Here is a 72,089-nt window from a genome sequence, read left to right as displayed (position 1 = left end):
ATATCTTCTCCATTAGTGAGACGGGTGCAGTAGGAGCAGGACTGGCAGCTCAGGATTCCACCGCTCCGCTGTTCAAAATGAAGCAAAGGGGGAAGTAATAAATGAGGAGGGGTGGCGTTACTAGTTAAGGAAGATGTCACATCAGGCTGGACTGGTGGAACGCCCTAATAAGTAAGGTATGTCCACGCTGAATGGACTTTAGCTTTGGAGCGATGGTGTATGACACGTGTGTTACAGGGCATTACAGCCCATCCTACAGACCGAGGGATTTAGAGGAACAAATTTGATGAGAAATTGCAGAGAATTTCAGGAAACATCAGTTTGTTATGGAAGCTGACTGTGTATTATTTTCTAGAGATGCTGCCTGTCATGTTGACTTCTTTCAGCATTTTGTGCGTTGGTCTGGATTTATAACACATGTAAGATCTCTAGTCTTTAAGTATTTGCAACATCGCCAGAATCTGTATTTGAACTGAGCAAGATCACATTATTTCTTTTTTTTTTTTTTTTTGTTTCTGCTCTTCGACCGATCTTTCGGGAAACGTTTTATTCATTGGTGCTTATTTTATAATATTTCCATCTGTATTACAATATAATATCTCCACAGAAACAACACCAATTGCATTCTAACAAATTGTATTCAACTGTCGACACAATAACTCCACGATAGATGCACACTTAAGGTAAAAGCGGATGAACGGGGTAAGCAGTGATTCTGCATTCGAGCTTATCAGTACAGGGGCAGAACAGTAGCATCTGGAGTAATTATGGCCCTTGGTTCTTTGCTCTATCGCTCAGGGCCGCAATGCCATCACAGCCTATGTCGACAACAACCAAAGCGAGTAACGTGCAGGATAGAGGGCTGTAGTTTCTTGATCCGATCGATATCAGCTATTACCTGATTACAACGACCTGTAAGGCGTTGAATAAATTTCTATCTGAAGCTTGTACATAGAGGAGAAATTTAAAATGTGGATGCCGGAGAAATGTATTTCAGTGCAGGACCAGTTTTCGCCTTGATGTCCTCACGTTGCTCACTTGAGGCTGCACAAGCGACAACATTATCGGCCGGATGAGTGAAGACGCCATCATCCTGGCCAGCAGTGTATATTAATTTTAGCTCAGTGATGGTTCAAGAGAAGCAGTGATAACATCGGCGTGGTCAGTGACGTGTTAGTAAAAGCGCAGAATATTCTGTTTATTAAAAGGAAGTGCCCTTTGAACAATAAGCCAGGCCCATATTTCTTTGGGTCTGGAACATTACAGTCAAACTGTCTGCTTCATTTCTGCTATCGTTCAATCCCAAACCAGGTCTTAACTCTGCAGTAGCTCAGACAAATGACCACGAGTGCGCTAAGTGGAGATTCTGTGCACACACATCGGCCTGTCTTTTATATTACTGCCCATCTGCAGAGACAGCTTTAGCCTGTTCCTTGCAATGTTGGGTCTCATTCGAGCATTATTCACGAAATATTACGAAACCTGTTCGAAGAAATGTCCTGTTTTTATCGCACACCAACATACAACTTACATATTTTGTAACTCTGCACGTGTCGAGCAATAGCATTTTAATCACATCTCATTTGACAGTAATTAATCTGTTCAGTAATGTGCAATAATTCTCCCTTGTTGTTCCACACGGTCTGGTTAACACGAAAAAAAACATAATCTCTGCATTCAGCACATGTTTCTTAAATGTGTAAGTCTGTCAAACGTATGTTTACATGTATACGGGGATTTTCACAATTACAGTGACTATTTTATTTATGGTGTGGGACATCAGAGAAAAAACATATCTGTCCTGTGAACATGTTAGACCGTGAGGCAGAGGAACCGGATTAGACCCCCTGTCCTATTCGACTCTGCTCCGCCATTTAATCATGGCTGACCCTTTTCCCCTCCTCTTCAACCCGAGTTCCAAGCCTTCGCCTATAATCCTTGATGCCATGCCAATCGAGAACCTACCAATCCCTGCCTTAAATAAACCCAACGATGAGGAAGTCTCCACCTTCCTATGTCCAACACTGGTTTGCCTTATCGGAACCTACTGAATATAGGCTGCACCGAATTTCATTTAGATATGTAAAAAACAAAATATGCCGGTGGCCCAATGTGATGATAAAAACATAAAGGGATATACAGGGATATTGTTATGGTTTTATGGGCTCATGGTCTGACATGTAGTTTTCGCAGCGTCCACCGTGAGACTGGACTGACAATGAACTTACCAGTACACTGAATAAGCAGTGGCATTCTCTGTGTGAGGGACTGTGGGACCGAATGAGCTCTGATAATAACATTACAGTGCCAGGGCTGCAGGGTGATCATTTCTCTCTAACTGCCGTGTCACTCCAGATTTCTGTCCGGAAATAATAACAAAAGCCCAGCGCCAATACTATTATGTTCCACTGTTATTTTGGTCACTCGTTGGTAAATATCTCCTCTGAAAATTTGAGCAGATATAAGTAGGTCCATAACGATACGTTGAACTAAAAAAAAACTGTCCAGGACACTTCACAAGTCTCTCGCTGTGCAGGGCGCTATAAATATAATTGATAATTGCACATTTGAAGTATTGATTCTGCAGTATGTAAGCGGTGGCAACTTTATTTGTCGCAGAAGAGCGGGCACTGAGAAGTAAATATATGATCAATATTTTCTGACATCCAGTGACAGTGTGCTCGGTGATGACTGGTCATTATCTCTGACAGTGTGATTGTGCTGAAGAACATTTTTATAAAGAGGGATTTAACACCCTAAGAAAGGTTTCACTGCTAACGTAGGGGCTTTTCTGTAGAAGCAGTCTTTGGTTGAAATTTAGAGATTTCGGATGCTTTGGAACGTGAACCGTCCAACGGCGGTGGGTGGGTTCTGTTGTGTTCTGACGTCGGAGTGAGCTGGGGCCTTTTGTCCAGTGGGAGACGAAGTGAGAAGACACTGGGGGGAACGAATCCTTGGGTAGGGCCCGGTGGGAGACCCGTTTGTTCGAAATGGTTTGCGAGCGAATATCGGAAGATGCTGTGTGCTTCCACGCAGAGCGAGGGCCCAGAGCGTGAGTTCAGGATGAGCTCCAACTTGTGTACATTTGGCTGGTTAATTACAGTGGGCCGTTTTCCTTTATTTCTTTCTTTGCCTTAATGACCCTTCAGTTAATTCACATTCATAAAGATAGTTCCTTTAATCGTATGCAGTGTGTTGTCTGTTATAACGTGACGCTGAGTTATAACAGGGTAGTAAATTACACAACACACACAGAAAGCGGAGTTTGGGGTGACAGAGCCATTTGAATCTCATGGGTTAGGCGGGAGCAGTGTGTCTATTTCCTGGAATCACGCAGACTCGGAAATCAGAAGATTTCAGGGATATTGTTATAGTTTTATGGGGCCATGGTCTGACATGTAGTTTTCACTGCGTCCTCCGTGAGACTGGACAGACAATGAACTTACCAGTACACAGAATAAGTAGTGGTATTCTCTGTACGAGAGGTTGTGGGACCGAATGAGCTCTGATAATAACATTACAGTGCCTGGGCTGCTGTTCGGGGCTGAGAAATTAGGGGCGTTTCGTAGGCGCGTGAGTGAAAGTAAAATAGAGGACTAAGGTCAGGGAATCATTAGGTTGATCTTGGAGTAGGTTGCAAGGAAGGTGGTTTACACTTGAACTGAAAAGGGACTGATATCCTAGCGGGAAAGTTTCCTACGGCTGCTGGCAGGGGTGGGGCAGGGTGCACAGGTGAGGGTTAAACTAGACCTGCAACTGGATGGGAACAGGACTGCCCCAGAACAGGGAGTGGAGGGGTTGTGGAGACAGATGTTGTAAAATCCACACACAAAGTCAGGAATGAAAAGGTCCAGCATGGGCCGACTGGTGATCTCACCTGAAGATATTTCAATGCACGAAGCATTGTATGAAAGGCAAATGAGCACAGGGCCGGAATAGGCAAGTGGAATTATTATACTTTAGCCATGAGTGAGAGGCTTACGGTAGATGCAGGACTGCCAGCTCAGTATTTCGCCGCCCCGTTGTTTAACGCGAAAGAGTGGTGGGGGGGGAGGGGTGTTGGCGTAGTAAATGAGGAGTGGTGGGTTACTAATCAAGGAAAATATGATAGTCAGGCCGGACTGGATAACTCAGCTGGTTTGACGCTCTATGTACAACGCAGTAAGAAGAAAGGTATGTCCATGGACTGAGGCTCTGCCTTTGGAGCGATAGTGCACGATGGGTGTGTTACAGGGCATTAAACACCATCAAACAGTCCGATAGAATTAGAGGGTCACATTTGAAGAGAAATGGCCGAAAACCTCACGAAACATAAGGTTGTAATAACAGCTGGTTTGAACTTTCCACGTTTTAACTGGGAAACTGGGTACCCATGGTGTGAAAGGAGTAGATGGAATAGAGGTTGTGAATAGATGTTCTGGATAGTGTCTTAAGGAGTAGATAAAAACCTGAAATGACGAAGACCGCGATTCTTGATCTTCTCTGAGGGAACGAGAGAGGACCGGTGGCAGAAGGTTGCCTCGGGGATCACTTTGCATCCACTAGTCCGTAGGCCATTAGTTTGAAGTTAGACAGGCAAAAACAGGCCTGGTTCTCGGGCTGCGATTTTAGATTGGAGACAGAAACAATCTTGTCGGTATCAGAGAGGAATTTGCAAGTGTCCTCTGGGACATTCTATGGTAAGTGGAAGGTCTTCAAAAGTGAAATTTCGAGAGCGCACAGTTTGCACGGGCCCGTCAGAATAAATGGTAAACATAACAGTGTCGGGAACCTGGAATTTCAAGTGATATGGAGGCCCAAGTGAAGAAAGGAAATGAGGTGAATTGCAGGTTCAGTAATGCGTTTATGGGGGTGTAGGAACTGCAAGAGAACGTTTATCAAAGAGAGGAGGAGGGTGAGAGAATGATATGATTTTGTCCGAGTTGAATCGTAAGGACTGCTGCACATATCTTAAGAGCAAAAGGATTTCAAGAAACGTAATTAGTCTTCTGGAACTGGGACCATAGCTAATCCACATGTGGTGCCAAATGAGCTAATGTTTTGAATCTGTATTTATCCAGGAAACCGATACAGTCTATTGAGGAAAGCAAAATTGAATCATCTTCGTGGACTCTACAGAGATTGCCGAGGAGAAGGCCTTTGCTGTCTTGAGGCAGATTCGAGTGGATAAATCCCCAGAAGCGGTCAAGTTGTTCTTTCGGGCCCAGGGAAAGGATGAACTTGCAGGAAATCTAGCAGAGATATATACATCATTCTTAAACCAGGCATAGCCAATGTTGTTCCTTTGTATAAGAAAGGTTCTAAAAATAATCCATGAAATAATAGTCTTGTGAACCGGACATCATTCGTGGGAAGGTTGTTGGAAGGTAGTTTAACGGGCGGAATATATGATTTTCTTTTTAGATATCCACTGATTAACGATAGTCCGCATGGCTTCATTAGTGGTAAATCGTGTCAAAGAACTTACCTGGAAAGTTGATGAAGAAAAAATATAAGGTGTTGTCGACATGGAATTTTTCAAGACATTTAATAGTTTCCGGTAAGGTTCAGTCGCTCCGCTCTGAAAATCAGGTAGTAAATATATGATCCATTTGTGTTGTGAAAGGAACCACGGAATGGTAGCAGATGGTTGCCTCTCTAACTGGATACCTGTGAGTAGCGGAGTTCTACAGAGACCGGTGCTGGTTCCTTTGACATTTACATCTGTATTAACGATCTGGATGATGATGTGCTTAACTGGATCAGCCAATTTGCGGGTGATGCCCAGATGCGGAGTGTGTTAGATAGATAGGAATAGATTCGTGGTTTGTGGCAGCATATGGAGCAGCAGCTGGAAAAAAAAATAGTTCATGGGTAATATTGTCGTATAAAAAGCTGTTGGTACATTATCAGTCATAAATCAAAGTACAGAGTACAGGCGATAGAGTGTCATCTTCAAGTTGTGCAAGACATGGCTGAGGCCTAATAGGAATTATTGTGCAGTTCCGTCACCTTCCTACAGAAAATATGTAGGTAAGTGCGTTGGAAAGAGTGCAGAGAATATTGACAGGGACTTTGGCGCGGCAGGTCGACCTGAGATATAAGGACGATTTCAAAAGTTTGACTTCAATCCTTGATGCGTAGAAAATTAAAATGAGACTTGATAGAGATGTTAAATATATGGTCGTTCGGGAGGGTAAATTCAAGCTGGCTTTTTTCTTCCATTAAGGCTGTTCGGGTCTTCTACCAGATATGGTGGTTTAAGGGTGAAAGGTGAAAAATTAAGGGGAACATGAGGTGAAAGTACTTCACTCAGAGAGTCGTAAGTGTATGGAACGAGTGGCAGTATGTGGTGAATGCAAACTTGGTTTCTACTTTAAGAGATAGTTTAGATGGTAAGGGTATGGAGGGCTGTGGCCGACTGAAGCAGGTAGTATAAATGGATCGGCCGAAGAGCCGGCATCGGTGCTGTTATTTTCCGAGGGACCAATGCTATTCATAACACAGACATCAGCTTGGTTATATAAAGAACTGAGATGAATATCAGAAGTTGATTTATACACCGAGAATATCCTAATAACATGGATAATTCTGGAGACTCTCCGTAGGTCCGGCAAAAATCATTAACCGAATAACATACAGAGATTTAGACCCGTCACACTTCAGGGCAACTAGAATGTGCGGGTTGTTTTTCTGTGAGAATCGGAGCCAAGGCTCTGCTTGTAAGCAGCTACCTGAACAGTCACATTCCTCAGAACAAGGAGGGGACTATCTGCTAAAATTAAATCGAACCGGTTCAACATTCCAGTGTGAACAAAATCATTTAAACTATGCTGAGCGACTGGTAAGGTACCAGAGGATTGTAAGCTGCTTTCGGAAGGATCAGAGAATCAGCAAGGTAATTACAGACCAGTCCTCCAGACATGAGTAGTGGGAAAGCTATTGGAAGGACCGAATGTATGAGCATTCTAATAAAGAGAACTGAACAGATATAGCATTGTGTATTCACGGCAAACTTAAAGAGGTTTTCGAGGAAGTTAAGAGAAATATTTCAGTAGGTTGATGAAAGCAAGACAGTGTAGGTTGTCAGGACAAGCTTCAGCACTCATTGAAAATGGCCACATAGGTAGAGAGGGTCGTAAAGAATGATTTTTGGCACATTGACCTTCATCAGTCAAAGTTCTGAGTACCGGAGTTGGGATGCTATGTTGAAGCCAGATAACTCATTGGGGGGGAGGGGGGGGGAGCTAATTTGGAATATTGTGTGCAGTTTCCTTCGCCTATTTTCAGGAAATATGTAACAACGGTTAAAAGAATATAGTGAAGATTTCCAAGGATGTTGGCGCGATTGGAGTACCTGGGTAAGGAGCAAAGTTGGAATAAATTAGTCTTTATTCCTTGGAACGTAGAAGTTCTACAGGAGATTTGGTACAGATATACTAAATTGTGAGATAGCGTAAATGAGGTAGGGGAGGGGGAAATAGAGGTTTGGATGAGGGCGAGAGAGGGTAGAGAAACGAGTGAGAGGGAGAGAAGATGTGTAGAGAGGGATACAGCGGTAGAAAGAGGAGTGCAGGACGAAAGGTGGAATTTGAGAGGATAGTGCGGTGTGCTCGTGCAGGGAGCGAAAGCGAGATAAAAGTGCATGAGTGTGCAGAGAGACTGGAGAGAGTGGCAGAGTGGGGCATATGGGAGGCAGACTGAGGTCCCAGGTGTGGTGACTGTTTTATTCATCTTCCCTCTATCTCTTACCCTTCTCTTATCACACTCCCTTCCCTAGTCTCTGGTGGCTCTCCCATCTCCCCTCGCCGTTCCCCAGGAAAAGGATGGTGATGATCGACGCTGAACTACCCGAACACCTAGCCCTCAACTCCAGATTCTCCAGATGTGGCCTGGTTATCGCATCTTCCCTCCTCTGTAGCCTGAGGGGGTCAGTGCTTCATTCCATCCCGGATGCCATTTTAATTCACACCTCACTATGTCCTGGTAACCATTTTGATATTTGGGATACCAATCCCTTCCCGATGCGCATTCGGAACCAGGAAACAATTCCCTCCCTGGTGATAATTTTCAGTTCGTACGTCATTCCATCCCTGTCGGCCATTTTAACGTAGGTGCATGTCAGTGCAAGGTAATTCTTCCGAATGAGAGCAGAAGTGTCAAAAATGGCCTGGTGTACCCTGAGCAGACAAGTTGAAGGAGAATTCTAAGAGATGCTAGAGATATGTTCAGAGCAAAGGGATTTCAGGGTAAAAATGCGATCTTTCGAATATCAGAATGGGAGTGTAGCTAATCCATATCTGGAGACAAAACGAATGATTATTTTTGTACATCTGTATTTACTCAAAAACAGAGACAGACTATAAAGAGTGTTCATTTTCACAGTTTCCATGCGGATTACAGAGAAGGAGGTGTCTGCTGCCTTGAGGCAAAATAGGGTGGATAAATTCCCTGGGCCTGGAAAGTTGTTCATTCGGACATACGGGAGGCAGAGGTTGCCATGGCCCTAGCAGAGATGTTTAAATCATCCTTAGACCAGAGGACTGGATGACAGCCAATGCTGTTCAGCTGTTTAAGAGCGGCTTTAAAATAATCCAAGAAATTATAGGCGTCTGAGCTTGACATCAGTAGAGAGAAGGTTATTGGAATGTATTCTAGCGGACCAGAAGTATGAGTGTTTGGATAGATAATGGCTGATTAAGGATACTCAGCAATTCTTCGTAAGTGGTAAGTCGTGTCAAGGAAGGTACCAGGAGTGTGGATGAGGGCACGGCAGTGGATACCGTGTATATGGATCTTAGCAAGGCATTTGAAAAGTTACCCCATGGATGGTTTAGTCTCTCGGCTTTGAAAATGAGGTAGTAAATTCGATGAGACCATTGGTTTGTGGATGAAGCCAGAGAGTGGTAGCAGATGGTTGCCTCCCTGATTAGAGACCTATGACTAGTGGAGAACGGCAGGGACTGGTGCTGGATCATTTGTTGTTTGCATCTACATTAACGTATTGGTCGATAATGTGCTTAACTGGATCATAAAATTTGCGGATGTTGCCAAATTTGGGTGTCTGGTCAATAGCGAGGAACAATATCATGGCTTGCAGCGGAATCGTGGTGCCGCTGTAAACATAGTATCACGGCTGAAAGGAAGCTTTTGACACATTGGTCTTCAAAAATCAAATTGCTGAGTACAGGAGATCGGATGTCCTGTTGAAGTTGTCAAGACATTGTTGAGTCCTTTTATAATGTATTGTGCGCAGTTTTGGTCACATTGAGCAGAGAACATAGAAATCTACTGCACAGTACAGGACGCTCTGTAGACAATTTTTTGCCGACCATGTAACCTGCATTAGAACTGCCTAGAATTACCCAACCGCATCTGTCTCCAAGCTCCATGAACCAATCCAAGAATCTCTTTAAAAACACCATTGTATCCGTCTGTATCACCACTGGCGGCAGTGCATTTCCGCTCTCACCATTCTCTGTGTGAATAATTTCCTCCTGACATTCCTTCTCTACCTGCTTCCAAGTACAAGAAAACTATTCCCCTTCGTGTTGGCGATTTCAGCGTTGGGAGAAAAGACTCTGGCAATCAACGAGATTAAAGACTCTTGTGAACCTCTATCAAGTCACCTCTCACCCTCCGTCGCGCCAAAGAAAAAAGGCCATGTTCACTCACCCATTCGCATAAGACACACTTCCCAATCCAGGCAACATACTTGTAACCCCCCTCTGCACTCTTTCTACCGTACCAAAATCCTTCTTGTAGTGAGTACTGAATACAATTCTCCACGTGGGGTCTGACCAATGTGTAATACTACCTCACGGTTCCTGAACTCAGGCCCACGGTTGATTAATGCCAATAGACTATAAGCCTTCTTAGCATCACTGTCACAACGCGCAGCAGATTTGAAAATCCATTGGACATGGACCAGGACAGGGAAGATAACTACCAGGAAGATATACCTAAATATGTTTGAAAGGCTGCAGAGAAAATGTACAAGAACTTTGCCGGAACAGGAAGAACTGAAATTCGACGTAAAATTCGGTTGGTAACGTCTATGCCCCCGCTGCAGCTCTATGGGAGCAGACAGCTGAATGGCTCGGCCGAAGAGCATGGTTTTGTTCTGTCCTTTTAGACAATGCAGACAGCCTATTGGAGCCTGCCGCTGGATCTGGGCTGACTGGCTGAAAACGGCAGTTGGAATCTAATGCAGGCAAGTGCAAGGTGTTGACCGTCGCTGGCCTAAGCAGGGTGGATCTCACACAGGAAGAGGTAGGGAACTGAGATGTGCGGGAAAACAAAGGGATGAGGGATTACATGTCCGTAATTCGTTGAAAGTAGCGTCACAGGTAAATAGAGTCGTAACGAAAGTGTATGCACACTGGCCTTCATAAGTCAAAGTATTGAGTGCAGGACTTGGGATGTTATGGTGAAGTCGTATAAGACACCAGTAAGGTCTAATACGGAATATCGTATGCAGTTTTGCTTGCCTACCTACAGGAAACGTGGAATAATCGTTTAAAGATTACAGCGAAAATTTAAAACGCGCGATTGGAGTACATGGGCAAACAGGTCAGGTTCAATAGGCTTGGACTTCGTTACTGGAGATTTGCAGATTGATTGTAGATTTGATGCAGGTATACAAATGTGTGAGGGGAATAGACAGGGTAAAATGGATGGAGGGATGTGTGAGAGCGGATTTAATGGGAGCGAGAGAGGGAATTGGGGAGAAGGGAGAGGAAGGAGTGAGTGGAGAAAGGTTGTGCATTGGGGGGTACGTATATATTTCCAAACCAAAAGCCGTGTCTGAACCAAGAGGTACATCGTCTACAGAAGGCCAGATCTGTGGCATTCATGTCCGGTCACCCAGGTCCGCACCGAAAAAGCACGTATGACTTTCAGAGGTAATTTAAAGGGCACAGAGATACTTTCGAAATAGCTTGGAAGCACGGCAACTCTGGAAGGGTTTGTAAGTCATTATTTCCTATAAAGCGAAACCCAGCAGCATGAATGGCAGCGATGCTTCGCTATCGGATGAACCCAACACCTCCTGTGCCGGCTTTGAAAGGGGTAATGTAACTGCAGCTGTTAATATCCCTGATGGCACCGTGACCTCGGTCTCGGAGGTTGATATTAGGCTGTCTTTAAAGAGGGCAAACCTTCGCAACGAGGGAGACCCAACGGAATACCTGGAAATGTTAAGAACACGTGTGCCAACCAACTGGCGAGAGCATTAAAGGATAATGTCCAACTTTCACTGCTGCGGGGGGGGGGGGGGATTTCCACTTGCTCCGAAGGGGCAACAATTATACCAGTGCCTAAGAAGGGTAGTATGAACTGCTTTGATGGGTATCGCACAGAAGCACTCACATCTACAGTGAGGAAATACCTTAAGACGTTGTTTTTGACTGGACTGAGCTCTTGCATCGGCAAGGATCTGAAGCCATTGCAATTTGCCTATCGTCACAATCCGTCAACAGCAGGTGGAATCTCAATGGCTCTTCACAAGGCCTTCTACTTGGACAATACAAACAATTATGACAGGAAGCTGTTCATCGACTACTGCTCAGCATTTAACACCATCATTCCCACAATCCTGACTGCTAACTTACAAAATCTGAGCGTCTGTACCTCCCGCTGAAATTGGATCCTCAACTTCCTAACTGGAAGACCACAATCTGTACGGATTGGTGATAATATCTCCTCCTCGTTAACGATCAACACTGGAGTACCTCAGGAGTTTGTGTGTGCTTAACCCACTGCTGTACTCTCTCTGTACCCATGACGTGTGTCTAGGCATAGTTCAAATAGACCTATCAATTTGCTGAGGATACAACCATGGTTGGTAGAATCTCTGATGGAGGAGAGTGTGCATATAGGAGCGAGATATACCAACTGGTGGAGTGCTGACGCAGCAACAACCTTGCACTCAGCATTAGGAGACCGAAAGTTCTGATTGCAGACATCCGGAATGGAAACACAAAGGAATGAAGACCAATCCTTATAGAGGGGTCAGAAGTAGACAGAATGAGTAGTTTCAAGTTCCTGGGTGTCAAGACGGCTCGGGACCTAAGCCGGCCCAGTACATCGATGTAGCTTAAACAAGGCAAGACAGCGACTATACTTCGTCAGGTGTGTGACAGATTTGGTATATTAACCTTTGTATACTGTTCGGGTCAAATTTGACCGGTTTTGACATTAGACAGCAGTAAAAACACCCTAAATGACATTTTTAGCCGAAATTCGATGACTTTTCTTAAAGTGACCCAACACGCGCAAAAATGAAAATAATTAAAAAAAATAAACACGGGGAAATCTGCAGATGCTGGAAATTCAAGCAACACAAACAAAATGCTGGTGAACGCAGCAGGCCAGGCAGCATCTCTAGGAAGAGGTACAGTCAACGTTTCGAGCCGAGACCTTCGTCAGGACTAACTGAAAGAAGAGATGGTAAGAAATTTGAAAGAGGGAGGGAAAGGGGGAGATCTTAAATGATAGGAGAAGACAGGAGGGGAGGGATAAAACTAAAAGCTGGAAAGTTGATTGGCAAAAGGCATACTAGGCTGGAGAAGGGAGAGGATCATGGGAACGGAGGCCTAGGGAAAAAGAAAGGGGGAAGGGAGCACAAGAAGAAGATGGAGAAAGGTCAAGGAGTTATTGTGAGGGAGACTGAGAGAGGAGGGGGGAGGGAGGAAAATAAGGAAATAAAGAGGCAAACAAACAAATAAATAAATAAGGGATTTGGTAAGAGGGGGAGAAGGGGCATTAGCGGAAGTTAGAGAAACCAATGTTCATGCCATCGGGTTGGAGGCTACCCAGACGGAATTTAAGGTGCTGTTCCTCCAACCTCTGTGTGATTTCAACTTGACAGTAGAGGAGGCCGTGGATAGACGTATCAGAATGGGAATGGGACCTGTAATTAAAATGTGTGGCCACCGGGAAATCCTGCTTTCTCTGGCGGACAGAGCGCAGGTGTTTAGCGAAACGGTCTCCCAGTCGCGTCGGGACTCACTAATATATAAAAGATAGCACCATGAGCACCGGACGCAGTATATCATCCCAACCGACTCACAGGTGAAGTGTCGACTCACAGGCGAAGGAGTGTCTGAGGCCCTGAATGTCACCTCCAGCGGGATCCCACGACCAAACTCATCTTTCTCTCTCTCCGTTCCCCTTTCTGCTTTCTGCAGGGATTGCTCCCTACGAGACTCCCTTATCCATTCGCCCCCTCCATCCCTTCCTACCGATCTCCCTCCCTGCACTTATCCTTGTAAGCGGAACAAATGCAACACATGCCCTTACACTTCCTCCCGCACACCATTCAGGGTCCCAGACAGTCCTTCCAGCGACGTGTATACCTATATTGACAAATACGGAGATATGTGTGGCAGAGATAGACAGAAAGGGAGAAAGAGACGAAAAAGAAAGAGCGATAGGGAGAGAGAGGGGATTGGATACAGAGGGAGAGAGAACCTAGATGATATAGTGAGAGGCTGGACGAAGAGTGGGAGAGGGAAGAGAGGTAATCATGAGAGCGGAAGTCTGTGCGTTAGGCAGAAAAAACAAAGCGTGAAACGGAGAAAGAGAAGGGGAAATAACAAGCAACACACATCAAAGTTGCTGGTAAACGCAGCATCCAGGCAGCATCTCTACGATCCTCCCTCTCCTGTCTTCTCCTATCATTTTGGATCTCCTCCTCCCCTCCAACTTTCAAATCCCTTACTCACTCTTCCTTCAGTTAGTCCTGACGAAGGGTCTCGGCCTGAAACGTCGACTGCACCTCTTCCTAGAGATGCTGCCTGGCCTGCTGCGTTCACCAGCAACTTTGATGTGTGTTGTTTGAATTTCCAGCATCTGCAGAATTCCTGTTGTTAGGTGAAATAACAATATGTGGAGTGTAATCACTCTCTTATCTAGAGACTAGTGTTTTACTACAGAGACGGTGAGTGGTCCACATTGTCTCTGTGTTGACTTGCTGTATTAAGTGTGCGCTTGTCCGGAGCCTGTACATAACGAGAGATGACACGAGATATTGACATCCACAAGAGCCAATGCTTGAGAAGAAAAACAACTCATGATTTTAAGGACTCCAATCGGAAATGTTGCATCCTCTAGTGTAGCTCCCTTGTGCAAAGAGAAGCTCATTAATTCATCTGGACACACTGCATCAAGAACAACATCAAGAATGAGTCTAGAGAGCATCTGAAGCCACCGCCTACTTTGCCTACTGGGTAGTTAGTTGATGAAGCCCCTCGCTATTCTCCGCAAAGCTTCCAACTCAACATGAATCACACATACAAATATTGGAAGCCATCTGCTAGCTCGGTGCTTTGATCACCCCCGCATTTAGAAAGTTAGACGGAGCTGCATATGGCTTGTCAGCAACAAAATGACCTCAGTGTGTGTTCCAATAAGACTATAAGGCCCTAAGACATGGAAGCAGAATTAGTCCATTCGCCTGTCAACTCTGCTCCGCCAATCCATCATGTCTGATGCAAGATCCCACTCAGCTGCATAAAACTGCCTTCTCGCCATAACATTTCATGCCCTGACTAATGAGGAAACTATCAAAGTTTTTTAAAATATATCCACGGACTTGGCCTGCACATTTGTTTTTGGCAGAGCATTGCACAGATTCACAGCTCTCTGGCTAAACAAAATCATTCTTCCTTTTGCTCTAAAATGATTCCCTCAAACTTCAAGCTGTGTCCTCTTTTTCTGGAGACTCCTACCATGTGAAACATCGTTTCCACATCCACCTAAACTAGTACTTTCAACATTATGTAGGCTTCCATGTGATCAATCCGCATTCTTCTAAATTCCGCTGATTACAGGCACAAAGGTGCCAAACACCCTCGCATGTTCACCCTTCCTTCCCGGAATAATCCTCGTGATCCTCCTCTGTACTCTCCCCAATGAGAACACATCCCTTCTGGAATATGGGTGACAGCGCTCCAAGTGCGGACTGACCTGTGTCTCACACGTCGTCAGCAATATCTCCTGTTTTTTTTTATATTCTATTCCCCTTGAAATAAATAGAAGCATTACAATTGTTTTCTTTACCATGAACTCAATCAGTAACTTGACCTTCTCGGAGATTGGCAAGGGTTTCTTAAATTCCTTTGCACTTCTCATGTTTGAATTTTCTCTGAATTTAGATAACAGTCTGCACTTTTCTTCCTTTAACCATTAGATACTTATCGATCTATCTCTCTCTCTATCCCTGTATCTATCTGTCCATCTATCTATATGCTGCCACAAAGCCAGTAGTTTTAACTCATATTGAGTAACAGTGATAATAAACCGTATTCTGATTCTGATTGTTAATGTTTACTCCAATGGACAGAAGACTGTTCCACCACAGGAAGTCTTCCTGCACTCTCTGAGACCTAAGCTGCCCACAATACACCGGGTACAGCAGCAAAAACAACACGCGAAATTGGAAAGGACATGCCCGGAAAAATGGAGCAGTGGCCTATAGACCTTAATCTGCAGATTAAGTCAGCAATTGTTCCCCACTTGCATGGTGGCACAACTGCTCAATCTGGAATTAATCTCTCTTCATTTAATAATGACAGTCGTCTGCACCGCAGTGGACGTATTACGTTTAACATTACGATATTCGATCTACACTTTCTCACCCAGTCTTTCAAGTGATCCATCACCCGTTACGGCTTCCCAAGACCTCCATGGCACTCACAACTACACACTAATGAGTATGGACAGAAACCACGGGAATTGGGCATGTGCCCCTCCCCCGTTAAAGGACTTTCATTGTTGGGACCTGAGCACCACTGCCGTGATTTCCCACTATTCACAGCTTGCCAGCGTGCCAATGATTACATCAGTCCCACTCTACATTGTGTGGATATTAACCGAGACTCCGCCTTTAATCTCAACAACATCTCCAACACGGTGTTATGTCTGATGCTGAGTTCCTTTGGGTGGGATGAAGACGAAGTGCGAGGCAAAGCGCAGGCTGGGTCTCTATATACCAGACCAATATCGAGGGGTATGTGTAAGAGATTAGATTAGATTATGAGGACATAGAGTCCTCTTAAATTGTTATTTCGTCATGCATGCATTAAGAAATGATGCAATGTTCCTCCAGAATGATATCACAGAAACACAAGACAAATCAAGACTGAAAAACTGACAAAAAACATGTAATTATAACATATTGTTACAACAGTGCAAAACCGTAACCGTAACTGTATAAAGAACAGACCATGGGCACGGTAAAAAAAAAAAAAATCTCAAAGTCCCTCGAATGTCCCATCATCTCAGGCAGACGGTAGAAGGAAGATAATAAAAACTCTCCCTCCAGCGCCGCAAACTTGCCGATGCAGCACCCTGGAAGCACCCGACCACAGCCGACTCTTGAGTCCGTCCGAAAACTTCGAGCCTCCAACCAGCCCTCCGACACAGAGCACCGAGCGCCATCTTTGCTGAGTGCTTCGACCCCAGCCCCGGCAACAGGCAATAGGCAAAGACGAGGATCTGGGGCATTCCCCTCCGGAGATTCTCGATCGCACAGTAGCAGCGGCAGCGAAGCAGGCATTTCAGAAGTTTCTCCGTGCTTCTCACGTCTGTCTGATAGACAGGAGAGAGAGAAAGAGAGAGAGAGAGAGAGAGAGAGAGAGAGAGAGAGAGAGAGAGAAAGAGAGAGAGAGAGAGAAAGAGAGAGAAGAGAGAAATAGAGAGAGAGAAAGAAAGAGGGAGAGACGGAGAGGGAGAGAGAGATACAGAAAGAGCGAGAAGGTGACAGAAAGAGAGAGAGAACAAGAGTGCATAACTGAAATACTAAGAGTTTAAGAGGCTGCAGGAAGAATGAGCAAGGGAACAGATTACTGAGAGCGAGATGGTGGATTGTGTGCCTTAGACAGATACAGCAAAGCGTGAAACCAAGAGAGAAAGAGAAAGAACAGTAGATGCAGTATAGTCTTCTGACTCTCATACCTAGAGACCGCAGTTTCACTGCAGAGACAATGAGTAGTCCATATTACATCTGTGTTGCAATGATGCACTAGGTGTGTGCTTGTCCGGAGCCTCTGTTTACTGAGAGATGACACTGGATATTGACATCCACAACAGCAAATCAGCAAATACATGACAAGGAAATCAACTCCTGTATTGGCTGTTCTGGATAGCAACAGCCCGTATCATCTTGCCATATATAGAGGCTCCGGACAGGTTCACACCCAGTACAGCAAGTCAGCAAGTCAGCAAGTCAACAAACGAGGTAAGTCTGTCTACTTATCGTTTTTGCAGCAGAACTTTAGTTTCTGGATATTAGGGACAAGGGATTATACTGCAAACATCGTCTCTCTCTCTCTCTCTCTCTCTCTCTCTCCACTCTCCTCTCTCTCTCTTTCTCTCTCTCCCTCTCCCTCTTTCTCTCTCTCTCTCCCTCTCTCTCTCTCTCTCTCTCTCTCTCTCTCTCTCTCTCTCTCTCTCCCTCTGTCTCTCCTTGTCTCTCCCTGTCGATCTCACTCCCTTTTGTTTGTCTGTTTGTCTTTACCTCCTTCCCAGCCTCCTTAACGCACACACTCCCCACCTCTCTGTCTGCGTTACGGACCCTTTCCTGCTCTTCCTCCACCCCCTCCACCCCATACTGTTCCTCTTCGTTCAGTCTCTATCTCACTAATTCAGCTCTGCTCTCTCTCTCTCTCTTTTCCAATCTCTCCCTCTAGCGTTGTTGCTGTCTCTCACCCCCATCTCTCGGCCTCTGGAGAATTCTTACCCACCTCCCAGCCTACCTGCCGTACCGTCTTCATTCCACCAAAATAAACTCGGTATTGGGCGGACCACGGTGCTAGACATTTGGGTGGGATTAAAGGCCAAGACTCGGTGAATGATTACACAACAAAAAGTGGGATTAAATTAATCTCTGGCGGGTTGGCAGACTGGGAGTCTCGGGAAATGACGTTCAGTGATGCTCGGATCGCAAAGACCAGGTCATTAACTGAGGCTCGTGAGGAGTGGTCACTGGTCCTATTTCCGTGATGTCTGACCACACTCTCCAAGGTGTAGCTATGAGTCAGTGGGTGACGATAGCAGATACATAAACATAAGCCCATCTGGCTTGGTGCCGAAAACTGAGTCATTACTAAATGAACAGAGACCTGTTGACAGTGATATCCAGAGTGTGTAGCTGTGCTAGCACGTCACAGACCATCCTGGAGTAACAAATTCCGAACTCACTGCTGGTCTTTATACCTAGGCAGCCTGATTACTGAAGTGAGCAAAGTTCATTCCAGTTGAACTTGCCGTTGTTGCAGATACACCAGAGTACTGCTGACAGCTCTGGTCTTCCAAAGTGCAGGGATAATCCCCTGTGGAAGGAAGCTGGTCTGTCCTTTTAAGGAGGAATTAACAATCAGAATCAGAATCAGGTTCATATTCTCTGATATACTGCGTGATTGTGAAATTTGTGTTTTTGTGGCAGCAGCACAGTGCAAAGGCAGAAAGAATGGCAATAAATAAATAAAAATGGTTGGATGGATTTACGGATAGATAGACAGATAGACCGATAGATAAACAGATAGATTCATTCATTCATTCATTCATAGATTGAGATAGATGGACAGATAGATAGATAGATAGATAGATAGATAGATAGATAGATAGATAGATAGATAGATAGATAGACGGATAGTTATAGAGATTGAAGCGTATCCAATTGACAAGCACTCAGCAGGTTGGAGACAGGGAGCATTTTTTCCTTGCTTCAAGTGTTTTGGATCAGGTTGCCAAACACACTCCGAATGATGTAAAGTATCACGGACATATGGGCGATATGTTTTGCTTGTTGCAACAGTGCAACATGAAGACAGAAAGGTTGTAAATTAGAATAAATAAATATTTCGCTCGGGCACCAGCTGTAGGAAGAGGAAGTGGTGACATTTTAGTTCCAGACAGCTTCACTAGAACTGAGGAGAGAGAGGAAAGCAGTGAGCTTGGGCATTGGAGAATGTGGATGAGCTTTGTAGGATCAAAATAAATGTCACTTTTCAGCTGAGATTGGATCATCTCATGCGGCAGGGAAATTATTTTATCTCAAATACGGAGATTCAAGGAAAAAAAAAACTTGCCATGAAGCCCATATAAAAGGGTATCTCCGTCCCGCAGTTTCTTTCCCAATAGCCCACCCCTTCCAGCACCCATCCTTTTCCGCCTCTCTCCGCCCCTTCTCTCGCCCTTCTTCATTCCCTTCCCCACTGTGCTGTGTGCCCTCATTTTTATAGTGTGGAGGAGATTAACTAAGGCGTTCGACCCGATGGAAATTATATCCCATGTATCAGATATTTCAATAGAGCACAATATAGATCCAAGATCCGGGTAAGCGGTTCGGCAGGATTGTGTAGAGACCAGTTTTTAATTATATATTTTGCTGGAGGTTCTGGAACCTGGAATACGCCGCAGAGTGTGTTAGGTGGAACGGTGCGTGGATGTTGAGACCATCGTAGTCCCTAGCATCGGGATCAACACACTGAAGTTGTGGCTTTGTAGCCTGGTATTAAGTACTAAAATGGTTTCGGTGTGTTAAAATCTTGTTTGCTATACAACCAAGTGAACGGTCTTAATGCATTGGCAAATTCTAGGCAGTGACTGATTCTATTTCCCACAGTGTGATCATGCTGTCTCTATTTCTGCTGGTTGCCGCACTTGTCATCGAGGAGGGCTTGGGTGACCGGTAAGGTCTAAGCCAAGTTCCATTCCGTCCGCAACCCTACATCTGTCGGTCTGCCCGATTCCTTGCCCAGCTCCGCTCCCTCCTCAGCCACGTCGCCGTCCCTGTCCCGGCTCTGTCCGTGTCCTGGTTGCCCCGCCTCCTTCCCCAACCCCACGTCCCTGCACCAGCTCCGGCTCTCCAAACCGCCCCGCGTAAATCCCTTTCTCTCTGCTACGTATCCCGGGACAAGAACAACAGAGGATAAGGATTGAATATTTGCGCCCAGTCACGTCAGTAACGGGAGGCGCTTTGTAACATACACTACAAGAGCAGCTAACCGAGCTCCTTTGATTAAAAAAAAAGAAAATAAAACATTCGCAGTCAAAAGCCGAAAAAGGAGAGTTACTCTCGCACGTCCGACGACCAACCAATTCAACACGTCATCGAGGGGCTGCATATGCCTTTGCCACATGATCGCAATCGACCTGATATAGTCCCACCACTCCTCAGCCGCGTTTCCCTCGGCGCGACCTCATGTTTTCAGTCCCAATCTCTCCCAGCCACATTCACTTTCTCAACTCAACACCTCTGTCCAGCTTCACTTGCTGTGTAGACTCTCTCGCATTCCATACGTCCACACTCACTAATCCTCTGACCTAGCCCACCTTCCGCGCATCTCTCCTGAGGACCCCTTCTGCCCCGTGCTGTCTACAGAGTCCCCTGTGGCATTCAAGCTCTGCCTACCTTACTGATAACCGCAGCATTTTCTATCGCTGCTGTACCCAGCGCCGCATCATACCTTTGCCCTGCTTTCCTCTCCAGCACAGCATACCTCACCAACCCAAACTCCTTCCCAACAACCCGCCTCCCACTTGTCCAGTGCACCCCTCTCTCAGTGTCGCTTCCTCTTACACTGGTGGTTTTTCGTCTGCGAGACTCCGTTGGCTCACTTCTGATGATCCATTGCCCTGTGAACTGTGTGGGATGACTGATTCTTGTGCTGCAACTGAGCTGTTTAATTCTCTCAATGTGTTTCTGCTTCCAGTCATTGTCTGGATTCGGATGTCCTGTGCACCACTGCGGATTATCAGGTAACGTGTTCGCGAGCATCACTGTTCCCTCCATCCTTCAGACCGAGCCATCGTCTCTCCTTCAGCCGGATCTGTTCATTTATCGGATAACCCATCTCATTTCCAGGCAGCCACCTAGTCGCCTATCATAGCTCAGCGTCTTCATCTGTGTATCCAATTACCAGCCGGCGTCTTGCATAAATCACACTCTTCAGGAACAGCCATGAGCATGCTCCTTCTCGTCACGTTGCATCATGGCCTGGGGTGAATCACATCCGATCCTTCGTCACTGGTTCGGAACCCTGGAAATCCTTACCCCTCATACAGTGGTATCTGTAGCAACAGAAGGACAACAGACAATTAACCCCCACTTTGGCCTGGGAGGGAATGTGTGAAGGGTAAAACAACAATTATAGGAAGGTTGCACATTCTTTGGAGCGGGTATAGAAGCGCTCTACTAGATTACTCTACCTGGTTCGAGGGGAATGAAAGCATACGGACATTTGATTACGAATTTAATAGACTAGACGCAATACGGTGATCCGAAGGACCCGTTCCTGTGCTCTGGTGTTCTATGTTCTATGTTCTATGCTATTTAGAACCATAGAACTATAGAACACTACAGCACAGAAAAAAGGTCTTTCGTCACTTTTAGTGGTGTGGCTTTGCTAGTCAGGAAAATGTTACATCAGTGCTCAGGCAGGACAGATTAGAGGGCTTGTCTACCGAGGCCATATGGGTGGAATTGAGAAACAGGAAAGGTATGACCACGTTGATGGGTTGTTATCTAGACCACCCAATAGTCAGCGAGAATTGGAGGAGCAAATCTGCAGAGAGATAGCAGACAACGGCAGGAAACATAAAGTTGTGATAGTAGGGGATTTAAATTTTACACATATTGCTTGGGACTCCAATACTGTTAAAGGTCTAGACGGGTTCGAGTTTGTAAAATGTGTTCAGGAAATTTTTTTTCTAATCAATATATAGAGGCAACAACTAGAGAGAATACAATATTAGATTTCCTATTAGGAAACGAGTTAGGACAGGTGACGGAAGTGTGTGTAGGGGAATACTTTGGTTCCAGTGATCGTAACACAATTAGTTTCAACTTGATCATGGATAAAGGTAGATCTGGTCCTCGCGTTGAGGTTCTAAACTGGAAAAAGGCAAATTTTGAAGAAATGGGAAAGGATCTAAAAGGCGTCGATTGGGACAGGTTGTTCTCTGCCAAGGATGTGATTGGTAAGGGGGATGCCTTCAAAGGTGAAATTTTGAGAGTGCACAGTTTGTATGTTCCTGTCTGGATTAAAGGCAAAGTGAATAAGTGTAAGGAACCTTGGTTCTCAAGGGATATCGGAACTCTGATAAAGATGAAGATGGAGATGTATGACATGTACAGGAAACAAGGAGTAAGTAAGGTGCGTGAGGTGTATAAAAAGTGCAAAAAAAAACTTAAGAAAGAAATCAGGGGAGCTAAAAGAAGAACATGGGGTTGCCTTTGCAGTCAAAGTGAAGGATAATCCAAAGAGCTTTTACAGGTATATTGAGAGTAAAAGGACAGTAAGGGATAAAATTGGTCCTCTTGAAGATCAGAGTGGTCGGCTATGTATGGAACCAAAAGAAATGGGGGAGATCTTAAGTCGGTTTTTGCGTCTGTATTTACTAAGAAAACTGGCATGAAGTCTATGGAATTGAGGGAATCAAGTAGTGAGATCATGGAATCTATTCAGATTGAAGAGGGGGAGATGCTTGATATCTTGAGTCAAATCAGAGTAGATAAACCCCCAGGACCTGACAGGGTATTCCCTCGGACCTTGAAGGAGACTAGTGTTGAAATTGCAGGGGCCCTGGCAGATATATTTAAAATATCGGTATCTACGGGTGAGGTGCCGAAGGATTTGAGGATAGTTCACGTGATTCCTTTGTTTAAAAAATGCTCTAAAGATAATCCGGGAAATTATAGGCCGGTAGTAGGTAAATTATTGGAAGGAGTACTAAGAGATAGGATCGACAAGTATTTGGGTAGACAGGGACTTATCAGGGAGAGTCAATGTGGCTTTATGCGTGGTAGGTCATGTTTAACAAATCTGTTGGAATTTTTCGAGGAGGTTACCAGGAAAGTGTATGTTTTCTACATGACCTTTGACGAGGTCCCGCATGGGAGGTTAGTTAGGAAGATATATTCGCTAGGTATACATGGAAATGTAGTAAATTGGATTAGACATTGACTCAATGGAAGAAGTCAGAGAGTGGTAGTGGAGGATTGCTTGGAATGCTTCTCTGAGTGGAGGCCTGTGACTAGTAGTGTGAATCAGGGATCAGTGCTGGGTCTATTGTTATGTATTATCTATATCAATGACCTGGATGATAATGGGGTAAATTGGGTCAACAAATTCGCTGATGATACAAAGATTGGTGGCGTAGTGCACAGTGAGGAACGTTTTCAAAACATCCAGAGGGATTTGGGACAGCTGGAAAAATGGGCTGATAAAATGGCAGATGGAGTTTAATACAGACAAGTGTGAGGTATTGCACTTTGGAAGGACAAACCAAGGTAGCACATACAAGGTAAATATTAGGGCAATGAGGAGTGCAGAAGAACAGAGGGATCTGGGAACACAGATATAAAATTCCCTAAAAGTGGCGTCACGTGTAGATAGGGTCGTAAAGAGAGCTTTTTGTACATTGGCCTTTATAAATCAAAGTATTGAGTATAAGAGTTGGAATGTTATGATGAGGTTGTATAAGGCATTGGTGAGGCCGAATTTTGAGTATTGTGTGCACTTTTGGTTACCAAATTACAGGAAGGATATAAATAAGATTGAAAGAGTGCAGTGGAGGTTTACAAGGACGTTGCCGGGACTTGAGAAACTGAGTTACAGAGAAAGGTTGAATAGTTTAGGAAATTATTCCCTGGAGCTTAGAAGAATGAGGGGATATTTGATAGAGGTATATAAAATTATGATGGGTATAGATAGAGTGAAGGCAAGCAGTTTTTTTTTCCACTGAGGCTAGGGGAAAAAACGCAGGACTTGGGTTAAGGGTGAAGGGGGAGAGTTTAAAGAGAACATTAAGAGAGGCTTCTTCGCACAGAGAGTGGTGGGAGTGTGGAATGAGCTGCCAGATGAAGTGGTAAATACGGACTCACTTTGAACATTTAAGAAAAAAACTTGGACAGGTGCATGGATGGGAGGTGCATGGAGGGATATGGTCCAGGTGCAGGTTAGTGGACCTAGGCAGAAAAAAATGGTTCGGCACAGCCAAGAAAGGCCAAAAGTCCTGTTTCTGTACTGTAATGTTTTATGGTTCTATGGTTCTAGTCTGTGCCGAAACTTCATTCCGCTGCTCCCATTGACCTGCATCCAGTCCATAACCCTCCAGAGCTCTTCGATCCATGTATCTGTCCAAATTATTCTTCAAACTTAAGAGTGAGCCCGCATTTACCACGTCAGCTGGCAGCTCGTTCCACACTCCCACCACTCCCTGAGGGAAGACGTTCCCCCTAATGTTATCTTAAAACCTTTCCCCTTTCACCCTAATGCCATGTCCTCTCATATTTATCTCTCCTAATATAAGTGGAAAGACTCTAATCGCATTTACTCTGTCTAATTCCCTCATAATTTTGTAAACCTCTATCAAATCTCCCCTCATTCTTCTGCTCTCCAAGCAGTAAAGTCCTAACCTGTTCAATCTTTCCCTCTAACTCAACTCCTGAAGACCCGGCATATCCTAGTAAACCTGTTCTGCACTCTTTCAATCTTAGTGATATCCTTCTTATTGTTAGGTGACCATAACTGCACAGAATACTCCAAACCTGGCCTCACCAATGCCTTATACAACCTCACCAAAACATTCTAACTCCTATATGCAATACTTTGATTTATGAATGACAGGATGCCAAAAGCCTTCTTTACTACCCTGTCGACCTGTGACGCCACTTTAAGGGAATTATGTATCTGAACTCCCAGATCCCTTTGTTCCTCCGCACTCTTCAGTGCCCTATCATTTACTGTGTATGTCCTACCTTGATTTGTGCTTCCAAAATGCAACACCTCACACTTGTCTGCATTAAATTCCATCTGCCATTTTCTGGCCCATTTTTGCTGTTGGTCCATATCCCTCTGCAAGTTTGAAAGCCTTCCTCGCTGTCCACAACGCCTCGAATCTTAGAGTCACCAGCAAACTTGCTGATTCATTATAATCTAGATCACTGATATAGAAAAAAAATAACAATGGTCTCAGCACAGATCCCTGAGGCACACCACTAGTTACAGGTCTCCAGTCTGCGAAGCAATCATCCACTTCCACTCTCTGTCTTCTCCCACACAGCCAATTTCGAATCCAAATTAAATATTAAAACATACAGTGAATCCGGCGTTTGCATCGGCGCCCAATATATTCTAATGTTGAGTGGCGGGCAGTTTGCAAGGATCGGCACACTTCTGGTGCCGGCTTCGCAGGGCCACAAATTTCTAAGCCTGACACGTACGTCCACGGAATGTACAAGGCCCACCGGAGCACCCGAACTAACCCACGCGATTACAGAGAGAACGGCGATACTCTTTACAGCCGGGAGTGCAGTGATGGCCGTGTGCATAGAGCTATAAATCTCTACGCTAGTCGCTACATTACACTACCGCCCTGCCGGAAGTCCCAGAAGAGACTGATGCAACACACACAAAATGGTGGTGGAACTAGGCAGGCCAGACAGTATCTATCATAGGTGCTGCCTGGCCTGCTGCCTTCCACCAGTATTTTGTGTGTGCTGCTTGAATTTCCAGCTTATGCAGATTTTCTAGTGTTTGCGTTTTTAAAGGGCCTGATGTCACAGGTACGGAGTACCTGGTGTACCTGCTCAGAGTTACTTGTGGCACGTTGAGCCCTTCGCCTCGTCAGTGCCGTGTGGCTGTACTATTTACCGTGAGATTATGGTCCCGCTTCACTGTCTGCTAATCTTGCTTCCCACCCCTCTCCGAGCCCCACACCACCGTCCCCGACTTCCAACTCCGTACAGTAACAATAGCATTGTATATCGACAGATCCGGCGTTACAAGGAATCGGTCTGGGTTGGAACACACGTGGATGCTAGCATCAGCCGCAGAATTGACACTTTCATGTACATCCTAATCGAATATACAGCGTGGGGCAACTCCGCAGGTAGGTTGGAAGTGTGGGTGGGTTGGGATGTCAGGAAAGAAGTGGTGACTGTCACAGCCCAGCTGTTACGCAGCTGTCCGCTGTGCATCTTCACCATTGCAGGGCGACCCAGTCTATCTGGCAGCGAGCAGCTGCATACCACTCCCCGTTGCGATGTGCCTGCACAGTCCTGTGGAAGTCTTTATCAAGTAATCGATTAGTTGAAAACAGCGGCATTTTTTTCCCAGTAGGTTAAGAGTATTTGCAGACCAAAGGCCTGAGCCATAATCCATGATGAATTCAGCTTTACTGGTAGCACCATATTCCAACAGAGTGTTTGTGAATGTGGAACCATTATGGTAGATCAGAAAATCGGAGTTGATTGAAATCACAGTCGTGAATAAATTTCAGTTTAATAAAGAGAAAATTACGGTATCACCGAACATAAGATTACAACGTGGCACAGATCCTCCGGGGCACGATGATATGCTGACATTTTATCCAGCGTGAGATCAATTTAACCCTCTGTCCTGCGTAGCCTCCCTTTTAATTTCTCATTCGTGTGCCCATTTTGGAGTTTCTTCAATTTTCCGAAAGTATGTGGCTCATTCTACGCCTTTGGCTGCGCGTTCCACAAACCCACCATTCTCCACGTACAGGAACCTGCATCATATTTCACATATATACCCCTCCAATAACCCTTCCATCTGCTTCCTAGTGCTAGTCCTTACTACGCTCGGCAAAAGTCCAAGTCGTTGTCGTCGTCTCCTCCTCCTCCTCCTCCTCCTCCTCCTCCTCCTCCTCCTCCTCCTTCTCCTCCTTCTTCTCCTTCTCCTTCTTCTTCTTCATCTTCTTCTTCTCCTTCTCCTCCTTCTTCTTCTCCTTCTCCTTCTTCTTCTTCTTCTTCTTCTTCTTCTTCTCCTTCTTCTTCTCCTTCTTCTCATTCTTCTCCTCCTCCTTCTTCTTCTTCTCCTTCTCCTTCTCCTTCTTCTCTTTCTTCTTCTTCTTCTTCTTCTTCTTCTTCTTCTTCTTCTTCTTCTTCTTCTTCTTCTTCTTCTTCTTCTTCTTCTTCTTCTTCTTCTCCTTCTCCTTCTCCTTCTCCTTCTCCTTCTCCTTCTCCTTCTCCTTCTCCTTCTCCTTCTCCTTCTCCTTCTCCTTCTCCTTCTCCTTCTCCTTCTCCTTCTCCTTCTCCTTCTCCTTCTCCTTCTCCTTCTCCTTCTCCTTATTCATCTTCTCCTTCTCCTTCTTCTCCTTCTCCTTCTTCTCTTTCTTCTTCTTCTCCTCCTTCTTCTCCTCCTTCTTCTTCTCCTTCTCCTCCTTCTTCTCCTTCTCCTTCTTCTTCTTCATCTTCTTCTTCTCCTTCTCCTCCTTCTTCTTCTCCTTCTCCTTCTTCTTCTTCTTCTTCTTCTTCTTCTTCTCCTTCTTCTTCTCCTTCTTCTCATTCTTCTCCTCCTCCTTCTTCTTCTTCTCCTTCTCCTTCTCCTTCTTCTCTTTCTTCTTCTTCTTCTTCTTCTTCTTCTTCTTCTTCTTCTTCTTCTTCTTCTTCTTCTTCTTCTTCTTCTTCTTCTTCTTCTTCTTCTTCTTCTCCTTCTCCTTCTCCTTCTCCTTCTCCTTCTCCTTCTCCTTCTCCTTCTCCTTCTCCTTCTCCTTCTCCTTCTCCTTCTCCTTCTCCTTCTCCTTCTCCTTCTCCTTCTCCTTCTCCTTCTCCTTCTCCTTATTCATCTTCTCCTTCTCCTTCTTCTCCTTCTCCTTCTTCTCTTTCTTCTTCTTCTCCTCCTTCTTCTCCTCCTTCTTCTTCTCCTTCTCCTTCTCCTTCTCCTTCTCCTTCTCCTTCTTCTTCTTCTTCTTCTTCTTCTCCTTCTCCTTCTCCTTCTCCTTCTCCTTCTCCTTCTCCTTCTCCTTCTCCTTCTCCTTCTCCTTCTCCTTCTCCTTCTCCTTCTCCTTCTCCTTCTCCTTCTCCTTCTCCTTCTTCATCTTCTCCTTCTCCTTCTTCTCCTTCTCCTTCTTCTCTTTCTTCTTCTTCTCCTTCTTCTTCTCCTTCTCCTTCTCCTTCTCCTTCTCCTTCTCCTTCTTCTTCTTCTTCTTCTTCTTCTTCTTCTTCTTCTCCTTCTCCTTCTCCTTCTCCTTCTCCTTCTCCTTCTCCTTCTCCTTCTCCTTCTCCTTCTCCTTCTTCCTCTTCTTCTTCTTCTTCTTCTTCTTCTTCTTCTTCTTCTTCTCCTTCTTCTTCTTCTTCCTAGTCGCCCAAACAGGTTCACAGGTCACTGACAGGAGCACGGAGAAACCTTTATCCTGGGCCAGGCTTTCAACTTGTACAGATAAGGTAGATGATTTATTTTCCATCTCAAACCCATTCTCGTGCGTTCTCCCCTTAACCTTTGACCCCATGAATATTCAAAAATCTAGCAACCTGCGCTGTAAATATACTCAAGAAGCCATTGTTGTTCTGCCGTCATCCCTGCAAGTGTCCCCATCCGATCAACGTTTTCCATCTCTACTCTCATGCCTCTGCATTTACCTTCTCTTCACTGTGTTAATGATATATCTGACTTTAGTTTCTGCCTTTCAAACTGCAGGGTGTATTCCATCATATTAAGATCAATGTCGCCTTAACGTTCCATTACGTTATGTTCCCTGTACAAAATCTGGTTCAGTACATCCGGTCCATCCATAATAGCTTTTCCTCTAGTGTGTTATTTACAAAGATGCTCCAAAAAGCCGTTTTCTAGGAATTGTACAAATTCCCTCTCTTGGGATCCAACACCAATCTCATTAAATGAAAAAAAAAAGATAATTGGAAATTGAAATACCCATCGTAATATCGTAACATTGTCCTTATTGCATGCATTTTCTATCTCGTGTTTGTAATCTGTATCCAAGGCCCTTTCCACAAATCCAGTGTTACCCGTTTTCGAAGATAAGTCCTTTCCCAGTTATGAACAATTTAGAGTTTCTTTTGGCCTTACGGATGGCCTGGAATTTTACTGTCATCATTCCACAGCTGGGCTCAATTTTGAATTTTCGGCCCTTAGAGAAAATAACTCATGCTGTCCATCTGCATGAACGTATAATTTCCTCGGCTACATTCTTTCTGTCAGTTCTTTACTCATTCTCCCAATCTGCCTGAGTCCCTCTGCAGACTGTCTGCCTCATCATCAATACGTGCCCTCCATTGAACTTTGAATTTTAATCTCCAACTTTTCTATCATGCACGTGCCCATCTAAGAGTCTCTTAAGTCCCCCTAATATATCTAGATAGGTAGATAGATAGATAGATATGCTTTATTAATCCCGAGGTACATTTGGTTTCTTTACAGCCGCACCAACCAAGAATAGAGCGTAAATATAGCAATACAAAAAAAAAACAATCAAACAACAAAATGCAATCTATGCCAGATGGAAAATAAGTCCAGGACCAGTCTATTGGCTCAGGGTGTCTGACCCTCCACGGGAGGAGCTGCATGTTCGATGGCCCCAGGCAGGAACGACCTCCCGTGCCGCCAAGTGTTGTATCACGGTGGAATGTGGCTGAAGTTCAACAGTAAAAAGTCCAATATCCCGTCTGCAAACACGTTCCTCAATTGTAATATGCCCCGGATTGCACCATCCGTTGTTAGCCAGAACAGTAAACACCCAACTCCTGTACGTTTACCGCTCTCAGTGCACTTCCGGTCAGGCGGAATGGTGTTACCCACCGAACTCCTCTTCTCCAGAAGTCTCTGTTGTCTCGACCCGGTCTTCTTTCCTCGGCTTTGTGATCCCCCTCTGCATATTCTGTGTGTTTTCCTCCGGATTTCAGCAGGGGTGTCCACCGCTCTGTTCGCTAAACCGGCCGGTATTTGCTGGTCCGTGGAATACACAATGCGACCTTGCTTCTGTCCCGCGTGTCGGGATGTAACCATTTCCAGCGCTAAAAAAAACCCATATAAAACTCTCTCTACCAGCATGTTAGAGAGGGTGCAGCTTCGATGTGTTACGGTGAGAAAAAAAAATAACGTAAATTAAAAAGTAAGAAGAAGAAAGTAAGAATAGATCGGAACGGCTGCACCAGGCTGCATGCACGACCGGCGCATGCGCACTAGGGATATATCTGGTTGTAGGAGAACACATCTGCTCCTACAACCACACCGGCAGGCTGTGTGAAACGTCTGCCCTATACTTTCCATCAATCCCCTTTCATGCATACCCTATTTACGCCTCTATCTGTCGTCCCTTATTCCCATTCACTCTGAAGAGGAAAACCCAAACTCGCTCTATGTATGCTCAGAAGATATGCTCTCTCATCCAGTCAACATCCTGGAAAATTCCCACTGCGTGCTCCTGAAAGCTTTGTATAATGTGGCAGTATGAACTGAACACAAGTTCGGTAAAACCAGAGTTTTACGGAGTTCTAAAATTATCTTAGACCATAGACCATAAGACATAGGATCAGTCTTGAGCCATATAGTCCATAAAGTAATCTCCACCATTCAATTAATGCTGATTTCTTACATTTCTTACATCCTTTATGTGCCTGGCAATGATACCGCCAGTCCGGATACTCTCAATTGTGCCTGTGTAAAAAGCCGTTATGATTAAGCCCATACCAAAGTTCTGCAATCAATGAAGTGAAAGAGGCTACTGGACAGGACCTAAAGAATCTGTAGAAGGTTGTAAATTTAATCAGCTCCGTATTCGGCACTAGCCAACAAAGTACCCAAGGGCTTCTTCAGGGAGCGGTGTCTCAGGAAGGCAGCGTCCATTATTGAAAACCTCCAGCACCTAGGGCATGCCCTTTTCTCACTGTTACCATCAGGTAGGAGATACAGGAGCCTGAAGACACACACTCAGTGATTCAGGAACAGCTTCTTCCCCTCTCCCATCTGATTCCTAAATGGACATTGAAGCTTTGGACACTACCTTACTTTTTTAATATACAGTATTTCTGTTTTTGCACATTAAAAGAAATATATTCAATATACGTAATTGATTTATCTCTTTATTCATTATTATATATTTTCTATTATTTTCTCTCTCTCTGATGGATTATGTATGGCATTGAACTGCTGCTGCTAAGTTAACAAAATTCACGTCACATGATGGTGATAATAAACCTGATTATGTTTCTGAATCTGCCGATATTTCCGGAGCATGTGAATACTGCTACCTCAGATTTACACATACTATACGCAATCAAATTTCAAGTTGAACTCAATCACATTCTGATCAATGCCTCCTCAGGGGGCATTTACTTTCAGGTACCGAGTCGCCTCCGTGTCATTACATAACACTCAATCCAGTAAAGCTGATGCTCTGAAAATACCATCTCGTAGCATCCAACAAACTCACTTCGTTGAAATTATTTTCCGAACTGATTTTACCAATCGTCCTGCATGTTAAAATCTCCCAGGACTATCATAACATTGACCATTTGACATGACTTTTCTATTTCCCGCCGTAATCTGTTATTTGCATCCCAGCTACTGCATATAACCTCCTTACGGGTTGAGTTACACAGATGTGACATAAGATCGGATGATATTAAATCCTTACGGGTTGAGTTAAGAAATTGCAAGTGTTCTTTTACCCTTGCAATTTCTTAATCCAACCCGTAAGGTTTGAATATCTTCCGATCCTATGTCACATCTTTCTACTGATTTGATGCCATTCTTACCAGCGGAGCCACGCAAGCCCCTCTGCCTACCTTCCAATCCCTCCTAAACTCTGTGTAACCGTGAACTTTCAACTCCCATCTACAACTACCTTTCAGCCATGATTCAGTGATGGCCACAACATCATAACTGACAATTAGCAACTGTGGAACAATATCATCTACCTTGTTTCTTATACTCCGTGAACTGAGATATAGCACTTAGAGTGCCGTATTTGTTATCGTTTTTGATTGTGCATTCCTAATGCACTGATGCTCACCCTGCTGACTGCAATTTTGGCTTATCATATGCTGCTCTTCCTAACAGTCTGACAGCTCGCTTAAAAAAAACATCCGTCCTACCGTGAGTCCATTCATCAAGGTCCCACACGCTGTCAAATTAGATTAAAACCTCCCGAACAGTTCCATCAAATGGGTCCACGAGAATATTGCCCCTCCCTGAGACATATGCAAATTTCACTTTTCTACAGGTCTTTAATTCCCCAGATGAAATCCCAAATGTAAAAAATAGCGAGCCCAATAGACTCCCATTGGAACACAACTGGGTGCCTGCATTCAACAAGAAACGGCTCACTTTAGTCCCACTCTTTGCGTCCGACCAAGTAGCTACTGTTCTACCCATGCTAGAATGTTTCCTGTAATACCACGGGCTCGTAGTTTGTTCACCAGCCTCATAAGTGGCATCTTGTCAAAGGGCTTCAGAAAATCTATGTACACTGCATCATCGAATTCTCCTTTGACTACTCTGCTTATTATTTTTCAATTATTTATGCAAATTGGCATAGGAACAAAAAGATCTGATAGCAGTTCAAGGATTAGTGTGGGAGCAGTGGGTTTGAATTCATGGGAAATTGACACCAGTATTGGGGAAGAATGGAGATGTGCCTATGGGACGGGCTCCACCTGAATCGTGATGTGACCTGGATACTCGCGAATCACATAATTAGCGCTGTGGACATGGCTTTAAACTAAATTGCAAGAAGTTGTGTTCAACAATTTGGATAAGTATGCATAAAGTAATAAAAAGAAAAGTGTCGATAAAATAAGTAAATGCAAAAGATAAAAAAGGGAAAAAGTATGGAGTGTCGAACAGTCAAGCACAAAACAGCAAATGATTAAAATATCAGTGTCAGGGCAATTCATTTGAATGCCCGCAGTATTCGAAATAAGGTCAGTGAACTTGCGGCACAGAACCAAGGGGTACTATTTAGTGTCTGTCACAGAGACTTGGTTGCAAGGTGATGAGGATAGGGTATTAAATATCCAAGTATATAAGGTAATACGGATGGATAGACAGAGAAGTACGGGAGGTGGGGTAGCGCTCCTATTCAAAGATGAGTTCAGGGCTATAGTGAGAGGCGATGCAAGATTTGAGGAGCAGAATATTGAATCCATCTGGGAAGTGATTAAGAAAAGGAAAACATCACTCGTGGGAGTTGTCTGTCGGTCACCGAATAATAACATTACAAAGGCAGAGCAATATCTGAGGCATGCAGTTATCATGGGGGTATTTTACTTGCACGTAGATTGAGCAAATGATTGGGCGAGGCAGTCCTGAGGAAGATTTCACAGAGTGCAACCTTAATGGTTTTCTTGCACAGTACCACACAATGAGAAAAAAGAACAGAAAGAGTGTTACTCTTACTAACTCATCTTTCAGTTAGTCCTGACGAAGGGTCTCTGCCTGAAACGTCGATTGTATCTCTTTCAATAGATGCTGGTTGGCCCGCTGCGTTCACCAGAATTTTTTTATGTGTGTTGCTTGAAATTCTAGCATCTGTAGATTTCCTCGTGTTTGCGATAGAAAAAGTGTTGTGTGTTTTTTTTTGATAATTTTATAAATCAGAAAAGGTTAGCTAAAGTGAATGGATGTCCCCTGGATGTTGGGAAGGGGGAATTGATGTCGGGTAATCAGGAAATATCCGAGGCTTGGAATGACCATTCTGTGCCTGTTTTCACCGTTGAGCACACATCTAATATACCAAAGAGAGCTGTTATGAATGAGATAGGAGGTAAGAACCTCGATATAACCGATAGCAAGAAAGAGGTGGTGCTGAACAAACTTGATCAGGGTCCCTCGGAACTGAAAAAAATGGTAGAAGTTATAGTAGATGCTTACCAAAATGTACTGGACTCTGAGCAGCTCCCCGTAAAACGGAAGACGGCAAATGTCACGTCACCATTAAAAAAAAAGGATATAGGCAAAAGGCATGTAACTATAAGCCAGTTAGATTAACATCCGTAGCTGTGAAAATGTTTGAAGCCATCATTAGCAAAGAAATAGCGAAACATCTGGAAATAGATGGATCCATCAGGCAGACGCGGCATGGATTCAGGGAAGGTAGGCTTTACTTGAGAAACTTACTGGAGTTATATGATAATTTAACGAGCCCAGTGGATAGAGGGGGACAGATGGACGTTATTTACTAGGAGTTCCGGAAGGCGTTTAATAAGGTACAACATGAAAGACATACATGGGATAAGGATACACAGAGTTGGGGTGCTGTATTAGCATTGGATAGAGGATTGATTAACTCAGAGAAAAACAGAGAGTCGGTATACGTAGATGTTACTCTGGCAATCAGTTGTTTGCAGTTTGCCGCAGGGGTCGGTGCTGTGTCTGCAACTGTTCAGGATGTACTTTAACGATCTGGAAGAGGGGAACGAGTGCAGTGTTTCTACGTATGTTGATAATACTACACTGAGAGGAAAATACAATTGTGCAGAAGATACGGAGAGTCTGCAGAGAGATATAGATAGCTTATGTGAGTCGGCAAGGGGTCTGGCTAGCGGACTACAATTTTGCTAAATGCGAGGTCATCCAATTTGCAAGGGAAAATGGAAGAGCAGATTATTATTTAAATGTAAAAAAAAATGCAGCATGCTGCTGGGCAGAGGGACTTAGGTGTGACCGGGCATGAATCAGAGAAGGTTGGAATGCAGGTGAAACAGCTATCAAGAAGGCAAAAGGAATGCTGGTCTTCATTGCAAGAGGGATTCAATTTAAGAGCTAGGAGGCCATTCTGCAAATGTACAGGGTATGATCAGCTGCACCTGGAGTACTGGGTGCATGTTTAGTCTCCTTATTTGAGGAGGGATATACTGGAGTTGAGCGCCCTGCAGAGGAGATTCCACAGATTGAATCCAGAGATGAGAGGGGTGAGACGATGAGACAAGATTGAGTTGCCTGCGACTCTAATAGGTGGAATTATGAAAGCGGCTAAATTAATCCTCTATAAGATCATCAACAGGAATTCTGCAGATGCTGGAAATTCAAGCAACACACATAAAAGTTGCTGGTGAGCGCAGCAACTTTTATGTGTGTTGCTCTATAAGATAAAGGCGGGACGATTGTTTACACTGATAAACAAGAGTAGAACGAAGGGATATAGCCTCAAATTCGTCGGAATAATTTAGAACAGGATGAAGAGAAAATATTTTTCCCAGAAAGTGGAGAATCTGTGGAATTCTCAGCACAATGGAGGCGCGGAGTCTACTTCAGTAAATATTCTTTAAAACAAGTTTGGATAGATTTTTATATAGTAGGAGAATTAATTGTTATTGGAGAAAGACAGGTAGGTGGAGTTGAGTCCATGACCTCATTGAATTGCGGAGCGGCCTCGACCATCAGAGGCCGACACCTGCTGCTATTTCTTATCTCTATGTTCAAAGAATCCAACAGATTTTTAGGCAAGATTTTCCATTGAGAATACTATTTTCTGACTAAGGCGTTTCTTTTTTATCATGTGCCTTAAAGTACCCAGAGACCTTATCCTTATTAATCGACTCCAACGTCTTGTCAAGCCCTGAGGTCAAAGTAATTGCCTACATATTCCTTTCTTAAGCCTCTCTCTCCCTTTTTGAAGAGTGGTTAAGATTTGCCATTTTACAGTCTTCCACAACCATTGCAAACTTTACTTATTCTAGTACTATGTCATTACTAATTCCTCCACAATCTCTTCAGCCACCTTTTTCAGAACCCTAGAGTATGCACCATCTGGTCTAGACGATTTATCTACCTTCAGCATTTTCAGCTTCACCAAACCCTATTCTCTGTCAATGGCAACTTCACGCACCTCATGACGCCTGACAAATGGAGCACCTAGCAAAGTGCTAGTGTCTTCCACAGTGACAGTAGAGACTTTGTACATCTCCCATCAGGTATTTTTCACCATTGCAGTTCCTGAGTTCTATCCACAATGATTCAACACCTTCCGACCATATGTTACTCCTTTCAATTCTACTTGCAGATATTCGCTGCGCCCTCTGCGTTTCTGTCTCTCCCTTGGATACAATCTGTAACTTGGACATTTAGTTCACAGCTGTCATCTTCTTTGAAGCATGATTCAGTATGTCCATAACATAAGACCAGAGGACCATAAAGCATCGGAGCAGAATTAGGGTATTTGGCCCATCGAATCTGCTCGGCTATTCAAGAATGGGTGATCCTCTCATTTTTCTCCTCCTCTACACCAGTTCCCGGCCTTCTCCCCATAACCTTTGACGTCATGCCCAGTCAAGAACTTATTAATCTCTTCCTTAAATACACCCCGTCAGCTTACCTCCACAGTCTGCTGGTAACAAATTTCACAGATCCGCCACCCTATAGTCAAAGAAATCTCTCCGACTCTCTGCTTTGAAAGCGCTCCCCTCTAATGAGGTTATGCCCTGTAATTCCAGACTCTCCCAACATGGGAAATATCTTTACAACGTCATTAGGACCAATCATCGTAAGTCTTACACAGTGAGACACTGAGGAACAACGTCATCTGGCAACACGGTTCTTAATTTATTGAAGCTGGCGTCACAAGTTGATAGGGTGGAGTGCCTGAACTGTGCTACCGCTTTCTATTGAAATTCCTGTTTGAGATTCTAGTGAAATGAATACATATTTACAACTTTCTTTATCACCCCCCAGGATATCTGATCCATAGCAATGGACAATTTCTCCTTTCATTCACCAGAGATGGAAATATTACAATATACTTGATGCTTCCCGAAGAACATTCGGAAAACCCTCCAACACCAACGAACCCACAAGTGAGGACCATCTGCTACCTCATCAGACGTTATACTGTGTCCGGCCCGCAGGCCGAGGGCGGAATGTGGTCGGGAACTAGATGAGGATGCTTTCACTGTAGGATTATGGTTAATTGATTGTATGTGTTTCCGCTACTGAAGTTAGGGACAAGATTGGGGTTCAAGGAAAGCTAGCGTCGGCAATGTGTGGGATAATCAATGTTTTCCTGGCCGGTGAGGAATTCTGCACCACATAATGCTTTTGCTATTCATTATTAAGGGAAAGAATTTTGGTTCAATGAAAGGCAAACGATAAAGCACGCCGAATTCAGCACCGTTACCTTATGGGGAAATTACACCTGACAAATTAGTTGGAATTCTTTAAACAGACAGGTTTAACAAAGGCTAGTCAGTGGCCAGACTAGGGTCAGTGGCTGTAGTGAACCAGGATGGTGCGGGCGTTGGGGGGTTCGGTCTCATCTGTAATATCCCGGGATGCCGAAAGGGCGAGAAGGAAACGTGTCGCCGTTCAGTAGAGTGGGATGTATGTGAAAGAAACCGGGAGGGGATCTCAGATATAACCTTACATCTGACTGAATGGCAGTGCAGCGTCGATAGATGGGTGTGTATCGGAATTTTCCTGTTACAATTTCTACGGTGTTTTTATCTTGCAGGCATTTATAACTCGTTTCCCGACAATGGACGTGTTTGTCAGGAGGATTCGTCGGATGGTTCTGATCCAGGCAAATAACTTCAATCTTACGCTCACTGAGCAGAAAGCCAATTTCAACAACTCCTACTTCTTCGTACCTTTCTGCAACGGGTAGGTCACACACCGAGGCGTATAGTTGAGTATGTTGTACAGCTAATGCATAACGGGGCACAGAACATTCTCTCCTCGCCGTTTGGCAGAAGGGAGGGTGAGCTTCTCAAATTTTCCTGGCAGAGTTCTCAACAATTGTGCTGACTTCAATCTTTGTGATTCGGTAATTCAAAGTACTTCGAAATGTCATCCTCAATGAAATCTTGTCAGTGACTAAGATAGTCGAAATGACATCTAATCTGTCGTCGATAACCAGATGTGGGAGCTTTTGTAATTCAGCACTTCGGTTCTGTCCACCGATAATGGCTGATTTATTATCTTTCTATCCTATTCCACTACCTTCTTCCTGTAAACTTTGATATCTTTGCTGAACAAGAGCCTATCAACCTTCACTTTATACTCGGCCTTTTCTCCTTGGAGCGACGGAGGATCAGAGGTGACCTGATAGAAGTGTGTAAGATGATGAGAGGCATTGATCGTGTGGATAGTCAGAGGCTTTTTCCCAGGGCTTAAATGGCTGCCACAAGAGGGGACAGGTTTACGGTGCTTGGGAGTAGGTACAGAGGAGACTTCAGGGTTAAGTTGTATTTTTTACGCAGAGCGCAGTGAGTGCATGAAATGGGTTGGCGGCAACAGTGGTGGAGGTGGATACGAATCGGGTGTTTTAAGCGACTTTTGGATAGGTACATGGAGCTTAGAAAAATAGAGGGCTACTGTTAACCCTGGTAATTTCTAAGGTAGGGACACGTTCTCCACAACTTTGTGGGCCGAAGGGCCTGTATTGCGCTATAGGTTGTCTATGTTTCTACGTTAAATGTCCACGAGTACATGTACTCCACGTCCATCTATGACAATGAATTCCTTGGATTCAACACCCTCTGGTTGAAGAAATGCTTCATCATATCTCGTCTAATTGGACACTCCTCTATTCTTAGGTTTTGCAATCTGGTCCACAATATCTCGGCCATTTAATACTCCGTGAGATCCCAGCTCATATTTCTAACCTCCTGTGAGTACAGGACCTGACCATCCAACACTTCTCTGAAGATAGCACTTGCATTCCGACAGCATGCTAGTGATCCTCCTCCTCACCCTCGCCAACGCCAGCGCACTCTATTCTCTATATGGGGTCCACCCCTCAAAACAATATGCTTAATGTGGTAAGGCCAATGATTTATAAATCGTCAGCATTGCATCCTTGCTTTTACTTTCTAATCCTCTCGACATGAATGCTAACCCAGTACTTTCCATCCTTACTATCAACCAAATCTGCATGCTAACCTTTAGAGAATCCTACACGATAACACCAACATCTCTTTGCACATCTTATGAATGGATTTTCGCACCGTTAAGGAAGTTATTTGCGCCTTTAGTAATTCTACCAAAGTGCATCGCCATCAATTTCCTGACACTAAATTCCATCTGACAAATCCTTGCCCAATTTCCCAATCCGTTTTCGTACATGTGAATTCTTCCGGCTTCCTCAAACGAGGCTCCCCTTCCACTAATGTTGGAATTGTATGCAAATGTGGAAGCAAAGCCAGCTATTCACTCATCCAAGTCACTTACATGTTACGTGTAACGACGCGATCCCAACACCACTTCCTGAGCAGCAGCACTATTAACCGCCAGCTAACCAGATAAGTCTCCGTTTCTACCAGATAAGTCCCAGTTACTTTATTTGTCTGCGGTCTCACGTGGGAGACAATATTCACCTTCAAGGATGGACCTTTTCATATTTCATTCTCCCGATCTAACTCCAGTCCAGTCAGCCTCCGAATCTACGTTCAGGTCTTTCAGATTCCCGATCTAACTTCAGTCCATTCAGCTTCCACCTGTGTTCGGCTTCCATATCAAACTTCAAACCCTTTCAGCTCCCAATCTATCTTCAGTTACTTTGACCTCTCAATCTAACTTCAAACATGTCAGCTTCCCTATCTACCTTGAGGCCTGTCAACAGACCAATCTACATATGCAGACTTTTCAGTCTCTCCATTTAACTTCAGATCTTTAAACTTCCGGATCTAACTTCGGACGTTTTAGGTTCTCTGAAGACCATAAGACGTACTAGCACAACCGGGTTCTTTGGCCCATCGAGTCTTCTTCACTATATCATCATGGAAAATCTTATATTCCTCACAGCCCCAATCTTCTGCCTTCTCCCTGGATTACTTCAGACCTTGATCAAAGAAGAAAGAATCCTTTGCAATCGATTCCGGCATCTTCCCATTCAATGAGGTCAGCTTTACTGGCATATAATTTCCTTTCTTCCTCTTGAGGAGTGGAGTGAAATGTCCAATTCTGCAGTGCTCTGGACCCATTTGAGAATCTATTGTTTCTTGAAAGGTCACTGATAATGCGACCAACAATCTCTTTAGTGATCTCTTTCAGAACCTTGGCGTCCGATTCTGGTGCCTTGTCTACGCTCAGACCTTCTTAACATCCCAAGAACTTTCCGTCTGTTAATGGTAACTTCATACACTTCATGACTGCTAACATTTGGAACATCCAACGAAGACGGGTGAAAAATACAGTTTTCCCGCTATTTCCTTATCCCCAATAACTACTTCTGAGGCATCGTTATACAGCGTCCAATATCCACTGTTGACTGTATTTTACACTTTATGTATCTGAAGAAACTTTTGCGATTCTCTTTAAGATGATTGGCTAGCACACTTTCGTATTCCATCTTTACATTCTTAATGTGGTTATTAGATTTTTCTTTTCTGTTGGTATAAGAAAGCTTCCCATTTGTCGAATTTTTCACTAATACTCTGTTTGGCTATTATGTTGGCTTTGCTTTCTCTTGGTAGCAACGGTTGTGTCATTTTGCTTTTAGACTACATCCTACTCTTGGGAGTGCATATATCCTGTGCCGTCGGAACTACTTCCAGAAATTCCAGTCTTTCCTGCTCTGTCGTCCTCACTGCCAATGCTCTTTTCCAATCAATTCTTGCCAACTCCCTTCTCTTGCCTCTGTGTCGTGATACATCTGACTTTACCTTCTCTGTTTCAGATTTCAGGGAAAGTACGATCATATTATGATCAATTGTTCCATAGGATTCTTTCACCTTAATCTCTGAATTTAGTCCTATTCATTGCACAACTTCCAATCCAAAATAGCTGATCCCCTAGTCGGCTCAACCAGGAGCTGCTCTAATAATTCAAATTCTAAACATTCTACAAAATTCTTCTCTCGGACTCCAGCACCAACCTGATATTCCCAATCTATCTGCATTAAAAAAAAAAAATCATTGAAGATGCGCTTTTGGCATGAATTTTCTCTCTCTCGTTGTAATTTGTAGATTACATCCTTACGACAGCTTGGGGCTCTGTATACAACTCCAATGAAGTCTTTTCACCTTTGCCGTTCATTTGCTCTATCCATAATGAGTAAAGAGTTTCCGAACCTGTGTCATATCTTTCTAGTGATCTGATTTTCCTTGGTTACCAACAGAGCATTGAGAACCGCTCTGTCTTCCTGCCTGTCTTTCGATATAATGTGTATCCTTTGGGCATTTTGTTCCCAGCCGCAATCTTTCTCCAGTCACGATTCAGTATTGCCTGCAACATCATATTCGACAATCTGTAATCGTACTTCAAATTCATCTACCTTGTCGAGTAACACCTCAGTACTGTAGACACGGTTTTCAATGTTACATTGCAGCTGATCCTGTTGACTGCATTTTTGCCCAATTATCATAATTTCCTTGCTAACAGTCTCACTACACACTGTTTCTGTTTGTAAACCAACTACTTCATGTTTGGCACTGTCACTTCGATTGACATCACCCTGCTAAACTAATTTAAACATATCCGTATTAACTTTTTTACCCTGCCTGTAAGTTCTTTCGAATTCCTAAGGCTCAGGTGCAACCGTCCCTATTGTACGGGTCACGCCTTCCCCAGAAGAGATCCCAATGATCAATAACTTTAACCCCTGCCATCTGCATCAGTTCCTCAGCCACACATTCACCTGCCAAATCAGTCTGTTCCTACTTTCACTGGCACGTGGTACAGGGAGCAAGAGATGATCACCCTTGAAGTCCTGTTTGTCAGCTTCCTACATAGCTGCCTGAAAACTCTCTTCATGACCTCTTCACCTTGTCTACCTATGTCATTGGTGTCGATGTACAACAGGACTACTGGCTGCTAATCCAGTCCCGTGGGAATACCTCAGACTCGACACCAGACATCCCTAACTGTGACACCAGGAAGGGAAAATACCATTCGGATGACTCTGGCGCGACAGCAAAATATGGTTTCTGTTCTACTGAGTGATGAATCTCCCATCCACACTTTAGTCATAGAAACATAGAAACATCGATAACCTACAGCACAATACAGGCAATCTGGCCCCACAAAGTTGTGCCGAATATGTTCCTACCTCAGAAATTACTAGGCTTACCTATAGCCCCCATTTTAAGCTCCATTCCCTATCCAAAAGTCTCCAGAAAGGCACTGTTTTATGCGTCTCCACCACCGTTGCCGGCAGCCCATTCCACGCATTCACCACTCTCTGGGTGAAAAACTTACTCCTGACATCTCCTCTGTACCTACTCCCCAGCAGCTTAAACCTGTGTCATCCTGTAGCAACCATTTCAGCCCTGGGAAAAAGCATCTTACCATCCAGACGATGAATGCCTGTCATCATTTTATACACCTCTGTCAAGTCACCTCTCATCCTCCGTTGATCCAAGGAGAAAAGGCCGAGTTCACTCAACCTATTCTCATAAGGCATGCTCCCCAATCCAGGCAACATTCTTGTGTATCTCCTCTACACCCTTTCTATGGCTTCAATATGATTCCTGTAGTGAGGCGACAGAACTGAGCACAATACTCCAAATGGGGTCTGACCAGGGTCTTATAACACTACCTCTCTTCTCCTAATTTCAGTTCTACGATTGATGAAGGCCAATACAACTTACGCATTATTAACCACAGAGTCAACCTGCGCAGCTCCTTTGAGCGTCCTATAGACTCGGACCCCAGGGAACCTCTGATCCTCCACACAGCCTAGAGCCTTACATTAAAGCTATATTCATCCATAATATTTGACCTACCAAAATGACCCATTTCACATTTATCTGGGTTGAACTCCGGATGCCACATCTCAGCCCAGATTTGTTCCTATCAATGTCCCGCTGTAACCTCAGATAGCCTGCACACTATCCACAACACATCCAAGGTTTGCGTCATCTGCAAACTTACTAACCCATCCCTCCACTTCCTCATCTAGGTCATTCATAAAAATCACAAAGAGTAAGGGTCCCAGAACAGATCCTTGAGGCACCGAATTCCATGCAGAATATGACCTATCTACAACCACTCTTTGTCTTCTTTGGGCAAGCCAGTTCTGGAACGACAAAGCAATGTCCCCTTAGATCTTATGCCTCCTTACTTTCACAGTAAACCTTGCATGTGGTACCTTATCAAATGCTTGCTGAAATCCATATACACTACATCTACTGCTCTTCCTTCATCAATGTGTTCAGTCACATCCTCAAAAATATTCAATGAGACTCGTAAGGCACGACCTGCCTATGACAAAGCAATGCTGACTATCTCTAATCATATTATGCCTCTCCAAATGTTCGTAAATCCTGACTCTCAGGATTTTCTCGATCAACGTGTCAACCACTGAAGTAACATTCAATGGTCAGTAATATCCCGGGCTATCCATACTCACTTTCTTGAGTAAGGGGAAAACATCGTAAACCTCCGATCTTCCGGAAGCTTTCCCATCCCCATTTATGATGCAAAGATCATCGCTAGAGGCTCAACAATCTTCTCTCTTGCTACCCACGGTAGCCTTGGGTACATCTCATCTGGTCCGCGGGACTTATCCAACTTGATGCTTTCCAAAAGCACTAGTACACCCGTCTCCTTAATATCTACATGCGCAAGGTTATGAACCCGTTGCAAATCATCCCTACTATCGCCAAGATCATTTTCCTTGGTGAATACTGAAGCAAAGTATTCATTAAGTACCCTCCGGTTCCATGCACACTTTACCACTCTCATATTTGATTGGTTCTGTTCTCTCATATGTTATCCTCTTGCTCTTCACATACTTGCAGAATGACTTGGGGTTTTCCACAATCCTGTCCGCCAAAGCACTCTCATGGCCCCTTCTGGGTCTCCCAATTTCTTTCTTAAGGTCCTTCCTGCTAGCTTTATAATCTTCTAGATCTTTACCATTAGCTAGTTCTTTGAACCTTTCGTAAGCTCTTCTTTTCTTCTTGACGAGATTAACAACAGCCTTTATACACCATGGTTTCTGTACACTACGGTTTCTGTACACTACCACCCTTCCCCTCTCTCATTGGAACGTACCTATGCAACCCCCCACGCAGATATCCCCTAAACATTTGCTAGATTTCTTCCGCACGTTTCCCTGAGAATATCTGTCTCCAATTTATGCTTCCAAGTTCCTGCCCGATAGCCTCATATTTTCCCTTATTTCAATTAAACGTTTCCCTAACGTGTGTGTTCCTTTCCCTCTCCAATACTATGGTAAACTAGGTACAATTGTGAATACTATCTACAAAATGGTCAACCGCTGGGAGACCTGACACTTGACCAGGTTCATTTCCCAATACCAGATCAAACACGGCGTCTCGTCTTGTAGGCTCAGAGATCTATTTTGTCAAGAAACCTTCCTGAACACAACTAACAAACTCCAAACCATCTAATCCTCTCACTGTCGGTAGATGCCAATCAATATTTAGGAATTTAAGATCTCCCACCACAAAAACCCTGTTATTATTACTCCTTTCCAGAATCTGTCCCCTACCTGCTCCACGATGTCCCTGCGACTATTGGGTGGTCTATAAAAAAACATAAAGTTGTCACAATGGGGGTCATTGGGAACGAGGGTGGACCCAAATGCAAGAGACATCTTGAGAGGTTAGCAGGCTGGGGTCTTGGCTCTTGAGTCTAGTAGGTTGGGACTAAGTGTTTGGGTTAGGACTCGGAATCACAGACCACCAGGGCAAAGACTTGACATGAGACTTGGATGCCGCCAGGACCAGGACATGATTTGGTACTTGGATGTTGTCAGGGCCAGGATTTGACATGAGACTCGGATGCCTCCAGGGTCAGGACTTGACTTGGTACTTGCATGCTGCCAGGGCCAAGACTTGGTACTTGCATGCCTCCAGGGCCAGGACTTGACTTGGTACTTGGATGCCTCCAGGGCCAGGACGTGGTACTTGGATGCCGCCAGGGCCATGACGTGGTACTTGGAGCCTCCGGGTAGTGTTGAGCTCTAGACTCGGCCCGGGAACATAGACAGCGGCTCCCGACTCCCTCCGGCATGTTAACATAGAAACATAGAAACATAGAAAATAGGTGCAGGAGTAGGCCATTCGGCCCTTCGAGCCTGCACCGCCATTTATTATGATCATGGCTGATCATCCAACTCAGAGCCCAGCCTTCCCTCCATACCCCCTGACCCCTGTAGCCACAAGGGCCATATCTAACTCCCTCTTAAACATAGCCAATGAACTGGCCTCAACAGTTTGCTGTGGCAGAGAATTCCACACATTCACCACTCTCTGTGTGAAGAAGTTTTTCCTAATCTCGGTCCTAAAAGACTTCCCCTCTATCCTCAAACTGTGACCCCTCGTTCTGGACCTCCCCAACATCGGGAACAATCTTCCCGCATCTAGCCTGTCCAATCCCTTTAGGATCTTATACGTTTCAATCAGATCCCCCCTCAATCTTCTAAATTCCAACGAGTACAAGCCCAGTTCATCCAGTCTTTCTTCATATGAAAGACCTGCCATCCCAGGAATCAATCTGGTGAACCTTCTTTGTACTCCCTCTATGGCAAAGATGTCTTTCCTCAGATTAGGGGACCAAAACTGCACACAATACTCCAGGTGTGGTCTCACCAAGGCCTTGTACAACTGCAGTAGTACCTCCCTGCTCCTGTACTCGAATCCTCTCGCTATAAATGCCAGCATACCATTCGCCTTTTTCACCGCCTGCTGTACCTGCATGCCCACTTTCAATGACTGGTGGATAATGACACCCAGGTCTCGTTGCACCTCCCCTTTTCCTAATCGGCCACCATTCAGATAATAATCTGTTTTCCTATTTTTGCCACCAAAGTGGATAACTTCACATTTATCCACATTAAATTGCATCTGCCATGAGTTTGCCCACTCACCCAACCTATCCAAGTCACCCTGCATCCTCTTAGCATCCTCCTCACTGCTAACACTGCCACCCAGCTTCGTGTCATCCGCAAACTTGGAGATGCTGCATTTAATTCCCTCATCCAAGTCATTAATATATATTGTAAACAACTGGGGTCCCAGCACTGAGCCTTGCGGTACCCCACTAGTCACCGCCTGCCATTCTGAAAAGGTCCCGTTTCTTCCCACTCTTTGCTTCCTGTCTGCTAACCAATTCTCCACCCACACCAATACCTTACCCCCAATACCGTGTGCTTTAAGTTTGCACACTAATCTCCTGTGTGGGACCTTGTCAAAAGTCTTTTGAAAATCCAAATATACCACATCCACTGGTTCTCCCCTATCCACTCTACTGGTTACATCCTCAAAAAATTCTATGAGATTCGTCAGACATGATTTTCCTTTCACAAATCCATGCTGACTTTGTCCGATCATTTCACCGCTTTCCAAATGTGCTGTTATCACATCCTTGATAACTGACTCCAGCAGTTTCCCCACCACCGACGTTAGGCTAACCGGCCTATAATTCCCCGGTTTCTCTCTCCCTCTCTTTTTTAAAAAGTGGGGTTACATTAGCCATCCTCCAATCCTCAGGAACTAGTCCAGAATCTAACGAGTTTTGAAAAATTATCACTAATGCATCCACTATTTCTTGGGCTACTTCCTTAAGCACTCTGGGATGCAGACCATCTGGCCCTGGGGATTTATCTGCCTTCAATCCCTTCAATTTACCTAACACCACTTCCCTACTAACATGTATTTCACTCAGTTCCTCCATCTCACTGGACCCTCTGTCCCTTACTATTTCTGTAAGATTATTTATGTCCTCCTTAGTGAAGACAGAACCAAAGTAATTATTCAATTGGTCTGCCATGTCCTTGCTCCCCATAATCAATTCACCTGTTTCTGTCTGCAGGGGACCTACATTTGTCTTTATCAGTCTTTTCCTTTTTACATATCTATAAAAGCTTTGACAGACGGTTTTTATGTTCTCTGCCAGTTTTCTCTCATAATATTTTTTCCCCTTCCTAATTAAGCCCTTTGTCCTCCTCTGCTGAACTCTGAATTTCTCCCAGTCCTCAGGTGAGCCACTTTCTCTGGCTAATTTGTATGCTACTTCTTTGGAATTGATACTATCCCTAATTTCTCTTGTCAGCCATGGGTGCACTACCTTCCTTGATTTATTCTTTTGCCAAACTGGGATGAACAATTGTTGTAGTTCATCCATGCAACCTTTAAATGCTTGCCATTGCATATCCACCGTCAATCCTTTAAGTGTCATTTGCCAGTCTATCTTAGCTAATTCACGTCTCATACCTTCAAAGTTACCCCTCTTTAAGTTCAGAACCTTTGTTTCTGAATTAACTATGTCACTCTCCATGTTAATGAAGAATTCCACCATATTATGGTCACTCTTACCCAAGGGGCCTCTCACGACAGGATCGCTAATTAACCCTTCCTCATTGCTCAAAACCCAGTCCAGAATAGCCTGCTCTCTAGTTGGTTCCTCGACATGTTGGTTCAAAAAACCATCCCGCATACATTCCAAGAAATCCTCTTCCTCAGCACCTTTACCAATTTGGTTCACCCAGTCTACATGTAGATTGAAGTCACCCATTATAACTGCTGTTCCTTTATTGCACACATTTCTAATTTCCTGTTTAATACCATCTCCGACCTCACTACTACTGTTAGGTGGCCTGTACACAACTCCCACCAGCGTCTTCTGCCCCTTAGTGTTACGCAGCTCTACCCATATCGATTGCACATCTTCCCGGCTTATGTCCTTCCTTTCTATTGCGTTAATCTCTCCTTTAACCAGCAACGCCACCCCACCTCCCCTTCCTTCATGTCTATCCCTCCTGAATATTGAATATCCCTGAACGTTAGGCTCCCATCCCTGGTCGCCCTGGAGCCATGTCTCTGTGATCCCAACTATATCATAATCATTAATAACAATCTGCACTTTCAATTCATCCACCTTATTACGAATGCTCCTTGCATTGACACATAAAGCCTTCAGGCGCTCTTTTACAACTCTCTTAGCCCTTTTTAATGCTTGCCCTGGATTTGTCGGCCTGCCACTTTTACTTTTCTCCTTTGTACTTTTTGCTTCTACGCTCACTTTACACCCCTCTGTCTCTCTGCACTGGTTCCCATCCCTCTGTTGTGAACTATCCTCCTCACGCCTAGCCTCTTTAATTTGATTCCCACCCCCCAACCATTCTAGTTTAAAGTCACCTCGTTAACTGACGGATCCACCTCGGCGAGGAAATTTGCAAGCTCGCTTTGGCGAGGTAACATGACAGGGTTTCTCCGGTGAGGAAAGGGAATTACTGGCACTCGCTTCGGGGGAAGACTAGGCTTGTTTCGGCCAGATAACATTGGCTGCAGTACCTTTGGTGACTTTGAAAACGCTCTCGTCCCGAACGGCAGAAAGCCGGAGACTATAAACTGCCGGTTCAGCAGAGAATAAATTGCCTCCAATCACCAAGCCTGAAGGACACGGGGAAACAGGGAACCAAAGGGAAACAGGGAGTCAGCGGTCCGGATCGTAAAGTAAACAAAGTAAATTTAAAGGGACCCCCATCCGGACCATGACATCAGTAGAGTTATTGACCCCTTACAATTAATAACCCCCACCCACAGAGACTCCGTTGTCAACCCCTCCATGAATTCCCCCTTTTCTGCAGCCGTGAATCTATCTCTGATCAATATTTTCACGCCTCAATCTCTTTTACCTCTCTCCCTGTCCTTTATGAAACATCTAAAGCCTGGCACATTCCTGTCCCTGAGCCATTCAAGTCTCTATAATGGCCACAACATCATAGCTCCAAGTGCTGATCCATGCTCTAAGCTCATCCGCTTTATTCATAATCCTCCTAGCAATAAAATAGACATATCTCAAACCATCGGTCTGAGCTTGTTCCTTCTCTATCACCGGCCAATCCTCCCTTTCACACACTCTCCAAGCTTTCTCTATTGGTGATCCAACCTCCCTTTTATTCATCCCTTTAGTTCTGTTGCCACCCACCAGCAATTCTAACTTAAACTGTCCCCAATAGCCTTAGCAAACCTCCCCTCCAGGATATTAGTTCCCTTGGGGAGAACAACCACTGTTGTACTACACACAAACTTGTTGGTGCGCTTAGTGCTCCAACCCGGTAGCTCTGATCGATCATGTCGTCTTCTGGGCCTTCTCCAATGAATCCCACTTTCTGAGGGGTTGCTCCTAAATTCAGATAAAAAGGTTGAAAAAAAAAGACAGACTTCCCTCAAAATCTGAATTGCCACCGGATTAAATAAAAACTCTTTTGCTGCACCCCTGTCCTCAGGAAAAATTGGCTCGAAAATGTGTTCATTTTTAATCTTTTCCCTGTCCCTGAGTGAAAAGTATCACTGCTTACGCAGTACCGCTTGCTGATTGGTCGCTCCTCGATTCCGAAAACATAAACAACTGACGAGAAACTCTACAATCAAAGTCTCAGTCGCACTGATGAAAAGCTATCTCTATTCACGCACTGGATTGTGCAGGGATTGCAGCCCTGAAGGTTCGGTTTGTCAGCTTTATATCGAGCTCCCTAGAAACTCTCTCTGGACCTCCTCACCTTTTCATTGTTGGTCACGCTTGCCCTTGGGGATCCCTTGCACCTGAGCTGAGACATCTCTACCGAATGAGTTGTGGATCATTAACTGCTGCTCCAGTTCCATCAAACTTTCCCTCAGAAGCTGCAGCTCGGTGCACCGGGGCAGACTTGATTATCCTGGTGTTTCTAATTTCCCGCATCGCAAACACAGAACACTGCCCATGTAGTAATTCTCGCCAACAGAATGGAGAAATAGGAACACAATGATAAAGTTGCCAGATACTTTGCCCTCGCCTGAGCCTGGGGATCTTAGACTGGCGCTATGTAAAGCCAAGCACACTCAAACGATCTGTCGTGACACCTGAATTCTAATGAATCCACCTCTGTTGATTCAAAGGCCACACAATACATTCCCCTTGAAAACTGGTCAAGTTACTGGTGCCTTCTGCAGTGAAAACGGATGCAAAGTATTTATTGCGATCATCGATCATTTCCCTGAATCATATCCAAACCTCTGCAGCATTATGTTCAATTTGAATGTTTTGTCCCTTCTCCCCTATCGCTTATTGTTTCCTTATCCACAAAACAGTTTTTCCAGGGTTATTTTTCTTTGTCCGTCCAAATCGCACAAAGTGAGGTGCTGAGATCTCACGTGATCATTCACGGCCAGCTCTACAACCCAGTTCATGTGCTCAGCCTTTTGGTCTGTTTAATAATCACCCGAGTTCTGGAATATCTCCGAACTCGCCTCTCTGCACCCTGCCCGTCGTAGTGTTGCGTCGCTGAGCGTCCTGCTTTGCTGGCACGTCCCCTCTAATTCTTTGTTTTCCTCACATTCTTCAAACTCATTTATTTTCCAACTGACCTGCTCGAAAGTTTTTAAACCGAATCACACCAGTAGGATGCTCACGCAGGATCGGGAATCGAACAAAATAATGGTTTGATGACCCGGGATATAATTATTTCTATTTTTGAACACAGGGGCGAAGAAGGAGCATTTTCTGAATCTCAGGAAGCGTTTGGTTACAGGTAAGTGGATATTCACTGTGCGCGGGGCGATATGTGAGAGCTGCTGTATCGGGTGGGTGCTCAAGCTGACGGAAGGGTTGGGAGCGCTCCAGTAATACCATGTGACCTTAGCTCGTTTAGCAGCCTCATGTGCGGCACCTTGTGAAAGACCTTCTGAAAATCTAAGAAAGCAACAGCAATTGACTTTCTCATATTTAGTAGAGCTGTCGAAAGTAGTGTGAAACAACATGGCAGTGTAACGGAAAGCAAGATGTATTGTTGAGCATGATCCCGCGGGTTTATATACAGATGATGGGTTTAACGGGCATGTAATGGAGGATAAGTCAATGATTGGGTACAAATGTAGACAGAACAAAGAGTTAAATTCTACCACAGAGGCAAAATTCAAAAGGACGAAAAATGCTGAACTGAAGGTGCTGTACTTATTGCGCGTTGCAATTAAAATAAGGTGGACGAACTCGTGGCGCAATTAGGGCTGCAATATGTAAGTCGTGACGGAAACAAGAGCATAGCTAGGAGCTTAACATCAAATGATATACTGTGTACTGAAAGGAAGGTATCGGCGATGTTGTGGATCTGTTGGTTCCAGGCGGTGTTACATCATTATAGAGAGATGACATAGTGTCAGAGTGTGTTGAACCGTTGTAGCTGGAGATAAGAAACTGAAAGGGGGAAAAAACATATTGTGGGAATCATATATAGGCCTCAAATTAGTAGCCAAGATGTGTGCTTCAGATTGCAAAATGAGCTAGAAAAGGTATGTAAGAATTGTAATGACACATTTGTAATGCAGGACTGCAATATGCAAGGGGATTGTGGAAAAAAAAAGATTGGTGTCGGATTGCAACAGAGGGAATTTGTTGATCGCCTACAAGATGGCTTTTTAGTGCGGACTGTGCTCAAATTTAGTCGGGGAAAGACAATCTTTGATTGGTTGTTCTGTAATAACACAGGTCGCATTCGGGAGCTTAATGTAAAGCACCTTTAGGAGGCAGTGACCATAATATGATAAAATTAATTCTGCAATTTGACAGGGAGTAGCATGACTCACATGAATCAATATCGCAATAAAGGGGCAGGAGGAAAGACTTTGCCGAGGTGGATTGGAGGAGGATACTGGCGGGGTTGACAACAGAGCAGTTGTCTGAATTACTGGGAATAATTCAGAAGGCGCAGGATAGATATGTGCCGCAGAGGAAAGTGTTCTCAAGCGGCAGAGGTAGGCAACTGTGGCTGACAAACGGCGGTAAGGATTGTATTAAAAAAAAGGAAGGACATATAAGGTAGCGAAAGTGATCGGGAAGTTGGATGTTTGGTAAGTTTCTTTTTTAAATATCCAGCAAAAGGCAACTAAAAAGTGACGAGAAGGGAAGAGATGAAATTTGACTGCAGAGTAGCCGATAATATATTGTAGGATATCAAAAGTTATTTTTTCCCAATTATCTTGAGTAAAAGGGAGCTAAGAGTTGGTAGTGGGCCACTGGAAAATTATGCTGGTGATGCAGAAACGGAAGGCAAATCAATGGCAGACGGACTGAATTTGGGTTTATATCCGCTTCATTGACGAAGACACCAGCAATGTTCCAGTGGTCCGTGAGCGCCAAGGAGCAGGCATGAGTGCTATAGCTATTACAACGGAAAACTGCCAGACAAACCCAAAGAACCCAATATGGGTAAGTTCTTGCGCATTTTCATGCGAAAGTTGATCGTTCCCTGATTAGTGAGAGCATCAAAGGATATTGAGAAGGCCGGTTTATGGGGTGAGTGTGGTTCGGGATCAGCCGTGATGGAATGGCGGACCAGACTCGGTGAGATGAATGGCCAAAGCTTGCTCGTGTGTCTTATACGTTTATGCTTTTCTTGCCTTATGATCAAGCCTTCCTTTATTTCTTCAAAAAATACTAACTGATTTTTCAGTCATTATTCCCCTGAAGGAAACTATGCTGAATTTAGCCTAACACATAACGTGAGTCCAAGTACATCAAAAGCGCACTCGTAATAGCAGCATCCAACATTTTACCAACGACTGAAATAAGGGTCACAAGCCTGTAACTTTCAGAATGTATCGCCTCACCACCTCCGCTGTTAATATGGTGATTTTAAAATGGTTTCGTTACCACTTCCAATGCCCTTTTCCTTCTCGCAACTTATGTCCTTTGCCGCACGTCGCCTCCCTCTGGAGCTACAAATCACCCCTCCACCACCTTCATTCCCCAATGGATTTATTTCTCTTTCACCAATTAACTTCCCAGCTCTACACTTCACCCTTCCCCCTTGTTTCACTTATCACATTGTGTTTCTGTCCCTCACTCCCCGCAACAGACCTTTTCCATCTAGTGCTCAGTTTTTTTTTCTCCAGTCCTGCCGAAGTGTTTCAGCCTGAAGCTTCGAGAGCACGTTTTTTTTTTGTATAGATGCTGCCTCCTCTCCTGAATTCGTCCAGTATTCTGTGTGTGTTTCTTGGATTCCAGAACCTTCTTCTTGTTCCCAAGATTCTCTTTGATATTTAATTATTGATTTCCCGTCTGTTATGGAACAATAGCGGGAATGGCTGCACGGCAGTGTTTCGTACGGTATGTGCGAGATGGGAACTCTGGGAGATCCCCAGTCTCCCGGTGCACATCTGCACCAGGAGAACCGAGCTGCAGATCCGCAGTGTCACAAGGAACTGGAGCTGCGGGTCTATGACCTTCGACTCAAAGTTGAGAATGGGAAGCTGATAGCTAGGATCTATAGGCAGTTTATCACCCTGAGGTTGCCGGAGAAAGGCAACTGGGAGACTGTCAGGAGAAGGAAAGGAAGTGTCGTCGCTTCCCCTAATGAACAGTATACCAACTTGGATGCTGTTGAAAGCATGGACGAGCCGCACTGACCGGGCCTCTGGCGCTGTATTTGGTGCTGTGGCTCAGAGAATAAGAGAGCTGAGGAGACTGCAGTGGTGATAGGAGAATCCATAGTCGGAGGAACAGAGACAAGATTGTGTGGGCGCGATAGCCAGACTCGGATGGTATGTTATATCCCTGCTGACAGGATCAGAGATGTCTCTGATCAGGTCCAAGACATTCTGCGGGGTGAAGGTCAGCATTCTGGCATCAATAACGTAGTTATAACAAGTGAGGAGGTCCTGAAGAGAGAATTGAGGGAGCTGGATAAAAAGCTGAAAAAAAGTACCTTCAGGATAGTAATAACGTGATTAATGTCTCGATATCGCCAGTGGGGGAAGAATACGATGACTTGACAGGTGAATGCGTGACTGCGGAATTGGTGTAGGAGTCAGTCTTTCAGATTTATGAACGGTTTCAGCTAATTTGGCAAAGAAATGGCAGCCAGAGTGCGAGTGCCAAACATGAGGTATTTGGTTTCCAGAGACAGTATGCAGTGAGACTGCGAGCACGGAGTGCTCTGACGATGCGACAGAACGGCAGTGGACAACATGAGTTGCAATGCACAAACGTTTGTAAAAGGGTGAATTCCGTATTGAAGGTGATATACGGTATAGGTGGGATGGTCTTGTGTCACAGTTGACGCGTATGACGTTGTGGCATCACTAAATCTTTTTCTGAAAGATGACAGCTTGGAGATTACCATCCAAGACACAGGTTGTATCGAAACGACAGACAGGTAGGCACAGGGGGTTGCATACTTCTGCTGATAAAAACTCAAATCGACTAATTAGAAAGGGTTACCAAAGGGTCTGAATGTTTTGATTCGTTGTGGGTAAATCTAAGGAACAGCAAGGGTAAAAAAATAAAAAAGCTGATATACAGACTGGCAAGCCCTTTCGATACAAATTGTCTCTTGGGCGGTAAGGATATGGTCTACAAAGGAAAACGGGATAAAAATGCATGCAAAACATGGAATGTTAGAATAGTCATAGGGGATTTCAATATGCAGATAGATTGGGAAAATCATTTTGGTGCAGGATCCTAGAGTGGACATTTCTAGAATGGCTACAAGATTGCTCTTTAGATCAGAGAGTTTAAGGTAATAGCCGTCATGGGGAAAGTGACCATACTATAATAGAATTTACACTGGCATTTGAGTCGAAGAAGCTAGAGTCAAATGTATCATCATTACAGTGGAGTAAAGGGAATTGCAGCGGCATGAGAAAGGAGTTTACTAAAGTTAATTGGAAAAGACCACTGGGACGGCTGGAGACACAGAATCAATGCTGGAATCTCTGGAAACAATCAGGAAGGCGTGAATGTATAGAACCACAAGTGGAAGAAGCCTTATAAAGTAAATGCGTCATAACTTTGGCTGGAAAGAGATGTCAAAACTAGCACAAAAGCAATTAGTGCGAAGTTAGAGGATGGGGAAGCGTTTTAAAAAAAAACATAAGAGAAAAAAAGTTATTAAAAAGGAAAATATGGAATGCGTAGCAAACTATTAAATAATATTAAAGACGATGTCAAAGGTTTGTTCAGATACATAATGTGTACAAGAGAGACGTGAGTGGATATCGGACTGTTGGGAAACGATACTGGAGAGCTAGTAATAGGAGACAATGAAATGGCGGACGAACTGAATATATATTTTGCATGAAACGTTACTATGGAAACTCGAGCTGATAGAGAGTCTCTGTGGGCAGAAATGTCAGAAGTTGCCATTTCAAGGGAGAAAGTTCTTGGAAACAGAAAGGTCTAATGTGGATGTCTCCTGGACAGGATGGCATACATTCTAGGCTTCTGAGAAGGTGACTGAAGAGATGGTAGAGGCATTAGTTGTGATGTTTCAAGAAAGAAATCCTGGCACTGTTGCGAAGGAATGGAAGCTTGCAAATGTCATGCCCCTCATCAAGAAGCAGGAGAGGCACAACTTACGAAATTGTAGGAAAGTTCGTTAGACATCAGTGATTGGTAAAATGTTGGAGTAAGTTGTTAAGGATGTGGTTTGGCGTTTTGGAAGCACTTGTCAGCATGGTTTCCTCAACGGAACCTCTTGCCTGAAAACCTGTTGGAATAATTTGAGAAACTAACAAGCAGGATAGGAAAACGGGATGTTGTGTACATGAATCTTCAGAAAGTACCGCTCGTGAGGTCGCATAATAATGTAAGAGCCCATGGTATTACAAAAACTACACTAGCATTGATTTGCAGAAGGCAAATTGTGGGAAAGAAGGGAGCCTTTTCTGGGTGGCTGCCGGTGACTAGGGTTGCCCTCAGGGATCTGGGTTGGGACAGCTTCTTTCTTACGTTACATGTCAATGATTTTGGATGAGGAAACTGTAGTTTTCTTTCGTGGAAAAATTGCAGATGATACGAAAATAGATGAAGTTTCAGAAAGTTAGGAGGAGAATGAGACCCCACAGACAGACCTAGACAGAGTAGGGAAATGCACAAAGAAGTGGCAGATGGAGTACTTTTCAGAAGGTTGATAGTCAGGCAATTGGCAGAAGAAATAAAAGGGCAGATTATCGTCCAAGCGCAGAAACAAAACCAAAAATCCGAGGAGCACATGATTTCGGGTGCCCTCGGGCAACAATGTGAAGTTAAGTTTCCCGGCTGAATCGGTGGTGAGGAAGGCAAATACGATGTTAGGCATCTATTTCCAGAGGAGTAGAATAAAAGAAGGCAAGGACGTATTATTACGGCTTTATAAAGCAGAGATGAGGACTCACTTAGAGATTGTATACAGTTTCGGGCCCCTTTTCTAAGAAAGGATGTGCTGACATTTTTGAAAATTCAGAGGATGTATGTGGTTCAGGAAAATAAGTCCAGGATTGGAAGGATTATCATATGAAGAACATTGGATGGCTCTCGGCCTCTACTGTCTAGAATTCAAGCCCATGCAACGCTGAATGGCTTTGATAGGGAAACTCTGGAAGGCTTGCATCCCATTGTGCGGGAATCTGAGGCCAGAGCAAACAGCAGAATAAAGGGATGTCCTTTAGAAAGGGGATGTGGCGGAATGTCTTCAGCTAGACAATTGTAAATATGTGGAAATTGTTGCCACGGGCAACTGTGGGGCCAAGTTCTTTAGTATATTTTAGGCACAGATTGATTGAACCCTGATTAGTCAGGACATGAAAGGATACTTGAGAAGGCAGGAGATTGTGACTGAGAGGGAAAAAAAATGGATCAGCTATGATAAAATAGTGCAGCAGACTTCATGTGCCAAATAGCCGCATCCTTCTCCTATGTCTTATGATCCTAAGCTCTTCTGATTTTATGGTATTGGCGACCAATGTACCAAATACAACAAAGTATTGGAAGCCAAAATGGAAAATAAGAAATAATAATAATAGCTGAATAAGCAATAAATATCAATATCGAGAATATGAGGTGGAGAGTCACTTTCAATTGGTCCAATATGCCCTGAAACCTCTCGTTTGTTCTCCTTATACCTTAAGATATGGTCTTCTTGGAAATGTTGTGCTCCCCTTGACTGCACACGTCGCGCAGCTATGGTCTCGCCTGGTTATTAGAGCCATCACTCCCAGTCCCTGCAGATACTATACGGGAAATGTGTTCACACTTTTGTCCTGTTTTATGAGAACAAGGAGATCTGACCCAGGATATCCTTCTCCCACTCTGCCCAAAACATTGACGCCTTCGTTTCCCGTGCTGTTATGTTCACTAACTCTGGAAAATAATCCAATGAAATACAGAGATGTCCGGGGTAACTTGTCTACTTATTGTTCTATTCGTGAGGTACTCACATATAACGTATTGCCATAATGGCGTATGCCATTCAGGTACCTCCTATATATAACTCACAATGAATTATGTAAATAAAGAAAATGTAATAACAATATATGTACAGTTCTACGAAAAATGCTTACAATCTGTTCGGCCTCACACATCCTACAGTCCCTCACCTCACTTTAGTGCTGAGTGTCGGTAACATATGGACCCTCTGTACCGTCCCACTTAAAATAGCACCTCAACCCATAGTGCGCACAAAGAGAAGGCTGAGTGAACATTGCACCGTTTCTCAGATAGTTTTTCACATAACCAACTTTTGTACCTTCTTCATATTCTTTAAATAGGAATTTGTTCTGGGGAAGACAAGTCTCTATCGGCGGGTAAGTGGAATTCGAAAGCTGTGTTTTTCTGGAGGCGTTAAATGAACCAGGCCCGTCGCAACATCGGGTGTGCTTTCATGCTGCCGGAAGGGTGGGAGGGAGAGAACAAAGAACATAGAAGAATACAGCATTGGAACAGGCCCTTAGGTCAACAATATTGTGCAGAACTGGAAAGTAAATGAACCCCACTCCACGCCAAACGAATCCCTCGTACTTACACAATGCCAGTATTCTTCCATCTTCCTCACAATCATAGGGTTTCCTATCTTACCGTCTCCTAAAACCGCTGATGTATTTGCCTCTACCACCACGCCAGACAGCACAGTCCAAACATTCACCACTCTCTGGATTAAAAGTTACCCCTCACATCGCCTTCGAACCTACCCTCTCTCAACTACAATCCAAGACCTCTGTTATTAGATATATATACCCTGGGAAAAAGAAACTACCTGTGTACTCTATCTGCGCCTCTCACAATTCCCAGTCAGCTTCCTTCACTCCAAAGCAAACAGAAGTTGTGGTGTCTAATGTTAGTACATGGCTTCTAAACCAGGCAGCATCCTGGTAATCCTCTTCTGCTCTCTACCCAAACCCTCAACATCTTTCCTACGGTGGCATGAGTAGAATTATATGCAATACTCTCTAGATTTTCATAAATTTACAACATAGCCTATTGCCATTTGTACTAAATATCTTAACTAATAAAAGCAAACATTGCATAAGCTTCCTTAACCGCCTTATCGACCTTTGTAACTGTTTCCGAGGTGCTATGAACTTGGACTTCAAGATCTCTCTAAGCAGCAAAATATTTAAGGGCTTTTTCAATAGCAGAGTACTTGCTCCTCGCATTTGACCGACCAAGGTGCAACATTCCAAATTCATCGGGGTTAAACTCCTTCTACCATTTTTCTGTCTATATCTGCAACTGATCTAGGTTGTGCTGTACTTTTTGCAAGTTTTTTCTAAACTATCCACAACGCCACAAATCTGGGTATCATCCGAAAACTTACTAACAAATCTGTCGACATTTGCATCCCGCTTATTTATTCACATCACGAACAGAAGCGGTCCCAGCCCAGATCCCTGCTGAGCTCCACTAATTAGAACTCCAGATTCAAAAAGGCCCTTCAGCAACTAATTCTGTCTTTTAAGAAACTAACGTGAGACTCACATGTAAATAGTTTCCAGCATTTCTCTTTTTTCCCCTTTTCATGTAGATGTAAAACGTTAGCCAGTATTCAGTCCTCTAGGATCTCTCACGTGGCTAGGGAGGAGATACTTGCCAAGGACCGTGCAATTCCGTCTATTTCTTCCTTCTCTAACCTGTGGAAATTCCATCAGGTCCTGGAGACTTATCCACCTGAAAACTCATTCGGAGGCCCAACACTTCCTTCTCCTACTTCACCTCTAAACACCTAACATATTTATACACTGAGCTCCGATCTGTTGCTCCTCCGCGTCTTTTACCTTGTAAATACGGAAGCAAATTACTCAGTGAATACGTCACTTACATTTTCCCCATTGAAGCAAACATAGCCTTTCCTAGCTCCCCAAAGTGAAATGATTATACACTATCCATAGTTAGTCAAGTTCTGCTGATGTTTCTATTGAATACTGCTTAATTAAATTCACTTTAATCCTGCTTGCCTGGGACTTTTCACGTCCCCTTTTGGTTTTCCTCGTTCGCATTTTTCGTTCTTTACTGGCTTCGTTATACTCTCGATTGCACCGTTTGATCCGAATTTAGGGAGTTTTACATACGTTTGCTTTTTCACTCCAGCACCTCCTCTCGCTGGAGTGTGCACGTTTGGGTTTAATAAAGCATCCTGTATACATTTAATACATTCTCCCCGTCTATTACTCTTGCACTAAGAATGTACATTTTTGTATCGGGGAAGTTGAATATCCTCATGAGATCAAACTTGTAATTTTACACGTTGTTATTCACATTACATGGCTGTTCATTAATGTTCTAGCAGCTATTGCAGAGCCTGTAGTGCAAACCAATCAGTGTGATCGTACGGTTTCTATTCCAGAAGCCTCCTCCAAGAAGTGATAAAGTGTGGCTGCTGCATTGTGTGTGTCTGTGTGAGAGGGGAGATAAGCTGGGCCGGTGCCCCAGCGAACCGCAGTAGGGCTCCACGGTTTGGAGCAAACGGAGGAAAGGAGTTTGGTGGAAGAGTTGAACTTGATGTTGAAGCTGGAGGGTCAACGTGCCCGAAGGGAAGATAGTTTGATGTCCCAGTGCTGCCTCTGAGCATATCAGGAAGGGATCAGTGTTGAGTGTCAGTGAGATGTGGATTGTGGGTGACAATTAACTTCACGATGTCAGAGCACTAATTATTTTTCTTATTTTTCCACCCTCTCCATCAGGGTATCGTATGACTTCAGCACGAAGCAGTCAGGGTAAGTGGCATCCGAAATTTCTGTCCGTGATTGCGTTAGTTAATGAACCAGAGACGTTACAGTACCAGCCTTGCGCTCATGCACGGTCGGGCGGGGAGCGAAGCGGCGAGAAAGAGAAGAAACTCTCCTCACTTTGCTCTTTCAAGGGAAGGAACGGTTTTGAACAGCTTCCTTCGACTCCTGTAATGTCTCCGCGACCCCGGTGTGGTCACTGATCTCTGTCCCTACCCTGAGCTCCTGAAACATTGCCCAGGCATGACCTTCCCTATTATAAACTGTGCGGACCATCCTAGTTTATCCTGTACATAGATAAGAAAACACTGAACAGTGCAGTTTTTTTGTAGCCCCTTTGGTCCTTGATGTTTTAGCGACTGTAAACTTGTTCTCCGACAAAGCCGTCTATTTCTCCGTTATCCGTGTGCTAAGAAAATCTCTGAATTGATCCTAATGCATGTGTCTATACTACCACCATTGATACTGCGTTTCACACACTCACTGCTATGCGTGAAAACACACCTTTGGCAGCCCCTATACATTACCAAAAAATCGCTTTAAAATTCCCTCCCCTTTTCAGATTTTCCCAATCTGGGGTGTAGCACAATTTCCCAGTGTGGTTTAACCAGAGTTTTATAGAGCTGCAAAATTACTTCGCGGCTATTGAACTCGTTCCCCGGGCGATTTATCCTAAACCATCCATAGGCACTCTTAACCATTCTATTTAATGGCGCGGAAACACTAAGGGATAATGGACGTCAACGTTGAAAGTGCTTCTGCTCTTCAATATTTTCAATTACAGTAAACTGTCATTAACCATGGATTCTGCAATCAAATACGGCCTTTCAAAGTGTAATTCTTCACTCTGCCCATACTCAACTTGACCTGCCATTTCTCAACCCAGCTCTGCATCTATCAATGCCCAGTTTGTAACTTGAGATAACCCACCACATGATCCATAACAGCATCCATGTTTTGCCTGCTTACTATGTCTATCCATTTCCTCATACAACTCATTTGTAAAATTCAGAAAATCCAGGAGTCACAGAACAGATCGCTACGGATCACAGCATCTCATTGACCTCCAGGTGCAATAATCTCCAACTGCTAGCCCACTGTCTCTTGGGCACGCCAGTCCTACCTACACAGACAAGATTCTCTGGATCCCCTATCACATGACTTTCTGAGTGGGCCAACAATGAGGAATCTTATTAAACATCTTAATAAAATTCATGCATACACCATCCTCCTACAAACCATTAACGTGGTTTGCAGCATCAGAAAGAATTCAATCACATTCTTGAGACATGACCTGCACCTGGCAAGACCATGCTGACCATCTCTAATCAGACTGTATTTCTTCAAATGCCTGTATATACTGCCTGGATATCTACTGGAGCATTTTACACACAATGGCATAAGCTTTACTGTTCTATGATTCCCGCCATTATCCCCATTAGATTCTTTGAACAAAGCATAAACATTTACTCCTTGTAATCCGCCGGTACGACTGAAGAGGGCAGTAGGACGCAAAGTCCATCGCCAAAAGCGCCTGATGACCTTACTGCTCTTCCCTTAGAAAACTGGAGTATATCTCCCCCGGCACCAGGGGATTAACTATCCTCAGGTTCTTGAAAGGATTCAGCTCATAAGACCAGAAGATACAGGAGCAGATTCGGCCCATCGAGTCTGCTCCACCATTCAATCATGGCCTGATCCAATTCTTCCAGTCATCCCCATTCGCCCGGTTTCACCCCATACCCTTTGACGCCCTGGTTAATCAAGAACCTATCTATCACTGCCTTAAATACTCCCAACCACTCCACCTCCACAGTCGCTGGTGGCGACAAATTCCACAGATTTACCACTCTCTGACTGAAGTAATGTGTCCGCATCTCAGCTCTCAGAGGGCGTCCTTCAATCCTGAAATCGTGTCCTATTTTCCAGGAGTCCCTTACCATGGGAAATAACTTTGTCATATCTTTTCACGGCTTTTAAAATTCGGAATGTTTCTCCGAGATCCCACCTCATTCTCCTGAGCTCAAGGTAATACAACCGAAGAACTGCCAGACGTTCCTCATACGGTAACCCTTTCATTCCTGGAATCATTCTTGTGCAGCTTCTCTGAACCTTCTCAAATCTCAGAATATATTTCTAAAATAGTGAGTCCAAAACTGCACAAAATACTCCAAGTGTGGTCTTACGAGTGCCTTATAGAGCCTCAACATCTCATCCCTGCTCTTATATTCCAAGTGAAGTGAGGTACAATAATAGCAGGGGTGTTGCGGTGGGAAATTTTAATTTCCCAGATATTGATTGGCCTCTTCCTGGAGTGAAGGATTTAGATGGGATGGAGTTGTGTGTTGAGGAAGGGTTCTTGACACAATATGTAGATAAGCCTACCAGAGGAGAGGTTGTACTTATTCAGGTATTGGGAAATGAAACTGGTCAGTTGTCAAGTATCACAGTGGAAGTGCATTTTGGAGCTAGTTATCACAATGCTCTCTCCTTTACCACAGCATTGTAGAGGGATAGGAACAGACAAGTTAGGGAAAGGTTTGATTGACAAGGCGAAATATGAGGCTATCAGGCAGGAAAATGGAAGCATAAATTGCTAAAAAAAAAAGATGTTCTCAGGGAAACGTACGGAAGAATTCTGGAAAATGTTCAAGGTATATTTTCATGGGGTCCTACAGAGGTACGTTTCAATGAGACAGGGAAAGGATGGTAGGATACAGGAACCGTGGTGTACAAAGACAGTTATACTTCTAGTCAAGAAGAAAAGGAGAACTTGCGAAAGGTTCAAAAACTAGACCGTGATTGAGATCTGGAAAATGATAAGGCTAGCAGGAATGAGCTTAATAACGAAATTCGGAGAGACGGAAAGTGCCATGAGAAGGCCTTGTGGGAAAGGATTAAGGAAAACCCCAAGGCACTGAACAAGTATGTGAGGAGCAAGAAGATAAGTCGTGAGATAATAGGACTAATCACGTGTGACAGTGGAAAAACTTGTATGAAACAGGAGGAGACAGTTGAGGTACTTAATGAATACTTTGCTTCACTACGGAAAAGGATCTTGACGATTGTAGGGATGACTTGCAGCCGACTGAAAAGCTTGAACATGTACTGTTAAGGAAGACGATGTACTGGAACTTTTGGAAAGATCAAGTTGGATAAGTCACCGGGACCCGAAGGAATGCACCCCAGGCTACTGTGGGAAGCGAGGGAGGAGATTGATGAGTCTCTGGGGATGATCTGTGTATCATCAATGACGGCGAGAGAGGTTTCGGAGGATTGGCGAGCTGCGGGTGTTGTTCCCTCATTCAAGAAAGGGAGGTGAGATAGCCCAGGAGATTATAGACCAGTGAGTCTTACATTAGTGGTTGGTAAACTTATAGGGAAGATCCTGAGAGGCAGGATTTATGAACATTTGGAGAGGCATAATATGATTAGGAGTAGTCAGCATGCCGTTGTCAGCATGTCGTTGCCTTAAGAGCCTGATTGAATATTTTGAGAATGTTATTAAACCCATTGATGAAGGTATAGCCGTAGCTGTAGTGTGTATGGATTTCAGCAAGGCATTTTAATAGGGTATCCCATGCAAGGCTTATTGAGAAAGTAGGTAGACATGGGATCCAAGGGGATTTTTCATTATGAATCCAGAACTGGCTTACCCACAGAAGAGAAGGAGTGGTTGTAGACGGGTCATATTCTCCATGGAAGTCTTTGAACAGTGGTTTGCCTCAGGGACCCCTACTCTTCGTGATTTTTATAAATGACCTGGATGCGGAAGTAGAGGGATGGGTTAGTAAATTTGCTGATGACACGAATGTTGGGGTTGTTGTGGATCTTGTAGAGGGCTGTCACAGCGGGACCCTAATAGGATTCAAAACTGGACTGAGAATTGGCAGATGGAGTTCAACCCAGACAAGTGTGAGGTGGTATATTTTGGTAGGTTAATAATGATGGCAGAATATTGCATTGACGGTAAGACTCTTGGCAATGTGAAGGATTCGAGGGTTCCAAGTCCATAAGACACTCAAAGCTGCTACTTTGGTTGACTGTGCGGTTGAGAAGGTATACAATGTATTGGTCGTGTGTTTAAGTGCCGAGAGGTAATATTGCAGCTATATAGGACCCTGGTCAGACTCCACTTGGAGTACTGTGCTCAATTCCGGTAGCGTCACTAGAGGAAGGACCTGGAAACCATAGAAAGGATGCAGAAGAGCTTTATAATGAGGTTGCCTTCATTGGGAGCATGCCTGATGAGAATCACTTGAGTAAACTAGGGTCTTTTCTCCTTGGAGCGACAGAGGATGAGAGATGACCATATAGAGGTGTACAGGATAATGAGAGGCATTGGTCATGTGGATAGTCAGAGGCTGTTTCCCAGTAGTGAAGTGGCTAGTACGAGAGGACAGAGTTTTAGGGTGTTTTTAAGTAGGGACAGAGGAGATGTCAGGGGTATTTTTTTATGCAGAGAGTGGCGAGTGTGTGGAATAGGCAGCCGGCGGCGGTGGTGGGGAGGGAACAGATAGGGTCTTTTAAAAGGCTCCTGGATAGGTACATGGGGCTTCGAAAAAATACAGAGCTATGGGTAAGTCTAGGAGGTTCTAAGGTAAGGACGTATTCGGCACAGCTTTGTGGGCCGAAGGACCTGTATCGTGCTGCAGGTTTTCTATGATTCTGTGTTTCTGTGCCTCGAGAAATGAATGCCAACATAGCAATCGCCTTGATTAACAACCGACTCAACCTGGAGGTTAACCTTTAGGGTGTCCTGCACAAGAGGTCCCAATTCCCTTGCAGCTCTGCATTTTGAATTCTTTCCCGATCGAAATAATAGTCTGTCCGTTTATTTCTTCCACCAAAGTGCAAGTCCATAAACTTTCGAACATTGTATTTCATTTGCCAATACTTTGCCAATTCCCCTAAACTACCTACATCTCTCTGCAGGCTCTCTGTTTCCTCAACACTACCCGCTCCTCCACCTATCCTGGTATCATTGGCAAATTTGGCCATAAAGCCATTAATACTGTAGTCTGAATCATTAACGTGCATCGTAAAAAGTAACGGTCCCAACAGTGACAACTGTGGAGCTCCATTGGTAACCCGTAACCAACCAGAATACGATCCTCTCATTCCACTCTCTGTTTTCTGTCGATCAGACTAGTAACCAAGCTAGTAACTTCCCTGTAATTCCATTGGCTCTTATATTGCTAAACAGACTCACGTGCGGCACCTTGTCAAAGTCCTTTTGAACATCCAAGTACACCACGTCTACTGCATCTCCTTTGTCTACGCTGCTTTTAATTTCCTCAAAGAATTGCAGTATGTTTGTCAGGCAGGATTTTCCTTGCAGGAAACCATGCTGGCTTTACCTTTCTCGTCATGTGCCTTCACGTACTCCGTAATCTCATCCCGGACAATCAATTCCAACAACTTCCCAACCACTGATGTCATGCTAACAGGTCTATAGTTTCCTTTCTGCTGCCTCTCACCCTTCCTATATAAAGGAGTAACATTTGCAATCTTCCAGTCATCCGCTACCATGCCAGGATCTATCGATTCTTGAAAGATCATCGTTAATGCCTCCATATTCTCTCTAGCTACTTCTTTCAGAACACGGGTGTGCAATCCATCAGGTCCAGGAGATTTATCCACCCTCAGACCATTAAACTTCCTGAGCACCTTTTCAGTCGTAATTTTCACAGCACATGCTTCACTTCCCTGACACTCGTGAATGTTCGGTATACTGCTGACTCTTCCATTGTGAAGACTGATGCAAAATACGCTTTCAGTTCCTCTGCCATCTCTACATCTCTCATTGCAGTATCTCCGGCGTCATTTTGTATTAATCCTATTTCTGCCCTCGACTCTCTTTTACCCTTAATGTACAATAAACAGCTTTTGGTATCTTCTTTGATATTGGTCTCCAGCTTCCTCTTGTAATTCATCTTTTCCTTCTTAATGACCTTCGTAGTTTACTTCCGCAAGTTTTTTTAAGCTTCTCAATGCTCTATCTTCCCAGTAGCTGTGGCTTTATTTTATGGCCCCTCTTTTGCCTTTACATCGGCTCTGACTCTACTTGCCAGCCACGGTACTGCCCTTCTTCTTTTTGAAATTTCTTCTTCTTTGTCTTTCCTTCAAATGTCCCTTTCCAGTCAACTTCGGCCAGTTTCCCTGCGAAATAATATTGCGATCACTGTTCCCTAATGGTTCCTTAACCTTGTGCTCTCTTACCACCTCCAATCATTGCATAACACCCAATCCAGCATAGCCGATCCGCTAGTTGGCTCAGCAACAAACGGTTTCTAAAATGCTATCCCTTAAACATTCTACAAATTCGCTCTCGAGATTCAGTACTGACCTAGTTTTCCCAATCCACTTTCATGTTAAAATCCCCAACGATTATCATGACATTTCCTTTCTGACATGAGTCTTCTATCTCCTGCTGTAATTTGTAAACCACATTCCGGCTGCTGTTTGGAGGCCTGTATACAATTGCCATTAATGTCCTTTTACCCTTGCTATTTCTTAACTCAACCCATGGAGACTCTACGCCTTCCAATCCTATGTCACGTCTTTCCAATGATTTAATATTATTTCTTATACACAGAGCCACAGCACCCCCTCTGCCTACTAACCTATCTTTCCGATATACCTTATATCCTTGGACGTTCAGATCCCGATGGCAGCCATCCCTTAGCCAAGTTTCAGAGATAGCCTCAACGTCATATTGGCCAATCTGCAGCTGAATTTTCATATCGTCCCTTTTATGCACTCATTCTACTTAACATTGACCTGTTCAAGCATATCAACCTGTTATAGTTGTGCTCACATTTGTCAAGGTCTTTCTGAATCATGAATACTGAGAGAAATATTCATTAAGGACCTTTCCTACCTCTCCGACACCAGGCTCTGTTATTCCTGATCAGTCCTGTCGTGACACATGTAATCCATCAGTTCCCCACATCCGTGGAAAACACCTTGGATATTTAGTCTCCTTCCTGGCGATATTTTTACCCTGTCTGATCGTAGATCCCATGCTCTCTAACGGTAGGAATGCGTTTCTCAGCGCATCTGTGCCGCCGGCTCTCCACACTCATCCGGCCAAGCAATGCCGATTTTTGGGACTGGTTCTCTGCTGATGAGGACGATCCCGTCAATAAAGGGACAGCGGTTGCACTCAGGAAATTTCCCCTCACCCTTCTCTGTTACACCTTTCAGTGAGGAGGTCTGGTTCGTTGCCACTGGCAGAGCGGATTGCCCACGCATGTGAGGACGACAGAAATCGCTTTGGATCCCCCACCTTGCTTCGTATCAATCACCGTTTTCGGCACGCACTCCGCTAATAACACATTCCCATACCGTTATTCAGTAATCAAAGTACTGGCCTATTCACCCAACCTGGCCTCGGCACCCGATACCCAACACGTGACCGATCTTCACCGACCCTCACAGTAACCGCAATGTGGCTGGCTGAGGAGCCCAGTTCTAGGACTTCCGGTCACCATGATCCTCCACTGACCCGAGAACATCGGGCCGCGTTGATAAGGAAAGCAGCCTTGAGAAAACTTTGCCCATGTTGGTGTGGGGCGCCGCGTCACGGTGAACATTCAGATGAGTCCTTCCCCGGGCTCTTTTGTATTCCTGCTGAAAGAGTGAGATCAGAAATACATCAAAAACCGCGGGCCACGCAGGTTGACGCTTGGGATTGGAGGGGATGTCTGTGTCTCCTCGGGGAATGCACTGGGGAAGATGAAGGCCACAGACCACTTCTGTCTGGCCGCACGGGTTGTCGGCGCTGGAGCGTTACAGACACTGGGAAGAACAGGCAGTGGACGTTCGATATGATCCACCTCCTGTCTCCACGTAACTGCAATAATTCTCCTGTGCTCTGATTATGGGAAGGGGTTAAAGTTTTCCGCTGTTCACACTCTCTGGTATCGGTACTGACTATACACTATCCCGCTGATCGCTGTCCCGCCGTCGTATAACCGTTAATCCATCCAGCTGCATGACTCAATAAAACTGACGCTGTTTGCATTAAACTGGTCTCCGTCTCTTGCTAAAAGGTCGCTGCCTTCGGTACCGGCGGGCCATTAGGAAGGTCTGTGCAGCCCCACCGGACGCAAAGAGCAGCCTGTTCCCAGAGCAGACAATGCAGTGGCCTGAAACAGCCCATCCCAATTCCCTCCCAATGCCGAGTCACTCTGAGGCAACTGCAAGCTGCTGGTGAAGCCGCCTGGTGTGTGAGGGTGAGGAAATGGTGCAGGGACTGTCACCAGTGGGATTACTCTCTTAGGTCCGATAGGCAAAACGAACTCCCGTCGGTATGATATCACTTGACGTGGAAGTACTCTGGTATGAAGCGATGGCTGAGGTGGGCAGACTGCAGGTGGGTGTTAGCCAGGTGACGGTCAGTGTCTCTCCTACTCCGGGCAGACGGTTATCCTACGCTTCTCCCCCTCCAATCTCAGGGCTGTAAATCACCACGGGGCGCGTCACTGAACCCCTATCGCTCGGAGACAGTAACACCAGGGATGGAAGACATGGCAGTCGGGTGTGTGGGAATCAGGGACATTAATGGTCACGGTGGGGAGTGGAACATTCACTGCAGGACAAGCAGAAGGATGGCGAGTGTGAGGGTGGGAGGAGGGATAAATGACTGGTCGGTGGAGAGAAACGTTTGACACCAAAGTAAGGGTCGTTGAGGGTGGGTAGAGGGTGGCATTTCTGGAGGTGACTATAGAGGTGACTCGTGCGGATAGATGGCTTTCAGAGAGAACGGCCATCGAGCTTTCGGGGGACGGGGGAAGGGGCGTGGAGGAGAACGGATTCAGCAGTAGGCTTAATATCACAGTCCCATGTTTGGAATTTGTTGTTTTACGGCAGTAGTTCAGTAAAATAAATACTGAAATGTGTTCCTAAAATAAGTGTTTTAAGGTAAATATGTAGTTCTTAAACAGAGGGCAAATATTAAGGTAGTGTAGAGGGGTACATTGTCCATTTAGAAATCTGGTGCTGGAGGAAAATAAACTTCCTGAATCTTGGTGTGTGGGGCCTCAGACACCGTCAATTCTTCATTGACGGCAGCAATGAGAAGAGGGCATATCCAGGATTGTATATCTTTAATGATGGATGCCCCATTTCTAATCATCTATATTCGAGGACGCCTTCGATGTCTGAGAGGCTGGTTCCCGTGATGCACTTGGCTGATATTTCTGCGGGTTTTTTTTTTAATATATATTTTCTGTGAAAATGATGGAAGTTCGGCCGGGTGATAATTGAAAGTTCAGGGAAGAGTTGCGGTTTTGGGAGGTTCGCCGCCCGTTAACACATGAGGGGCGCGGATGTAAACGCAGACTGTAACCCTCAGTACACAGATGTCCCGACCAGGGGATGTTCTGTTTTTCCGTTTTCATCTCGCAACCTAACATTTCTCTTCAGTACCACTTTATCTTTTCTATCGATGTCATTGGTACTGACAGGTTCGAAGACACCTAGCTGCCTACTGTTCCACGTCAGAATGCTATGGTTCCGATCTGAGACATCCCTGATGCTGGCACCTGAGCGTCAACATATCATCCGGGAGTCTCTATCGCGCCTACAGAATCTCGACTCTGCTCCTCGGTCGTTTCAATCTCCTTCAAACCCTGTAGTCCTCTTCAATACTCTTCGTTTGTGAGCAGCAGCTGCAGATTCAGTGCCAGAAACCCGGCCACAGCGACCCTCGCCCCTTTCTTGTAGGCAGTCATCAACGGTATTTACAGTGTCTTAATAGAGAGGGGAACGGGCACAGAAAACTCTGCACTGGCTCCCGTTTCCTTTCCTTCTGCTGACAAAAACCCAGCTGCCTCCCTCCTGCAATCTAGAGGCGCCGGCCTACCTGCAGCTCCTACCTGTCCACAGTCGCTTTTGTGAGCCAAAATCCATCGAGCGACAGCGCCAGTTGTTTAATGTGTTCAGGGGGGAGCCACAGCTCGATGTTTCTAATGCTAATTTGGTTATCTGGAAGACCACATATGAAGCACGGAACAAAACTCTGCCATCGGAGACATTCTTTCTGCACCACTGTACCCTTCTGGACGAGGGATGAAAAATTAGGGAGAAAAAGAGAAATGGATCAGATAAACCTGATCTCGCGAAGCCTGGTGATCCAAAGCTACTCCAAAGACTGGCCCACTCGCAACAATGCCCTTTCCCAGAATGGCCGCCCCGCAAAATTATGCTATTTTAACTCAACGTTTCTAATGAATCCCGCTCAACTATTGACGTCAGTCCAACTCCGAAAAGTTCTGTCTTTTAAAACATAAGAGCGGACCTGATAGAAAAGATCACAGTCAAAATCTGAAATGCTCCCGCGAAGTTCCACCTTTTAAATCATGAACGCGCACCCGATTGTAATGGTAACTCAAAGTTTTCACACTGTTTCGTAAAATCACCAACTTCAGCTTCTCCAGTACCACATTACCTTGTTTTCGACGACAGTCAGGGTTGGGAGGAGCTGTTCCGCACAGCATGTCTGGATAGAGAGATAGATGGAGATAGACGGGTAGATAGATAGATAGATAGACAGATAGATAGATAGATAGACAGACAGACAGACAGACAGACAGACAGACAGACAGACAGACAGACAGATAGACATACATACAGATAGATAGATAGATAGATAGATAGATAGATAGATAGATAGATAGATAGATAGATAGATAGATAGATAGGTAGATAAATAGATAGGTGGATACGTACAATAGCCGACAGAACCGCATGTCAGGATTGCAGTGAGGCACTCTGGGATATTGCGGGCAAAGCGAGGCGAGAGCAGCGGTGGCTTCTGGATGCCATACGACCATAAGGCCATGTGATGTAGAGGCAGAATTTGGCCATTCCGTCCAGCGAGACGATTTCGCAATTTGTTCCCAGCTGATCCATTACCCTTTCAGCCTCAGACTCGTGCCTTCTCCCCATCATCCTTTATATGTCTATAAACTCTTGTCTTGAATATTTTCAATTTCCAGCCGCCTGTGGCAACGCAGTCTAGAGGTTAATTTTTCGGCCTATATACAATCCTCTTCTTCTCCATTCTAAATGGTTGGCCCTGTGCTCTGAGGCTTCGTCCTCTGGTCCGAAATTCCCCCATTGCGGGAACGTCCTCGCCAGATAAACTCCATCGAGTCCTTTTAGCATCCGACAGGTCCAATGGCTCCATGTATTATCAGAGAATGTACATCCTGAAATTCTTGCTCTTCGCATACATCCTCGAAACAGAAGAAAACCCTGGAAAAATAATGAACCACGAAAAATATCACCAGCCCCATCTCCCATCCCCACCCCCTCACTTGCTCCTTCAGGAAGCATCAGGGCTGACCACCCAACAAACAAACAAGTAACAGCAAACCCCACGAAGAGTGACGGAGGTCAACAAACCTACTAATCACTCGGTAATATCGACATATCTCATGTTCTCAATCTTACGAACAGGGAAGAGAGAGGTTTCACCCCTTTCCACGCAGAGAGAGGAATAAAACAAACGTCACGTATCAGGATTTTCTGAGAATTTGAGGGCCAGCGTTAGAGAGAATAATTCAATAGATTTAGTCTCAACATTTTCATATGATATAATCTGACCCTTCCGAATCATTTTTTTAAACTTAAATTATATGATTAGAGGAGCGAAGTTGACGGCATTACTGAACGTGTCTGATACAAGATATTGCTCTAGCCCTGTGTTGTTCTTTTTTGGGTTTTTTTTCCTGTTTTTTTTCTTTTGGGGATTTTTTTGTTTATATATATTTTTTCTTTTTATTTCTTTTTTTAATGACTAATTTCATTATGAGTTTTGAAGTCTTTTATACCTATGTTACTTAAAATCCGTTTTGTATTTGCTGATTAAGATTATTCCAATAACTTTGTACCAACTTTGTTATTAAGTTTATAATTTGGAAAATTAATAAGAATATTTTAAAAGATTTAGTCTCATCCAAACTGAGGCTTTTCTTCCTCGGGTAAGGTGGCACTGAAACAAGGAATCATAGACTAATGGAAAAAGTTGAAATATTTAAGCGGAACATGAGATAAAACATCTTCACGGAGAGGTCAGTGGGAATCTGGAATGAGCTGTAAGAAACAGTAGTAAATGCAAGTTCAATATCAACATTCAGAAGACCCGCTGATGGGTACATGGATGCGAATGGAATGAAAGCGACGGTTCTTGTGCAGGCCAATGGGACTGGGCCAGACAATATGCTGTCACAAATCAGAAGAGTGAGGCGGTCTACTTATGTGTGTGGTGTTCGATAGCTCTACGTCCTAGCCCAAAGCGTCCTTTCCAGTATCTTTCCAACCCTGACGTGAGACTCACCCGTCTATATGTTCCTGCATTATCCATTCCACGTCTCAACATTTATCACAGCTTTTCTGGGGTCTTGTTTGTGGCTGCAGAGAACGCAAATATACTGGTCTAGACCGCAGTAATCTCAACTGCTGC

General features: G+C 44.4%; 1 protein-coding gene across 1 annotated transcript; it reads left to right on the top strand.

The window, feature by feature from the left end:
- The first annotated feature begins 17,174 nt into the window (after nucleotides 1-17,174).
- LOC134342187 (uncharacterized) lies at nucleotides 17,175-67,647 on the top strand. The gene is made up of 10 exons (XM_063040163.1): nucleotides 17,175-17,221; nucleotides 19,610-19,675; nucleotides 20,700-20,745; nucleotides 25,764-25,881; nucleotides 36,426-36,547; nucleotides 37,201-37,349; nucleotides 50,122-50,169; nucleotides 57,161-57,196; nucleotides 59,570-59,602; nucleotides 66,824-67,647. Exons 2-10 carry the CDS (start codon nucleotides 19,617-19,619, stop codon nucleotides 66,873-66,875), a joined length of 663 nt encoding a protein of 220 aa, XP_062896233.1. The 5' UTR covers nucleotides 17,175-17,221; nucleotides 19,610-19,616; the 3' UTR covers nucleotides 66,876-67,647.
- Nucleotides 67,648-72,089: the final 4,442 nt, after the last annotated feature.

Source organism: Mobula hypostoma, unplaced genomic scaffold (genome assembly GCF_963921235.1).
Source record: "Mobula hypostoma unplaced genomic scaffold, sMobHyp1.1 scaffold_82, whole genome shotgun sequence".
Classification (NCBI taxonomy): Eukaryota; Metazoa; Chordata; class Chondrichthyes; order Myliobatiformes; family Myliobatidae; genus Mobula; species Mobula hypostoma.
The sequence above is the reverse complement of the archived record's forward strand: the minus strand, read 5'-3'. Positions and strand labels throughout refer to the sequence as shown.

Excerpts from the sequence above, each read along its gene's own strand:
- LOC134342187 (XM_063040163.1), top strand. The coding sequence starts at position 19,617 with ATGCTGTCTCTATTTCTGCTGGTTGCCGCACTTGTCATCGAGGAGGGC. Across the intron at positions 19,676-20,699 it reads GAGGAGGGCTTGGGTGACCG|TCATTGTCTGGATTCGGATG; the intron begins GTAAGGTCTAAG and ends TTCTGCTTCCAG. Across the intron at positions 50,170-57,160 it reads CAGGAAGCGTTTGGTTACAG|GAATTTGTTCTGGGGAAGAC; the intron begins GTAAGTGGATAT and ends TTCTTTAAATAG.